We start from the raw sequence: 51,123 nt of genomic DNA, 5'->3' as shown, positions 1-51,123 counted from the left end.
GAGACTAATAATTTCTGAGCTTATTTGAAGAGTGCCATAGAACTTGAGTCAAGAATCAAATAGAGAAAGCCAGCATGGTGAAGTAACTGTGGAACATCTACAAATTCAGTAAGCCCTTCAAGCACAGATGCAGGCAAAGGCCTCAAGCTCCTGCTACAGAAGTATTTCATATTAACATAATTTGAAGAAATTGCAGCAAGTGAAAAGTCAGATTATAAATTGAAATAGTTTTGTAAATAATATATTTAACTGGTCATACTAAACCAATCTAAATACCCCAAAATACTGCAATATTAGCATTGCAAACTTTGATTTAAATACTGTCATTTTCTTGCACTGCTAGCAGAAATACTTCCCTAAATGTAATCAAACAGCCCAAACCTAATCACTCTGAGTTCCTTTTAACTGTGTGAGACAAAAAATGTGTTTTTTCTCTGGCAGGCTAAATGTTACACATAAAAAAGTCTCACTGTGTAAGACTTGTCTCGAGTTATCTGGTTTAATATAAACATTTTTCATGTATCATAAAACTGTCATAGTATTTTGGAAACTTTGCAATTTTTGGATTGGGTTTGGTTTTTATTAATAAATTACTTTTTTATGTAGAGGAAATATAAAAATAACTATGGTTTAAAATTGGGTTTATTCAACATTTGCCGGCATGTGACTGAAAAATGGTCTGGTTTTTTATATATATGTGTTTACACATTTTTCCTTTTGCAGACAATTTTGTCAGCTGAGGAGAAGATTTATTTGAGTTGAACTATGAATCTGTTCTGTTTGTGCTTATCTTGTCCTTGTATCTCGCTGTAACAAAGGTGGATGGATTTCCCTTCTGGATGTTTCTGCATCAGGTGCTGCACAAGAGCCCTGCATTTTCCAGGTTGCTGTTTGTAGTCTGTGTAGCACAAACTGCTGTTCTATGGCAACTAAAGGATTTTGAGAGTGTTTTTCATGCTCCAATGGGAGCTGCAGAGCTGATCATTATTTCACAGCCTGCTGAATATTCTTTTCACAGGGTGTTTACTTGAGTGTGCTCTTGTGCTTATCTAAAACCACTTTCTACCACTGATGAAGGAATATAATTTATTTTGAGTGAGATGTGACAGTAAGGACTGAGGATCTGGAAAATTTGCAGCACCAGATTTGGTCTGACAATGTACTGCATTCCCATCCATCAGGGAATGATTGGAATTCCACCACAACTCCACAGTGAGTGGAATTCTACTTCTCTTTTTTTAAGGTACTCTGCAAATGAAATTAAACCCTGTGAACTACATGGAGGTTCAGGACTAGCAAGGTTACAGTCCAGGACAGCAGTGACTGGCAATTCCAGTTCAGTTTGGAATCCATACAGTGCTCAAACTGCAATTGCACAGCCTGTTGGTCTCCTCCCACACCTCCAAGCATTTTCCTCACTCACTACTGTTTATATTCTGTAGTGATGAGCTCTTACTACACTTGGATTTGGCAATCTTTTGAGAGCAGTTTTTAAGGCAAAATTGGGCCTGCAGCCCCATGGTAGCTAACTGTCCTGAATTCTAGCAGTGCTGAGTGCATGCAGCTCCTGCTCTGGTAAACAGGGTTGCATGTACTTATGTCAGCAATGCATTTTTGCAGTATCTCAGCAAATGTCAGTCATAGCTGAGCTTTCAAGCTTCTGCTGCACATAATGCCCTGATGCCGATATGTGGATGAAGGGATGGAAAAACCCAGTTATCCTGTGTATGTATTTAATAAGCTGTCTAGTCTGGTAGTTAATTCTGAAGCTAACGAGATGTGATTGTATGTTCTGAAGCAAGGCTGTTTGTCCATACATTTACATCCTTGGTTTAATCACATTGTACGTGGTTTCAGAGGCAAGTCTGAGGAATGTGGAAGAAATGTTGACTGTTGTATGCAATGTATACCATGACTGCAGCTATTGCTTTACAGTCCATCACACTTGGCCAGAGGTGCAGAAATAACACGCCTCTTCAGTAGATCAAAGAGGAGACACTGACACAAGGTGGAATTTCATCCTGTGAATGCTTGAGCTGCTGTTTTAACAACACAATACCACAATAAGCACTCGGTGATGCAGCACAAGGATTCAGGGAACTGAGGGGGAATTGTGGGCAGTGATCTCCCAAAAACATTGTCCAAGCTAAATCTATCTTAAAGTCTTTTTACCACCAATACCACAATAAGCACTCGGTGATGCAGCACAAGGATTCAGGGAACTGAGGGGGAGTTGATCTCCCAATGACATTGTCCAAGCTAAGTCTATCTTAAAGTCTTTTTACCATTCAGATAACAATGGAGGAAACAGAATAAGTTGTGAGCTGTAGTAACACTGGACTGGTCCACATTATCCCCCTTATTTTCTTACAGGAGAGGAACAGCACTGCATGTCCAGCCAGAGAAGGCACTTGCTAAGATTGCTCTTGCCAGTACACTTGGGACAGTTTGTCAGGGACCCATCCTTACAAGGCAATTCAAGAGCACATCATCACTGTGATCACAGAGACTTGACCACAGGCCTTACTCTTCAGCCAGAGAATGGAATCAGCCTGGGCCAACAAAGGCAAAAACAAGGTTAAGATCTGGCCAGTTTATATTTTTAAAAATCGTGAGAGAAAACAAAGGAGTGGGGAGTCACTGAACTCCATTTTAGTAGACTATCATTTCACTTTGCCACTGCTATGATTTGAGTAGACCAGTAACAGCCTGGCAATGCTCACCTCTTAATCACACTGTATAGACAGAAAATAGGGAGTAAATTAATCTGCTGGAAGCAAAAACTTAGCATAGAAATTACTTCATTGTTTCCATGATACCTGCTTCCATTTTGATCTTTTTCTCCTGTGTTTGTAAATACTACCAGCCATCCAGAAAGATGAAGTAGCCATATCTCTAAAAAAGCTTTTAATTTCCTGGTGCAAATGTATTTGTCTGTTTTTTGAAATTTCTTTTCTGCAGCTGAAATTAGGTGCACAGCCCTGTTTTCTTAATGTATATTGTGAATATACACATATATAATATGTGTCAGTACAAAATACCGTGGAGTTTGGCATCATAAACATGATTTCACTTGTGCTTGGCCTCATTTGAATTTACTTTATGCACCTCTTCTAAATAACAAATTAGAGAAGATCAAATTATCCTGCCTAACCTCACTCAGCTGACATGGATAACTCTGTGTCAGTGAGATGATGGTCAAGCCAAATGTCAACATCTGTCTAAAGAACAGTGTTTAAATAGCAGGGGTGATAGAAAAAGTGTCATTCCCTTCCTCAGCACAGCCAGTATTTTAACAGCTGCTCTCCAATCAGTGAGCACGGTACAGAGCTCAAGCTAATAAATGCTGCTGTGCTGCTAAATGGTTCTGTGCCTTTGACTACACCAGCAGGTAGGAGATTCCAGTAGAGCAGGTCTGTGGAGCACATGACAAAGTGCTGAGGACTCCCCATCTGCACTATAAGGGAGTTTGAATTCTGCTGCAGACTGGCTCTTGTCTGTCCTGTTGAACTGAATGCTCATTAACAGCTGGGATGCATTTGCTGCTTTCTCAGACTGAATCTTTATTTGAAAGGAATCCACTTCATGAGCTGTGGGGCTGCTCAGCAGAGAAAGCCAGAGCACAGTGAGCAAGGAACAATCAGGAAACTTGATCCAAAACGGTGGCTCAGTGGTGGCTGCCTTAGTCTTACTTTCTGACCATATGGCTGCAGACAGAACCAAGTGTGCTGTTGCCTTGAAGGCAACAGGCTGACAGGTTGTGGAAAGGATGCAAGAATGGACAGAGGAGAAGAGGAAAAGCTGTGCAATGTGCTCCAGGTAGTTGGTCACCCTCACTCTACAACATTAATTTCATTTTAGGCCTATTTGTGGCAATGGCACAACCAGATCCTGAGCAAGATATTTGCTGGTGTGTAGCATATGTAAGGCTCAGCTAAGGATCTTGTACAGGGAACTTAGGTTTGAATTTTCTGTAACCTCACCAACAGTTAAGGTAGAGTTTATAGTTTAAAATCTGGAAAAGAAGAGGGAAAAAAAATCAGCATTTCTCATAGATGCTACTTGTAACTGACAATACTCCTTTGCACATCAGAGCTGCAGGACAAAAGAAGTCCTTATCTTGTACCAAAGTGGATTTTAACAGGAATATTGTGGGGAAACTGCTGTTTAGAATGGCTGTTGATTGTCTCCACTGTGTCTGGCAGTCCTGTTTCTGTTTCCTCAGCTAGGATCTCTGCGGTATGATTTCCTGCATAAATAGCTACTTTCTAGCTGTCAAAGCTATGTGTTACTTAATTTCCAAGCTGCTGTTTAAACATAGTGGGTTACAAGGTCTACAAGGCATCTTTCTTTCTGTACCGTGAGAGGAAACCTGCACAATGAAAGTGCATTAACACCCTCATTGTTTGCCCTCTGCTCTGCCACTTGAAAGCTCTTGGCATTACAGCCCATATCTTCAGAGTTCCTAAATTTAAACCAAGGCTTGTGTGATTGTCATCAAGCTCTACCCTATCCCGATTTTATTGTCCATGTAATTTCAAAGTATTACTGAAATTAAAAGACTTTGGTAACTGCTTTTGCAGAAAGAAAAAAAAAAAAACAACCCGAAAGCAAGCAAATAAAAAACCAAACAAACAAAAAAAACCCCACCACAGGTAGTAGGCCTACCCTTCCCAATTATTTGGAGGTCGGATATGGACTGGAGCAGAGCAAATGGCAGTTGCAGCAGTTAACCTTTGTATAGTGCTCTCCAGAGCAACCTCTGCACTTTGCTACTGTCAAGTCTGGTTTTTGGCTCCCTTTTATCCTTCCTGGACTATTTCCAGTCTAGTTTTTCTTCTGAAGATTTTTATTAAAAGGATTTTCAAGAAGACAACTGATGACACAGTTTAAAAAAACACTTAAGGGAGTGGTGTCTGGTTTTATTTCTTCTAATAAATAGGTTCGTTTATGGGAAAAAAAATGTTTTATCATACTTTGCTAAGAGTTTCACATGCTACTTCCTACTGGCAGTTTACCAAGTGAGCGTGGCTGAGTGCTCTGTACATGGAGGTGGTTTCCTTTGTTTCTGAAACCCAAAGTCTGCAGAGCCTGGAAGGTGAAGGTGTAGGGGTTTTAATGGGAGTTGTTCAGTGTCTTCTGGAAGTAGATGATGATAGCATTAGTCCACTACATGTAACTAGGATATTTTTAAATCAATACAATACAGTTTCTAGGACAAACTACCCGTGGACAGAACACTGAAATACAGGAGTGCAGTGCAGGAATACCAGGCTGAATGAACAAGATCTGAGGTATCTTACAATGATAGAATCATCAAGGTTCGAAGATACCTTTAAGATTGTCAATTCCAACCTTCAACCTAGCACTACTACTAATTTGTCATTGTTGTCTGATTAGCCTTTTTTGTTGTTGTTTCTAGATTGTGACCTCTAGTGCTGCTTGAGCATTCTAGAACAAATGTGAAGTATTTTACCTGCCTATTTAAGTCTAGCATTAATGTCATAGTGTTCAGAATTGCTAGAGAAAATGTATTGGCTGATTGATGGCTGGTAAAGTCAATATTTTATGCAAAAGTCTCTGTGTTCATGAAAATTTTAACATATGTTATGGAAATAAGAATTATATCCTGACAGGAAGCCACACGGGGCAAGTCTGCTACCGTTTCTCCTTTGTGGAACAACCAGGTTACTGTTAAGCTGTGGGATACTGTAACATTCTTTTAGACAGAGGAACAGACTGGGGTGGAGACCAACAGTTTCATGGAGCAGGAGTTGGATCAAACATGTCGAGGGAGGTGATCCTGCCCCTGTACTGGGCCCTGGCGAGTACACCTGGAGCTCTCTATCCAGTTCTGGCTCCTCAGTACAAGACAGACAAGGCACGGCTGGAGAGAACAGTGGAGGCCGCAAAGATGAGGGATCTGCAGCATGTCTTATGAGGGGAGACTGTGGGAGCTGGGCCTGTTTATTCTGGGGAAGACTGAGGGGGCCTCATGAATGCATATAAACATCTCAAAGACAGATGCCAACAGGATGGTGCCAGACTCCTTCCAGTGGTGCCCACCAACAGGACAGGAGCTATGGCCAAAACTAAACCACAAAAAATTCCACTTCAACATGAGAGAACTTCTTTACCCTGAGGGAGGTAGAGCACTGGAACAGCTGCCCAGGGAAGGCGTGGAGTCCTCCTCTTTGCAGACACTCCAAACCCACCCGGGCCCGTTCGTGTGTCACCTGCTCTGGGTGACCCTGCCTTGGCGGGGGGGTTGCACTGGGCGGTCTCCACAGCTCCCTTCCAGCCTGACCACGGCTGTGGTTTCCCGAGCGATGGCGAGCAGGGAACGCGGCCGCCTCGCCCTCAGCGCCGCCTCACAGCGCGCCGCGGAAATGGCGCCCGCGGGAGGAGCGAGGAGCGGGCCCGGCCCGGCCCGGCCCGCGGGCAGCAGGGAAGGAGGGAGGGAGGGAGGATGGAGGGAGCCGGCCGCTCCTCTCTCCGCCCCCTCGCTCCTCTCCCCTCCCCCGCGCTCCTCTCTCCGCCCCAGCGCTCGGCCCTGGTGAGCCGCGCCGCCGCTTCGCAAAGCCCGTGCTCAGACCAGCTCCAGCCGCCACCGCCCGAGAGCCGCCGCAGCCCTCCCGCGTCGCCCACATGGAGGATTACCACAAACCCGACCAGCAGACGCTGCAGGCGCTGAAGGACACGGCCAACCGGCTCCGCATCAGCTCCATCAAGGCCACGACCGCGGCCGGCTCCGGGTGAGTGAGGGAGGCGGGCGTGCAGCGACCCAGCCCCGGCCGCGCACCGGAGCCGCGCTCCCGCATCCCGGGGCTGCATCCGGCCTGGGGATGGGGCTGGGAGGGGCCGTGCGGGCTCCCGCTGCCCGGAGACGCTCCGGTGCCCCGGGGGCAGAGCCCCCGGTCCCGCGGTGCGGGGGTGCCGCGGGCCCGGCCGTGCCGCCCGCGGGAGCGCTGCGGCGGCGTGCGCGGGGATGGGAGCGGGCAGGGCCGGCCCCGCCGAGCCCCGGCACCCCCGGCGCTGATGGATGCGGAGCGGCACGTGTGGAAATGGCGGCCGGGGGCTCCGCGGGCAGAGCCCGCCCGGCCGGGCCACGTCGGTCGCCGGGGCCGGCGGCTGTTGTGACTGGGAGAGAGGCCGGGAATGCTATGTTGGGGCAGGACTGAAAACCAAAGAATTTGTGCCCGAGGCGCAAGCGGCTTCTTTTTCATTGCGTGCCCGTCAGTTGGAACTAATTCTGCACAGAATTTCAAGTGAGCCCAAGTGGGATTATCTGTGCAATGCCCGCGGTCTCCAATGGGCAGTTTATTCAGGCCTCTGGACAGGATTTAGTGTGGGCTCTGATGTGTGCAGATTCCAGGGTTATCCTTTCTTTGATCGTGCTTTACCTATGGAAAAAAAAATCTCTGCAAACAATCCGCTTTTAGTCATGCAAAATTAAAGCCATTTTTTCTGCTTGAAAAATATATCAATGCTTCTATATAAAGTGCGGGGCTTTTTTTTTTTTTTTTACACATATCCTGTCTTGTTGCAATTTCCTCCTTTGGCCCTCTTTGAAGCTAGTGCAGTGTCTTAAAAAATCTGAAGGAATCCTTCGGATGCTGAGGTTTGCGTGAAGAAGGGTGATGTGCAAAATATTATAAAGCTTCTTTGAATTGCCTTACAGTCCCCACCCTGTGCCTGGCATGAGCTGCCTCACATGGCTCTCGAAGCTGAACTTTACTCGCTCCGTTTGCAGGCAGCAAATGAAAGCGCTGCTGTTGTTCTTCCCGTGAAATGGGTGTTGGACGCGGGAAACCTCTCAGCAAGTCAGAGCAGTGCTGGTTTACAAATCTCTGTTGGGTGCAGTCTGGACAGACAAGTATGGGGTACCCAGCAACTGCCCTTTTAGTTCTTGATTTGTTTCTGTAGTGTACAGTACTACACAAGTGTGTGTGAATGTGTAAATTGAAAACTGTGCTTTGTAAAGCTTGGGCTTCTGCATTCAGCTTCCAGTAAGTATTTTAAGCAGGCCACAGGGATGCATGGTATCAGTTGTCTCATCAACAGATAAAATTATTTCTCTGTTTTGTCTGATGTGCTGTTAAAGAACAAGGATCATACTACAGCCTCTGTTTCTCTTCCTCAGTCCGTGAAATTCACCAGTAAAACCATTCTCACCATACTGATGAAGAAATAGTAAAAGCAGTTTTACTCAAGCTTTTCATTCCCTGGTTCATCTGTGCTACAATACTGAGTCCTTCTAGCACAAAGGCATTTCAGTAATCCCTCTGGTTTATTCTGCCTCTGGAGTTGTGTAGTCTGAAATTATTACACAACCTGATAACAAGCAGATTATGAAAGATGGGCTCTTAAGAGAAGATTCTGTTATAAGTAATATATTTTCTTAATAAGACTTGGTTGCCAAGATGATGGTGTAGTAATGTGCCCAAAAGACATTCAGTCTGTTGTGGAGTTAGGCAAAGCATGTACATTTCCAAAGCAGCTGTGCATTATGAATGTTTTCCAAAAACTGAGACAGTGTGCTTTGCTTAAATTGCTGGTGTTCACTGAGGATGGGAAAAGATGTTTGAATGCAAGTTAAGTTTAAATAGAAGCTTACAGTTAGTTAAAAATGTGAATTGTCATAATGGCTTTGACTTTGTGAAGGAAATGCATGTTTGTTAAAGGTGTAGCTTGTAAAAACCGAAGGAAATACTTGCAATAAAAGCACTTCAGAAAAAATAGGACCTGCCTACTACTTTCAAGGAAGTAATTTCTGTGAACTGTGGCAGGTATTGCAACACAAATGGTGGTGTGGTAGATATGTCACACCAGTTCTTGCAGTCTTCTTTTACCTTCTGTTAAAGAAAGTACTGTCTTTGCCTGGACAAGACCTAACTCAGTCTGATCCTGAAGTTGCTCAAACACATCACTTTGAGTATTTCATCAGCTGGAGTGGAAAAATTCAGTGAACTGGAAAAAAAAAATTTGTGTTCAAAATTACTTACGTGGGCAAAAAATTTGATTAGGTTAGTTATAAAGATTGAACATACTTGCTTTGGGGTGTGGAAGAGCTTTTTCTTTTGGATAAGTAGTGCACACATTCCCGTTGAAATGGGTAGAGTCTCTGCTATAGAAGATAATAAATTTCTCTAGTTTTGAAACAGTGTCTTTGCTTCCTAGGGCAGGATGGATACATTCTTAAAAGTGGAAGTTGCAAGAGTTTCTTAAGAGGCAGTTATGTTTCATAAGATGTGATGTGACCACTTGTTGCAGATAAATTTTTTTCAGTTTTTTTGGTTTTGACTCAGTGTTCCATTTTAGTTTTCCACTGCTATCCTTTGAAATGTGTGGACACATGAAGATGGAGCAAATATCAATTGATGCACAATAATAAAAAACCCCTACAAAACTAACTTGGAGCAATCATTTTACCCTTGTTTTGTGTGGATCCAGGATTTTGGTGTTCTAGTGTAGTTTGGGTTGGTCTCCTACTGAAGGACTGTATTTCAAAGTTAGGGTTTTTTTGTTATTTCTGATAGTAGAAATTCATTTAATTAACCTGTAGCTTTAACAAGATGTTTTTCCAATTTTCAGGTAATTCATTAAATGTTTCTACTTTTTTTTATTTCCACATGCTACCATTTTAGGTGGTTTAAAACTTTTTTAATCAAGACCAGGAGTTCATAGAAGTATGGTTAAGTATAAAGTTAATAAAATTAAAGGAATGAAAGCTTTAAACAAGCATGTAAGGCTTATTGATTAACTCAAATACATAAATATTTACTAATATGTTTGAACCATGGTTTAAAGCTAATTCTCTTGGTTCCCTGTGTGTGAGTACTTACTAAGGGATGGACACTAACCACAATTTGTATTCTGCTAGTGTTTTGCATGTTTTTATTCTCTTATTACAGTTGTGTTGGGGATGTTGGGTGGGAAGGTTTATTACTATCAAAAGAAAATATTCTGATTAAGGTTCTAGTGAAAGTGTTGTCTAATCCTAACATGCATGGTAAATATACATGTAGGAAACAAAAGTGACACTTTCATAGTCAGTTTGTCCTGTTTTACAAGTAGGATCAAATATTTGAAGAATAGCCTGCTAAAGATGAAAAGTAAATGTTGGCAGAAGAGAAAGTGAGAAGAAACTGCTTTTTCAACCTCCTCACTACTCATCATCCACTTTCCTGTACTTCAGTAGCAATGGCTGATGTCAAGAATTATGTTTACATCAGTAAAATCTGAAAAATGCTATTTTCCATACTCAATAAAGATTTTTAAAGAGTCTCCTTACCCTTTTAAGCTTTATGGAAAGTGAAAAGCCAAGGCTGGTACTCCCAAGTGGTCAAGTTGTGCCACCCATTCCAGGTGCATAAGAATTACAGTGATTATTATGTAAATTACAGTAATCTAGATCAATAAAAGTAATTCTGTGCCCTTCTATTGCACTTTGAATGAAATATATACCTTGTCATGGAATAACTCCAATTTGCTACTTGCATAACCTCTTCACCTAACTTTATATTCACTTGGTATTTTATGGCACAGTTGCCTGTGAAATGGGCAAGTTACAGTTGAGTATGAATTCATGCTGCTGTTATCCCAGACAATTCAATGGGAGAGACTGTACCAGACACTTGAAAATGTTTGATAAGCCAACTCACACAAGATTTCAAACTTATAAAGATGTAAATGTAGAAAATTATAGTTCCCCTCTTAGCCAAAGATTAAGCAATTCAGTATTTTACAACATGTATCTGGGTGTTTACTGGAGACAGTAAATTTCCATATCCAGTTTCAGTAGAAGATGAAAACAAGAATTGCTTTGTTTAATGTCCTCTTTAGAAATCAGAATTCTTACTCTGTCAGCTCTAATGTGGTACAATGAAATGGTTCCTAAGTTATACTATTATAAATGTTCCAGAACTCTCTGCAGAAGTTAATCTTGCATTACCAATCCCTGCATGTGCATCAGAGCCTGAACAACTCCTGATGCCATGCTTTTAATTTCACCACTCAGCGAGTGGCTCTAATTCTGTGGAAAGCTGTCCTTGTTTCCTCTGCATTGGTGTGAATTTCTGCCACCAGAAAATCAGTGGACTCTGATTTCAGGCTCAGGCTGACACAACCTGTGTCTGACTGTCCTGTGCTTCAGCCACCCCTTCAGGTGGTGGTCCTTGGCATGGAGAAGAAGGGAGACTTCTAAGAAACAAGTCCTTGAGCTGTCAGCAGGGTCTTGATTGAACATCCATATCAACCAGATCAGAGGCTCCCTTTGTGTCAAAGTATTTGATTGGCACTGGGGGAACAGCACAGGGGTGGGATATCAAACACTTCAGATTTGTGTATTTTAATGCTGAGGAGTTGGGGTCTGATGAAGTGGTATTTTAAAGATGCAATCCTGAGCAAACAATAACACAAATGGTAATTTTGGCTCTTCTTGACTTGTAGCCACCCTACATCATGTTGCAGTGCAGCAGAGATTATGTCTGTGCTGTTTTTCCATACCATGAGGTACAAAGTGCAAGACCCCAGAAACGCCAGCAACGACCGGTTTGTTCTTTCAAAGGTAAATAAATAATTACTGGTTTGCTGTCCCCTTACAGTCTGCTAGCAAAGAGCTGTCAGTCTGTAGATTTAATTGACTTGTGTTTACATACACTTACATCTGCAGAGAAGTCTGTTAGAAATATTTGAGAGCCTGGAATTTGTCTGCTTCAGAAAGAAAGAAGCTGGCTAAATTAAGTTGCAGCATAACTTAAAAAACAGTTTTAAAAGGGTCTTTGTAATGAGTCCTGATAAGTCTTAACTCCACTATGTTAAGTTGTTGTAATGTTAAATAATAAATATTTTCTATACAATCTATCAAGATGCAGTTGGCTTTTGTGCTCTTGTTAAATGCAGCCCTGCTGTTCTGCCTGCAGCCATGTCACAGTGGGCACTAATTCCTGCCAGCTTCTCAGGGAGCATTACATGAAACAGGGCAGGTTAGTGAGTATTTTGTAGTTTGCATTGCTACTGTGCCAGTATGGTACTAAAGTCACTGTTAAATCTGAAGCCACTGTGGGTCAGAAAACACTTAAACCCCAGTCTGTGCTGGCTGTTAGTGTTTCTGTCCCCTTTCACATCATGTCCTTGCAAATCATGGGGATATATTGTTCATATGACATAAAGGCAGGTATGGGGCCTTCAGAAAATGTAAAACATGGCAAATGAGGTAAAACATGGCAGGTGAAGTGCTCCAGTGATGCACATTCCATCTTTGAGTCAGAATTCCTCAAGTGGTGGCTTGCAGTAGTGCTGTGGAGCCCATGGTGAATGTCCTTGTGCTGGATGTAACTGTTGCCATTTCTGGTGGCCACTCTGAAAGAAGGAATTGAGTGAGAAGCAAGCAGTCAATGCTGAGGTGGTGAAGCACTGAGAGTCACTTCCTCGTGTTTACTTTAGCTCTCTAATTAATCAGTGTTTCTGTCCAGAGTAGCTAAATGGCTTCAAACCTCTGCATGCTCTTTTGACTCCTGATGACTCCAGGAGTGGAAGATGACTGCTCCACAAAGGTCTGAGTGTACAAAGCTTAAAACCTTGTCTGTTGTCACTCACTGCATTCAACCCTGAGTACATTCATATTGAAGGAAGCTCTAGTGAGATAACACTGCTCATCCTGCTGGGGTGCTGTAAGCAGGGGCGTGGGGAACTTGGAAACAAGCATCAGTGTGGATGTGTGCATTGTAAAACTGTTTAATAACTCCATGTCTTCTTGATGGGCACAAGAACCTGATTTCAGTGTCTCTCAGCTTTGTAGAGTTTGTCCTGATAGTTGGGAATGTGAAACTTGTGTTTTGTTTACAATTTCTGTTTCTCTCTAGGGTCACGCAGCACCAATTTTATATTCTGTTTGGGCAGAGGCTGGCTTTCTACAAGAAGGAGAATTACTGAACTTGAGGAAAATTGATTCTGTCCTAGAAGGACACCCAGTGCCAGTGAGTGCTCATAATCTTTGATACGAAAGGATGTTTCTGTGAAACAAGTGTATGTATTTCACAGCAATTTTGGTTGCCAGCTGTTCAGTACAAGAAAGATAAAGACTTTTAAGGATGATGGCATTTATGGCTTCACAATTGAATTTGAACTGTATTTGAATGAGCATGTAGAAATTACCTTTATTGTTGTAGTAAAGTTCCCCTACAGCCCTGCATGACAGTATTTTCCATTTCATAAATGTTTAGTTAAAGTTCCATCCAAGCTTCAGTTGCCCTTTAAGCAGCTTTGAGGTATTTCAAGAGTTTACACCCAGTTTGGCCACCTTATTGGTCTTTCCATTCCCAGCCAGTTGTTTCAATTGATTCTTTTTTACACAAAATCATCAATTCTTAACTGTTGCCATCCGAAGCATAGCTGAGAAATTCCCTTCCCTCTGAGAGGGCCCAGTTAGCTTGTGACAGTCATCATGAAAGAAATCTGCATTGCAGGGAAATAAGGGGTTCAAGATTTAGAGGGACTTGCACATTGTTATGGCTGAGAAGCTGCATTTTATATGTTGAACCATCTTCTAGCACTGGAAATTTGATAACTATAAAATAATTGTTGCCTTTTTATTCTCAGAGACAAGCCTTCACTGATGTGGCTACTGGATCCCTTGGGCAGGGTCTTGGTGCTGCTTGTGGAATGGCATACACTGGCAAATTCTTTGACAGAGCCAGGTAATTCCATTTTCATACTTCATGGTTACAGGCATTCAATGGGAAAATTTTGTTAAATTGGATGGATAGATAAATTCATTCTCCTTTATTCAATCCCAAGTCTGATTTCAAATTCAGGTTTTAAAGGATAGATAGTTACAAAGCTGTTGCCAGTGAAACTACCAAAGGTTTAAAGATTAGCAACAATTAGTGCATATGTGTGTTTCTTTTGTAACCTGACAGCATTGCAAGCTGATGTTCCTGAACAGAGAAGACAGGGAGTTGTTGGAGGAGCCTCTAACTTCCAGAGAGTAACTGATATCCATTTTGAGACTGGATTGTCCCTTTAGAAGGAAAGTGCAAGCTGGAGAGGTCTGTTCAAAGTCAGATGACAAATAATGGAGAACGTTGGATAAGGAACCATTATGGTCAATAATAGCACAATTGAATCATAAAGTAGGGCTCCAAAATGTTATCAGAAAGGCACTCAGCTCCACAGAGACAAAAATGACTGCTCCTGCCATTGGTTCTGTGCACAAGAAAAGATGTCTAAAGGCAAATCTGTATGTGGAGCAAAATAGCCTGATGTGGTTGATATATTTTATTTGACAGTTCTAGTACATCCAAACATAGGCTGCCCAGTTAATGTGTCCTACACTTCACTAGCTTGAAATCATTTCTGTGAAAGATGACTTGCTGATTTTAATTGAGTTTAGCAGATGCTACGTGTGGAAAAAATCTAACTAGTGCTTACATGACAAAAGGAAAAGGTGGTCTTGCGTGCAGCACTGGGGAGCAGCTTAAGTGCAAGGAGTTCACATTTAGCTGAAGGCAGGTAGGAATCAGATTCAAAAGTCTCTTATAGCTTCATGTTGACTAAAAAAAATCACTGACAGCCATCTCAATTATTTTGTTTTAAAATTATATATTTGAAGAATAATTTACTTTTTTTTTTTTTTCATTTTAGTAGGTAATAAACATTTACAAAGTTTTGTTGTCCAGAAGAAGAGTGGTAGTAAAAGACAAATGCTGTGGCTGAATTTGGCAGAGATGAGGCAGTACTCCTGCTAACTGAGTTTTACCTAAATAAAGGGCTTCAGTAGCTGGAGAAATAGTCTACAAAGTCATATAATGTTGGTTATCTTTTTACTGAACTCTGAATTTGTTATGCGGTGTGCTTTAATCCATAGCTGAGTTCATCCACAATTTAGAGTTTCCTGACATTAATTCCTGTTGTTGTCCTTGCAGAGGGTATATGGGAGGAAGGAGGAAGCAGAGGTAACTGTCCCTGCATTGTTCAGGATCTTGCTGAGTCACAGTGACAGTGTTCAATGGGCTTGTTCAGTCAAGCCTTGCAGTGGGAGGCTTAAGACTTGATTTTTTTGAGACAAAGGTTTGGAAAGGAGTGCAGTATTTCTCATCTTATTTTTCTAACGTGCAACGGCTCATAACTATTTTAATTTGATTTGTCTAAGGTTACGTAACTTTAGCTGAGGTGAATGCATTGAACAATGGGAAGTGAGTTTGGGATAGAAAAATGAAGTGAATTCTTATTATGAATTATTGGAGGAGTTTTGATTTAATAGTGCTTACACATCAAACCTAATTTATTTTCATTTTTAATTTCTTCTAGCTATCGAGTGTACTGTCTGCTTGGAGATGGAGAGTTATCTGAAGGCTCTGTTTGGGAGGCAATGGCCTTTGCTGGCTTTTACAAGCTTGATAATCTTGTTGCTATATTTGATATTAATCGTCTTGGACAAAGTGACCCTGCTCCTCTGCAGCATCACGTTGAAATCTACCAGAAACGCTGCGAGGCCTTTGGGTATGTGAGTGGGAGAAGCTCAGGATAATCTCTCATTTGAAAATGTATGTTCTATTTGCTTCTCAGACTTGTTCAAAGGAGCTTTCAGCTCTAAATGATTCCATCAGCAAGGAAGATGGTCTTTCATAATGCCTGATATTGGTCAACTTTATGGCTGCAGCAGGAATATTGAAAGTTTTTCAATAATTTGTTGGCAAAATTTGTTGGTTTTGAGGAAAAATAAGGGCTGCTTGCACAGATAAATCTGTTAGGGGTCTTAAAACTGTTTTTAACACATCAAATTCAGACTTTGTAACTGTGACCACATGTCCTATTATAGCAAGTGGATCAGAAAAAAACAGCATGGAAAGTTAGAGGATTCTTTGTGTGTTGGCTTTCATTTAGTTTCATATTTCTGTGCAGATGCAAAGTCCATGCTAAAAAAATGTCAGATACAATAGAAACCAAATTATGCCTGAGTGTTTTGGGGTTTTTTAATCAACGTCTATTGTCAGTTTTCATCTCATTTCTAGATGTTTGATTTGCTCTTGTGGTTAAAAATGGCCATTATGTTTGAAGAAATGTAGGATAACTTAGTTATCTGTGAATTTTGCTCATAGTTGTTGATTCCCCTGTGACTCATTTTGCATTATAAAAAAGCAGCTGTGCTATTTTTTATGGTCTCAAATAAATGCTAGTTCGTGTTTCTGGTATACTTTGGATCTCTTAAAAAGACACTGCACTGGAATGAAGTTAGTATTTGTTATTGTTATTGCTGACTACCAGAGAGTGTCACATGCTAAAACCCTTTAGAAACAGTTGATCTGTTTGTGTTCTTAGCTGGCATGCCATCATCGTGGATGGACACAGTGTGGAGGAGCTTTGCAAAGCCTTTGGCCAGGCCAAACATCAGCCAACAGCCATCATTGCAAAGACTTTTAAAGGCAGAGGCATATCAGGTAATAAAACAATTCTTGCTTTGCATACACACATAAATAGGATGTACACCTAGTGCTGCAGTGCAGGTACTTGCACATCTGAGCAACAGCATGCAGAAGGTCTTTGACCCTCTGCACCTCTCAGCAACATTATTGCTGAGAATTTGGTTTGGTCCTGTCAAGTGAGATGTGTGCCAGCTATGCAGTGTTCTGTCCATGGGATGGAGCAAATGCACACTCAGTGTGTCAAGGGTTGCCATGATTCCCTTTAGCCACAGCTTTTAGCAGCACTCTGAGCTTGCCTTTCTGACCAGATAAATATTAATAACAGCAGTGAATATCTTCATTCCTTTTCATTGAGTAAGCAAGCAAAGGTCATTATTTGCAGTGACTGAAGGAAAAGCAGTATATCAGGCAGAGAGGTGACTTGGCTGTTAGTGCTAGGTGCACAGATAAGAGTCATCAGAAGCTATTAAAATAAAGCTGTAAAATATCAGATCTTGTTTGAATTGGACACCTTGGTTAACTGTTGTTTCAAACTTATCTGAGTTTGTTTAAATAGAACTGTTGAAATTTCATGGGAAATATTCACATTGATTTACTGGTTGCTTCCTGCCACACTTGGAACCACACACTGTCTGTTATGGGCAAATTTACAAATAATTTCAGTAGAAGGTGCTGGGATTTTGTCACAAGTTTGGAATATATGTAATTTGATTATGTAAAATTCCTCCTATTTGTTTAAATATGTTTGTCTTAACGCAGTTGAATACTACTGTAATTGTTCAAGGAATTTCTTCCTTGGAAGAAAATACTGGACTGTCATACTCCACTGCACTTTCATCTGGGTAAAATCTGAAGATAAAAACCTAAATTGTTTTTATACTTTTCTTACTTGTAATGTGACTTTAAATACACAGGTGTTGAAGATAAGGAAAGCTGGCATGGAAAGCCCCTTCCAAAAAATATGGCTGAACAGGTCATTCAGGAAATAGATGACAGAATCCAGAACAAGAAAAAGCTTTCTCCAGCCCTTCCAGAAGAAGATGCACCTATAGTAAATATTAGAAACATTAAGATGCCATCTCCACCAACTTACAAAGTGGGAGAAAAGGTATCCCCTTCTTTTTCACTGATGGTCAGACATTTCAAAGTGTGAGACTGTTTAACAGGATGGCAGGAGTTTTTGTGTTATGCCTTGCTCCATTTGCAACTACCCACCTCTTCTCAGTAGGCAGACACCTATTTCTGTGGTGTGACACAGTCAACTTGCTGGGTATCGAAAGGGTATATAAATATATTAAAATATGGAGATTCAAATCACCCTTCTTCATTTCATGATCATTATCAATTTTCTAAACTACTTTATGTGCCTTTGAAATTGAAGAAACTCCTTGAGGTTCAGTGAATTTCCAGGATTGGAAAAGCAAGGCTTTAAACATTTCCTAGCCAGATTGGTGGGGAGTTGCCAATTTCAGCAACGATGCATTTTCTAATGCTTCGTTATGGGTTTGTTTGCTCTTCTGTGTGTCACCATTCTCCTATGTACTTTTGATACTGCTATCTTTTGAAAGCAATAAAACAGGAACAAAAAAAAGCCTCTAGAAAGCAGCAAGTTACAGCAGCCCTGGTGTGTTTTCCTTTTGCAGTGGGCCACCCGCAAGGCTTACGGGGTTGCGCTTGCAAAGCTGGGCCACGCCAACGATCGAGTGGTTGCTCTGGATGGCGACACAAAGAACTCCACCTTCTCAGAGCTCTTCAAGAAGGAACATCCCAGTCGCTACATCGAGTGCTACATTGCTGAGCAGAACATGGTAACTGCTCCCTTGGGTTTATTGAAAGATTAGTATGATCCTTCAGTGTGAGTGCCCTTACTGAGTCCCCTTACAGTGGACGTCTAATACTTGTTTTTCATATAAATGTGTGGTAACTGTAGCAAAAACCAATTTGGCAACCTTGTTCTAATTTCCATTTTGCTAAAGAAGGGTCTTTTAACAAATAACCCGTCCAAATAACACAGGTAAATCCATTCCCTCTTACTAATGATGATTTTTGTCTTCTGGAGATAGCAAGACCATGTCCATTGGACTGAGAACATAAGCCTTTGAACCAGGAGAAGAAAGAGAGGGATAAGTCTTAAAAATCTTTGAATGGCTGCTTTAAGCAGATAAAGAAAAGAAGCTGCCAGTAAGAGTCAACAATGACAGCTAGCAGTTGAAGCATGGAGCAGAGGAGATGCAGGAGAATAGATACTGGGAGGGTGAGTTGCCTCCTTTCCTTTCTGGAAATGCCAGCAATTAGAAAACAGGACTAAACAAAGATTTTTAGTCTGCGCTGAGAGCTTCTTGCTAAATTTTTAGGGCAAGAAGTCCCACAGATGATGTCCTGGAAACCACTGATAAATGAGGAATTCACTGTTCTTATCCAATGTCCCTCTTTCAGGTGAGCATTGCAGTTGGTTGTGCCACTCGTGACAGGACCGTTGCTTTTGCCAGCACCTTTGCCACCTTCTTCTCGCGGGCGTTCGACCAGATCCGCATGGCTGCCATCTCCGACAGCAACATCAACCTCTGCGGCTCCCACTGCGGCGTCTCCATCGGTAAGGGCACCCGCGGCGTCCCAGCAGCACTCCCCATCCTCTCAGAGAGGGGTGTCTGGCAGCCACATGGATCCTGCTCTGTGGAGGCAAGCTGTGCTGTAGCTGGGCTGGTGTAACAGTGGCAGCAGTCATATTTGCAAGTCCACTTCTGTTGGGTTTAGAAAGAATGAGAAAAATTTCAAGCTGTCATCGGCTTGTTTTTCCTCTTTGGCCTGATGAAAATAGGACTTTTCCCTACAAGCTTTCCTACTGTACAAGTAAAGACTGATATAAAGGGATTGGACTGAAACTGAGAGGTTCGGGTTCCATTTCATCTTTGCAGTTGATGAAAAAAGAGAGAATATTCTCTCTGTGGAGAGAATAATCATGTGCTTACTGTGCTGTTTCCCATTCTCTTAAATGAGAAACTAATGATACTCTTCTTGCACAGATGCTTTTGTCCATCAATCTCAAAAACACTTTAGAGAACACACATTTGAAATAACTACTTCAACTTATCCCAGTATTTTTCACTACTGAAATTGTTAATATGGTCATTAAAAAAATCCAAAATCTCTTACATACAAATGAAACAGGAACTGTGAAGCTCTAACATAATTCAGAAAATGAATAATAGAAAGTTTTGGTTGGAAAGATCTTAAAGGTCATCTCTTTCCAACATCTGCCAGTAGACCAGGTTGCTCAAAGTGAGGCAGGACTTACCCTTGGCTGTCTTGAATCACCTCCTCTTCCCCATGTGCCTTAGTACAGCTTCTGGGAGGATCTGTTCCAGGATCTTCCCAGGCATAGAGTGATAGTTGGTAGTTCCCAGCATTCTCTCTTTTCCCCTTTTTAAAACTGGGTGCAGTGTTTCCCTTTTTCCAGCCAGTGGGGACTCCACCTGGTGCTGCTGTGACTTTTCATGGGGAGTGTCTTGGCAGCTTCCTCAGCCAATTCCCTCAGGACTCTGGGATGCATCTGGTCAGCTCCCATGGACTCTTGTGTGTTGGAGTTCCTCAGGAGGTCACGAGCCTGATCTATTGGGCTTTAATCTCAGCTGGACACCAAGTGCCACCCAGCCACTCACACACTCCCTGTCCCTGCAATGGGATTGGGAGGAGAATCAGAAAAAAACTTGTAAATTAACTACTACTAATAATAATACTTGTAATTATAAATATAAACTCAAAAAAACAAGCACAATACAATTTCTCAACACCCACTGACCAATGCCCAGCCTGTCCCTGAGCTGTGCTCAGCCCCTTCCAGCCAACCTCCCCCCAGGTTTGTATGCTGAGCATGGCATTCTGTGGTATGGAATGTCCTTGTGGCCAGCTTGGGCCAGCTGTCTGGGCCATGGTCCCTCCCAGCTTTTTGTCCATCTCCTCACTGGCAGAGGACGAGGACACTGAAACATCCTTGATTTAGGATAACACCACAAAGCAACAACCAAAACATTGGTGTGTTATCAACAGCATTCTCATCCTAAATCCAAAACACTCCACTGTACCAGCTAAGAAAAAAAATGAACTATCCCAGCCAAACCCAGGATGTCTTACAGCAGAAGGGACTTTGCTTGTCCAGGCCCTGTCCTGCAGTCCATCCACCTGAGAGGTGTGGGAAAAGGGTTTGCAGTGGAGACCAAGGCAGCAGAGCCAGCACATCCCGGTCCAGCTGGCTGAGGGCCCTCAGCAGCAGAGCATTCTCTGGTCTTGCCTCCCCACTGTAACTGTTTGGAACACATCAGTCATAGTGGGTTGGCTTTGGTTTGAAGGAGGAAGAGGATTTTATTTTTTACATGACCCATGAAAACAGGAACAGACTTGCATACCAAGAAGAAAAATGCAAGTAGACATTCATGCTTGAAAAACTAGTAGGTATTTTTAGGGAAAGTGAAAGAGAGAGAGAGAGCTGACAGGGGTAGTAAATTGAGGTTCACTGCATACATCAGTTTTTCAGTTGATTTAATGTTTTGGATTTTTTTTCATTTAAAACAAAATAGTTAATTTGTATCAGATTATGGCCTTTGTGTGTAATTAAGGAGAAATTCTATTACAAGCCTCTTATTAAAATCAGTCCTTCCACCTTCAGACTTTTAGCAAGCACGGTGTTGATGTAAAAGCTGATTTAGGAAGATAAATCTCTTTTGGGTTACCCGAATTGTCTCCTAGAACTACACTTCCAAGTTTCAATTTTCAGCACATGAAATGTTCTGCTGGGAGCTGTGACTGTGAAGTGCAGACTTGGATTTATAAAGTTGTTTGAGGTACAAATCTCATTCAAGCCTCAACTTGATTTTCCATAAAGAATTTCAACCCAAAGTTTTGCAACTTTATATAAAGAGTTATAAAGAAAGTTATTCATAGAAATCCTTAAGCAGTTAAAAAATTCAATTTTAAATGAAAGGGTATGAAGCATACTTATATAAAGAGTTATAAAGAAAGTTATTCATAGAAATCCTTAAGCAGTTAAAAAATTCAATTTTAAATGAAAGGGTATGAATGAAGCAAACTTCCTGTTAGAACTTTGGGCCTGCATGGGGATCCAAATCTGCATGGAATTCGATCCAATCTGGATCTGTGGTGAAAATTGAAGTTTCATGTATGCAGTTCTAGGCAGACCTGGACTTCTGCTGCACTGAAATTTGAACCACCAAATTTATGAGAAATAGCTATCACAATGACCTTCTGGACTTGTACAAGTTCACTCCTAGACCAATAGGTGCTGATGGACCAAAACATTAAATAAGTTTTAAGGTCATAAAGAATAACAGAAAAATCTGTATTTTTCAAACTGAACATATAGGAAAAAAATTGTAGTGTACACGTGTCAGGAATAGAAATATCAATTGTTTAGACTGTTTTATATCCAGGACATATTAAGTATTTACTTATTTTATTAAGCTATCAATGTAGGTTTTGCAGATGTAATTGAGAATTATACTCTTATTTGATCTGTGATATTCCAAAACCATATAAACTGAGATTTTCATAAAGAGTTGGGGCCAGACTCAACTTAGTGCTAGTTTGTAAGTTACTTTAAATTGAATTGAGGAGCTTTGAATGTTGGTGGTATTGGCACCACCATAGCAAAAGCAGGACAAACATGAGTAACTCTCTACCTTTGATAAGATTCAGGATATTAAAATTATCACCTGATAATTTTATTCTTCATAATTTCATTTTCCTTCTATGCCTTCATTGTGTGAGTGCATTTTAGGAAAAGAAAATGCCCACTGGATCCCTCTCATTCAGAGCACACACATTTAGAAACTGCAATGTTGAGAGGGTTTCTTCATGTCATGAGAGGCGAGAGACTTCCTTTTCCTGGTCTGTGCTTACTTTATTAGTAATGTGCAGTGGCAGAGTTCAATGATTGATCTCTTTAACATGTTTAAAGTTCTTCAGAATTTTGTGCTGCTCTTAGGAAAATATTCTCCTCCTTCCTCGTGAACTCGTCCTTCTTGAATAACAGGTAGCGGGTGCATGTGGGAAGGCTCCTAGCCCTGCTGCTGCAGGCTGTGACATGAGTGGCTCCAGAGCTGTGTGCATGGCTGCTTTGGAGCAGTGCCATTCCCAAAGCTCCGTTACATAACGTCACTGGGGTGGGGGTGTTGTGGTGGTTGTTGCTTTAACCATGGAAAATCCTGGCACCCAGCACGTGTCCTTTTCATAGATCTGCGGTTTGTGCCATGAGGCGCTTGAGTTGTTCAATTAACAACACAGATGCCCTATTGCTCCTTAAAAGACTGTTTTCCAGCATTAAAAAATACATACATACCCTTCATTTAATCTTGAAATCAGCCTAAGAATTTGAGAGTAGTTGTACCAATTGCACTCTCCATTTCTGATGGGACACATGCAATTCTCCTTTCACATTTCCAGCAGTTTAAATCTGGAGGAACATTTATTGACAAGTATAAATTTTTTCTCAGCACATGTAAATCCAAAAATGTTCAGATATCTTGTGAGCCTCTTTCTGTATCTGTGCCCTTCCTATTTGGTTGTATTCCTTTTGTGTTGTTTTATTGTTATACTTTATTTCCTATTTTTTCTTTTTAATCCCAGTTCTCTTTCTTTTTAGTCTCTTTCTATCCTTATTTACTGTTTAGATGGTTCCAAGTTTAAGGAGAAGATGATTCTTTTCTCAAGCAGGTAGACTTGCATGTCGTGTGTATGCCTGATTTTATCCTTTTCTCCTTTTTTGCCTGGTTTATGTTGAACCTCACTTCTGTATTGAGTGATTGTCAAAAATGTGCACTTGCTCTTTTGTAACCTTTCTTTAATTCTTTCAGGTGAGGATGGGCCATCTCAGATGGGGCTGGAGGATCTGTGCATGTTCCGGGCTATTCCCAACTCCACTGTGTTTTACCCCAGTGATGCTGTAGCCACTGAAAAAGCAGTGGAAATAGCTGCCAACACCAAGGTTTGCATCATAGTATTTCTGAGCCACAGAATAAGTCTGTCTTTTGTACTACTCTTGTTGCTTCTGGCATGTTTCTTGCATGTCTCTACCCACGTAAATTCTTCCCGAGGCTCCAGTGGGGCAGTGGGATGTTTTCTTTTCAAGGAAAGGTTGCAGACATTCTGTCCAGGCTAGTGCAGAATGAACAATCTTGAATGCTGTGGGCCAGATTTGGGGAGATGTAAATGCTTACACAAGTGCAGAATCTATATTGAATTAAAGTGTAGGTCTTCAGCAAACCTAAAAGTGCTCTCCTTATCTCTGGGGTCAAACTTGAAGCTGGATACAGAAAGATAAATCTCTGTATTGAGGATTTTGATCATCTCCTTGATCAGTATTTTCCTTGGCTGCCATACCAGTTTTGCTTGAGAAAGGAGCAAATGATCTGAAAAAATTCAATCTTACTACTACAGGTTTTCAGTGAAGGAATGTGGAAATTTGGTGTGCAACAAATATGATGAGTGGTTTGTGGAAAAAAAAAAGATGGGCGATGGGGAAAGGAGTGGGAAGAAGAGATTAAAGTACAAGTTTGCTACTTCTTCTGGAAAGGCATCTCAACTTTAACTGATGGAAAGCCTTATTCCTTGCTTCCAGCCCAGCATTCTTCTCTAACTTAAAACTGACAGACTAAAAGTTGCACATGTATGGTAAGGTTCTAAGAGTCTAATTAACTCAAGTAGGATTCTCCATTTGCACAAGAGAACAAAAGAGAGATAAGTATCTTGGAATGAGAGAGGAAATTGTAAGTTATCAGTGTGCTTTAAGAGGAGGTGAAGTGTTTTGTACTGTTTGAAGCAGCCAGCTGCCACAAAGGACTAATGGGAATTGGTGGGGCAGAGTTTACTTATAGGAACCAGAGGCAACATAGGAGAGTGAATATCAGACAAATAGAAGAAGTCATCTTGCTGTATTTTTTTATAGGATTTATCAACTAGAAAGTCAACACTTTTCTGTTTTCCTAACTTCTAACATGTTCACCTTGGAAACAGGGCATTTGTTTCATCAGAACCAGTCGTCCTGAAAACCCTGTCATTTACAACAACAATGAGGACTTCCATATTGGACAGGCAAAGGTAAATACTGCACAGATAAACAGAATCAGAAAAATATGCAGTGTTCCTTTTGTAAAAGCCCTTTTCCCTCTAAAGTGTTGCAAAGATTTGATCTTTTCATTAAAATCTCTAGAAATGTAAAAAAGCCAGTAAGATTAAGTGTTAAAAACACATGGACATGTTTTCTTGCAGGTGGTTTTGAAGAGTAAGGATGACCAAGTGACTGTGATTGGAGCAGGAGTCACTCTGCACGAAGCACTGGCTGCAGCAGAGCAGCTGAGAAAAGGTGGGGCTTTTTTCCTTTTTGTCATGTAACACAGAAAAAAATCAATACCAGTCAGTCTAGCTGCTCACCCTTTGTACTGGTAAACATGAATGACACTGTTCAGACAGCTAGTCAGGCACCTGTTAGCTGAAACAGTACAACACAGCATGCAGCTGCCAGTCTTGCCTAATGGAGGAGGTTTAGTTGGCTTAGCAGCATTAGTAGCCATGAAAATTGACAACAGATCACATCAGGGTCTCCTTAGAATTGCTGATCTGTGGTAGTGCCCTGTGGGCAGAGACTTGGGGACACTGTGTGAGAAGCAGGAGTGGCACCTGGCCTGGTACAGTACAATGGGATGGAAACAGGCTGGGACCAGGTCCCAAACCACAGCTTGTAACCTGTGTGTGCCCATGGCACCTGGCCATGGGTTGGGCTCACTGCTGACCTGGGTTCCTTTGGATGCAGCAACTCTGAACCAGTGTGGGAGGGGCACAAATCTATGGCAGTGCTCAAGTCACTGACATCTCACAGCAGTGGTAACCCTTCAATGAAACAAGAGAAAAATACCATCAAAAACCCAGCTGTGAGTCAGGAGCCTCTCCCCAGGAAGAGATTACAAATAGCAGGAGATAATACAGTGATGCTGCCTGTGGCTTTTGGGCAGCTTTGTGTGCAGCCTCTGGGTGCACTGGTACTTTGTCATGGCCTCGAGTCACCAGGCTTAGGACATTATGAAAGTTGTATTTTCAGAACCATTTTTATTTTTCTACACTTAACGTGCTTTACAATGCTCTGCTGATCTTGAAGTCTATGTAATCACCTCTGAAAAGATAATCCCACAGTGCAGAGGCAGGGTCTAATACCCAAAATGTATTGGCCACTAAAGAGCCTTCAGTCACAAAATGACAATAGGGCCTCTTCATGTGTAGGAGTCAGCCCAGTGTTCAGCCAGCCAGGATCAGAGACACCCTCACATAATTGCTATTCTTTATAAACAATTGCCATTTGTGTGCAGCTCTAATGAGCCATTGGGCCTGCCTTATGAGGGCAGGGCAGATCTGGGTTTGGTGCCAACCATCCTTAAGGGTGCCCTGGTAGGGCTGGGCAGCTCAGATAGGCACACCTGAGAGGTGGCAGCCTGAAGTGGAGAAAGAATTCAGAATGCCTACACACCAAAGAATTGGGTGGAAATTGCACTTGGCTTGACAATAAAGGTAAAATAAAGGTCTGGGAAAAAAAATACAATTGACAGCCTGAGTAAGGAGGATTTCTCTGGTGACTGGATTCTCTCTTACCTGTGGAAAGCCAGTTAGATTACTTTTTTACTGATGGGTGCTCCTGGTCACCTTGAATCCCTCATCCAAGCCTCCTCCACCATGTCTGTGAATAAATGGATATCACTATTCCACAAGGTGCATGGAGAAAGAATACATGTAGAAATTAGGGCTGGCTGGGTTCTGTGCTAGATGAGCCATAGGTACAGGTACCTGGGAGCTCATGTGGGCAGTTCTCATAATGGTCTAGGAGATCACAGCCATTGCCTGTACCGCTGGCATTGTCTTGCATGTTGCAATTCATTGTTACAAATAATTTTCATTTATTTATGCAGAGAAGATCTACATCCGTGTGATTGATCCCTTCACTATAAAGCCCCTGGATAAGAAGACAATACTTGAAAGCGCAAGAGCAACCAAGGGCAGAATCATCACTGTTGAGGACCATTACCATGAAGGTGAGGAGGGACTGGGAGGTCACAGCTCTCAGAGGCTGGCAGCTCCCAGCTTCTGACCTGACAGAGGAGTATGAGACCTGGTGCTGTCATTCCATGAAAGCAAAAGAAAGATTTCAGGTTTTTTTGGTGCTGTTAGGATTACAAAGTGACAGGAGAGTTGAAAGGTTCCAAAGACTTAAGGGGTAATCAGGGCTGCCTTTCTGATTAACTTGGCCCTGTGTGCCCTTTGTGTGTTTGGTCCAAATGAAGTCTGGATTCATTTGTGCCCAGTGAAGTTGTAAATTCCTGCTGTGTTGCAGGGGCTCTGCTCAGAGTGTGCTCTGAAAGGCTGTACAGCAGCTTCTCTGCAGGTGTGAAATTGCAAGAGATCATTGCTGTGCAGGTTTAGGTATTCCATGTGTCTAAAAGCTTGGCTCCAGATTGCTTGAAATCAGATGGTTTGGGAAGTTTCCACAGTTTTTCCACAGTTACTCTGGGATTTTTCCCAGAGTTTTTTTCTGTTTTTCCCAGTTACTCTGTGATAAATTCCTCCCTTTTTCTTCTCCACCACCATATATATCTACTAACAGAAATTAGTAGATGTAGTTATGAGAACATTATCTTAATTTAAGGTGAGCATCACTCTTGCCAGGTACCTGAAGTGAGCTGGTTCTACCCCAAGTGCTGGATACACCATGTTTTGTCCCAGACTACGGATGTGATAGATCCCTGAACCTCAGTGTTCAGTAGCTCAGTGTTCAGCTCTAGACAAGTATTTTACTGCAGGTTTGCAAGACTGCAGAGTGTTAACTGTGAGGTGCTGAACAGGAGCTTTGTGCTGGCACAGTGCTCTGTGCTGCAGGCAGGGCAGGTGTCTGTGCTTGCAGGCCCCATCACTGAGCTCACCAGCTGCATCCACAGAGGTACATCTGGCTGCAGGCTCAGTTTGGTTAAATCCCACCACGCCTGGAGCTGTGGGCAGCCCTGTGATCCTGGATACATTCTCTGAAGGGTTGCACTTTTACCAGGTCTCACAGCACAGGCTTTTGACACAAGTCCTGTTTTCTTCTTCCCTAGTACTTCTGCTTCCAGTGTCTCTCCTGCCTCCATGCAGTTCCCCTTGCATCCTTGGGCGCTGTGACTGATAGTGAGTCAGAGCTGAGCTCTGAGCAAAGGTTGTGAATACATTACATAACCAGAGAGGTGCCCAGCAGCACGTACAGGCACTGTGAAAAGATGGAGCTCTGAACTGCTGCTGAGATTGGTTAGAATTTCAGCACGTTAAGTACACTTGTAAATGCTCTTCAGTCAAAGTGTATTTTTAAACCTGGTTCCTGGTGGCTGATGCTGAGGTGGTGAGAGCTTGCTGACAGTCCTGTGCCCTTGAGAGGCAGGTGTGTCCTGCTGCTTACGGCTGAGTACTTCAGAAATGGCCGCCTGCTTGTCCTCAGAATGCCTTTGACACAGGACAGGGTTTTCAGTTCGCAGCTGGCCCACTCAGACGCGTGTGATTGGTGCTTTCCTGAAGCTGGAAATGGAGGCTGTAGGCTGCAGGCCCCACACACACAGTGTGGAGGTTCCTGCTGGGACGCTCCGTCAGTGCCTGTGCGTTTGACACAGGACAGGGTTTTCAGTTCGCAGCTGGCCCACTCAGACGTGTGTGATTGTGTTTTCCTGAGGCTGGGAATGGAGGCTGTAGGCCCCACATACAGTGTGGATGTTCCTGCTGCGTCAGTGCCTGTGCACTCTCTCCACAGGTGGCATTGGCGAAGCCGTGTGTGCTGCTGTGGTGGGCGAGCCCGGTGTCACCGTCACTCGCCTGGCTGTGTCCCACGTGCCCCGCAGCGGGAAGCCAGCTGAGCTGCTGAAGATGTTTGGCATTGACAAGGATGCCATCATGCAGGCAGTGAGGGCAGCCATGTCCAAGTCCAGGAACGCGGAGTAGATCGGAGCGTCTCATGCTGTGTAACGGAAGAGCTGCGTTTGGAGAGGTTAAGGCAGGCAAAGGTGCTTCATGTAGAGAGTTCTAATAAAAATACCAGCTTAAAAAATCTTCTGGGTTTAATCTCTTCTTTTCTCTGTGGGGTTTGGTGTTGGGGGGTAATACCTGCAGCCCCTCCTGTCTGCCTTGCCCCCAGCCATTTAAAACCAAGACAAGGAGGAAGTACCCAATGTGCAGGGTGATGCCAAAGTGGAATGAGATGTTCCAGGTCCTGGGAAACCAACAGGGAGGTGAGGCCCAGCAGAGCCCTGGGCTGCATTGTAGTGCAGACAGCAAAAGTGAAGGAAAAAAAGTTGGAACTCTTCATAGGAACTTGTAGTTTTGAGTGCTTGGCTGATGCTACAGCAAGGGTGATGCTGAGAAGGACTAAAGGATCTGGAAGAAGAGCAGGAAATTCCCAGGTACTCAAGAGGATGCAGCTCGATGTGTAAGTTGCTTTTTTGTTGAGAACTGACTTTTCTCATGGGACCTGCTCTAAGTGGCTCAGCTGTTCATGTCACATGGTGGGATGCACTTGGTGACTTTTTAAATGTTTTGCTGTTTTTAAATGTTTTGCTTATAAGCAGTTTCTGTTAAAATTAAAAATTTATGTTTACTGCAGAGTACCAAATTTAAAACATTAAGTATTGAAACATGTTTCTCATCTTGACTATTCCACAAATTGCCTTTCAGAAAGACATTAGACAGCAGAGGACACTAAAAAAGCCTTTCTCATCAGAGCAGGGTGACTCTAGTTTTCAGTTCACCCAAAAGCCATTTCCCACTAGCATGGCTACAGTGGTCTGAGCAAGACTTTATTGGCAGACTAACAAAATATACAGTAGTTTGGGATGGTGAAATATTTCTACAAAGACATGTAAAGGAGCATATAAATACTATGAAATAACTTGTATTATCCTTCTTGCACAATTTAGCCCTTGAGGCATTGGGTGGCAGCTGTGCTGTGTTGGTGCAGGCCTGAGTGCAACTGTTGGTGTTTCTGGCAGTGCAGCTGGAACTGCAGGCAAGAGTGACTGACACTGGTGCTTCAAACCATGTACAACAAAAAGTAACCTTTCTAATCTTCTGAGCAAGGCTTGAAATGGTTCTGTAAAACTCTGAACTGTTTGGCTTTATAGCTTTCAGATTTACATTTCCTTAAAAGTCCATGTTTATGGCTTTTTCTGTTCAACTGGTTGCCTTCATCATTCTGTGGGTATGAAGACCTTACATTTTTACTTAAAATGTAGTTTTGTTGCAGTCTTCCTATGATTGCAGTAGCCCTACATTCTTGCAATGTGTAACACATCCTATAAAATGAAATGAATGTCAAAGTTTTGTGTTTATTTTCCTCAAAGAAAGAAAAAAGTTGGGGGATGAGTCAAATCAAGCACTTTGTTTTTCCCCTGAGAAAAGATGAAATCTGCTGTTGTTAATAATCTCATTACTACAGCACTGTCAGTGCCTGTAACATCTCCCCAGCTCTCCTCGGGTGAAACCACTGCCCACCCACTTCTCCGAGTTCTGCCACAATGGATTCATCAGCCCCAGTGCCGGCTCCGCCGGGGCTCAGCTGGGAGGGCAGGGCCGGCCCCTGCCTGCTCTGCACCGGGGGGAGGAGGAGGAGGCCAGAATCCCTCCAGAACCAGCACAGAACGCTGGTCTGCTGCTCTGGTACACCACAGGCAGACTGGCATGTTTTGTTAAATGAGAGATGCACCACCACGTGGCTGCCTGGGGCAGGGAAGGTGATTGTGTTTGTATTTCAATGGAATTGAACACAAAGCTACATCTCCATTGTCTTCCAAGCTCTGCTGAGCCCCAAATCACTTCAGAATCCAGAGGAGGGGCCCACAACCCCAGTTTCAGGTTTATTTTGGAGGGAAAGGAGTGATGTTTTTCAGAGGTTTCACATTTCAGTATTTCACATTAGCCTTTGGTTGTTAGGTTCACCTCATAAAGCAGTTTCTTTAGTCCTGGAAATTTGGACAGCCAGGTTTGGGGAACTCTCCTGAAATACTCCTCCTAGGCAGCTTTCACCATACCTGTGGGATGAAGAAAAAGAGTGCTGTCAGGACTGCTGTGTTCAGATTGCACTGTATCCATGCAGCTTTTCAGTATTCTTTGTTTTGTGTCCATAAACATGGATAAACATGAACCAGGAGCCTGAAGACCCAACAAGTGAAGACTCCCTCCAGCCCCAGTTTTTATTTAAGCTATAGAATTCTTATGCAGACATTGCCAGGAAATACCCCATACAGGGTGGAGTATTAAAAATGTGAAAATGTTCTGCCACAGGGAGAGTCAAGACTAAATAATTTTCAAACCCAAACAGCTGTAATGAACTGTAGTGAAAGACTTTTTTTTTATGGCAACAAGATGGGAAATTGTCATTTAAATGAGTTGGTCTTAATTCTTGACAAAAACAAGGTCCAGGGAAGGCATGCTGTCAGGAAAAAGAGCACTGTTACCTCTTGGCCTGAATCTGTCAATCAGAGGAACAAAGCTGTCGAGGACACTCCGAATTCGGTACACTGGGTGTGAAAACAAATGTATAAGGTAAGCAACATAAAACATAAAAAAGTAGAAAAATGGCAAAACCCAAACACTGACACTTGTTTAAACAAGCACACCTGCAATATCATTAATAAGAAAGATCAGTCTGAGTCATGAGAGAACCATCCAGAACCTCCCACCATGTTAACAAGAGATTACAGAGGAGACAATTTCTTGGTTGGGGAGCCATAACTTACTGCTGGTGTCAGCACTCCTATACCATCCTTAAGGATTGTCAAAATGCACAGGTTTTAATATTTCCAACAGCTGCTGCCCCAAGCTCATCCTCAGTCCCAGGGGAATGCATGGCAGCCAGGATGCACAGCATCTTATCCAGTGGATCTGGGAAGACAGGCCTTGCTGCTAAAATTACACGTTGTCATGGCAACGCAGCATTCGGCCATTGCTGCAGAAAGAGGTGACTCAGGGTCTTGTGATCACTGAGAGGGAAAAATGAGTCAACCTCTCCCTTCAGTAGCATTAAGGCTGCTTGTCTGCATCCCCTCTGTAACTGGGAGATGTTGGGGGAGTTTGGTGGCGAGTTACAGAATCTCAGCCCCAGCAGTTTTATGGGCTGTGGCAATTGTGTGACCTTGTCTTTAGTGCAGGGACACAGCTGCTGCTGGAGGGACACTTACCTAGACCAAAGTATATCCCAGTGGTTTCCAGGGAAGCAAAGGTGATTAAGCCAATCCCAAGAGAAATAGTCCAATCTAAGGCAACAAAATAAATGTTAGCTTTGTTCATTTTTCTACAGTGCAACAATACATCCTTCAGTTGAATCTTGTCTTACCTTTGTAGTAGTAGTAGCAAACTAGTAAAGCTCCAATTGCAAAGCAAAGAATGACAAAATGAAAGAATTCATCTGAAATTGAGAGGGAAGATTAGGTCACAACTGCAGCCATGGCCCTTCCAAATTCACCTTTAGGTACAGAGTATCACTCATGGAATGAAATCAATTTCCCTGAGATTTCTCAGGCACTAGGCTCAACATTGTGAGAGGCCTCAATGATTTTCATCACAAAGCCTTGATGCACTTCAACTAAGCACTCATGTTGGAAAAATGAGTGGAAAAAAGGTGGTTTTGAACCAGAGATCTTATTCTTGGACTAAGGTTCAACAGGTTTGACATCAGTTTGATTTAATAAATCAATTACCATCCTTCCGTATGCCCATCCATGTGCACTGAGGTGGGTGAGTGCTCTCCTTCTCATATGCTACAAAAAAGAGAAGTCTTTTATTACTGTGGAACTGTGAAATTAAGGAGTTTAAAGTTTATTTCCCTTTTTGTATCTGAAATAGATTGTCAGAGCAGAATATATGTAAAACTTTTTGTTGGTCTGCAAACCTTTCAGAAAGATCAAATTGGAAATTTTTACATCATTCCAAAGAGCATGGTTTTAAAAATGAATTTTAAAAAGTATAACCAGCTGGCTGCATTAACAATACTGAATTGTTTTAAAGTACTCTGGATATTTTCTATCTCTTCTGGGATGAGCCATAGTCTCAGAATGACAGTGGGGGAGTAAAGCCATAGTACAAGGGAGCTTCAGTTTGATCCCTGGGTGCTTTGCACAACCACAGCTACAGTAAAAAGCTCCCCTTCATTACTGAGGGTGTGAGAATCATCCCTCTACGAACACCTGACTCCAAGTACTTCTGCACCTCCCAAAATGAGACCTGCTGCTGAAATGAGTCTTCTGCAGCTACATTGGCACAGAGAAAAAACAACATAAGAACAAATGAGGTATTTTAGAGGTTTAAACACAGACCAGTTTACTTTGTCATGAAAAAAATTGCCAAATTCTCTTTTTCCCCCACCTGTATTGCCAGAAAGACTTGAGTATTTTACCATCTCTCCAACAACAGGTTCAAAGTACCAGTTTTTTCTTTTTTTCTTAGTTGGTGGTTTGAGCAGCCCCTGAGGCACTCAAGCTGCACCCAAGCCTTTGGGAGTTGATTCAGAACAAGTTCCAGATGATGATTTCCCCTACACTGGGCAACCTCTGTCTGGCAGTGAATTTTCTCTAAAGATGTAACAGGTGAGTACTGGAAGGGTCCTTTACATGAGCTCTAAACTTTTGCTGTGGTGCTTTTGAACCACAGAGCAACTAAACCTTGAACAGAAACTCTGCTCTGGGTCACCTGATACAGGCATCAGATTTTTGCCTCTTTGAACAGTCTGGATTGATCACATTCTGGTTTGGGGGCAAACTCAATTATTTTCTTATTAATACCATAATATTGCATTATTCTGACTCACAGATACAACTCTGTGCAGTTGTATGAAAGATCTATAGATAAAGAATTTAGCAGAACATCAATTCACACTTGGCTAGTGTCTGTCCTGTGTTACTCTACTTCCTAAATGCAACAGTCCCACTGTAACTTAGCATCATGGAATGACTTGCACAGTATTTCTTCTGTGAAAGCATTCCATGTTATTACCCATTTTCAACTTTCTACTTTATGATTAGACAATCTCTAGGCATCAAGGAGCTGGTACTGCCCTCACCACACTAAGCAAAACTCCTGAAAGAACATCTATAAAATAAACTTCTTTATTTGCATGTTTGTACCCACCATCTACATCTGAATCTTCTCTTCTGGCAATCTCTGAAAAGAAATATAGTTTTGTTACTTCTGATGGAAAAAATACAAACATAGAGCTTCCCACCATACTCAGCACCAAGAAGCACAGTGAGTAATCACGGATCTGCAAGAAAACTGGGAGGAGTGGTAGAGAGGCCAAACACCAAGGGGAAAAGTCCCATGACCCTTTCTGCACCTGGCAATGTGGCCCTGCAATGGATCCCTCTGCCCTGCTGTTCCTGTGGCTCCTTGGGGATAGGGAACTCAAAAACCTCCCCAAGGGATTATGCTGCAATTTGTAACTTCTCCACTGCACAGAACAGAAGTGGAGCAGATGTCCTCTCCAAAGGCTGCTCCACTGAGCTGTTTGTCTCTCCTAACTCATCCTGTGGCCTTGGCCTGGGCACAGGAGGGATGAGCTCAGTAATGCAATTAAGCTGTTGGCAATTTCCTGCTGTGGGTTTTTTACAAACATTCTGGGGCTGGGCAGCAGTGTCTGGTGGGAGGAAGTCTGCTTTCACACTGCCTGTCTGTGCAAGCCTCTTGCCTGGCACTGTTGCTCTGTTGCCTGACATCTGGCTTTCTCCTGGCACCTCCTGCTGGAAATGCTGTGCATTCAGAGCCAAGCATCACTGCTTACAGAAACCAAGTTCCAGGTCCCTCCCAGCCTTGCACCCCTGCTCAGCAGGAGCCAGAGGGCTTCAGGAAATGCTAAAAACTGCCTCTAACTTTTTGGGCTAAGACTGAACAGTTGCCCAACAGAACTGCTGGGTTTTCCCCTAAAGAATACCTGCTATGAGCTGATCTTGGGAGAACATGGCAGGCCTACAAAAATGGGTTCATCTGCCAGAACACCTTGTACAAATCACCTGCTGTCAGCCTGTCACTACCACAGCCTTGCAACAGAATGTCTGCACCGTGCCCAGGCCCAACACCAGGCTAACTGGAAACAAGAGATTTACAGCCTGAGAGTTATTTTCTAATGTCTCAGCAGGTCAGAAAGAACACACTGCAGTTATAGTCATTCCAGCAGGATGAGGTGAGCTGAGAGCACTTACCTGAATCTCTGTAGGGAACCATCTCTGCTGGTATTCCTAAAACATGACACAGAGACGAGGTAGGTTAATACCTGCAGTGAGGGTATCTGGGCCAGTGCCAGCCCATCAGCTCCCTGAAATCAGTGTGGGTGTGTTACAGAGACAAGGAAGAGACTGACTCTAACTCCTTACAGAGGGTGCCTCTGCTGGGGGTTACGCAGTCAAAAAGTGGGAAATGACTGAATTCTTCCCCCAGCTATTCCACCTCTCCAAGTATCTGGAGAGGTAGAATGATTCAGGTAGAATCAGACTCCTGTGAGACAGATTAGATTTCCTAATGCCAATTTTAAATGAGCTTCTCTTACATTTGGGCTGAGCTCAGTTTAAGACATTAAATTAAAAGATTAATGCTTTACATTTTTACATCCATAGTTCTATAGGTATTTCTGTGTATTGACACAGCACATTTTCTTCATCTGCACTGTACTTATTTTCCATTTTTCCTTTGGTAGGAAAGGAAAAGCCTCAGGAACAAAGTGATGATGAACTCCAGTCAGTGCTGTGGGCTGACTGCAGCCCCTCTAAGTAGTGGCTGTGACAGATGTTTTCAGAACCCTCTTGCTGCATTTCAGCAGCAGCTGTGCAGACCCAGGCAGCAGGACTCCTCCCACAACAGCAGATTTTGCAGCTTTCCTGGTTCAACTCTGAGCACAGGGCAAGGCTGAGTGTCAGCATTAGTTGAGCTTCATCTTGTAGGAAATATCTTTCCTACAGCCAAATTCTGACTTGTCTTTCTTTTATATCTACATATGTTAATATACCTTTGTTCAACAGCCAACCCAAAGAATGCAAAAAATAATTCTTTTTTTGGGTTATATTGGCTGCCTCTAGTAAAAGCCATACTGTTGTCACTTTGTCCTACCTCCAAGTAACTGGCCTTCAGTCTTCTGTCTTCCTAAATATTCCTCATCACTGTCTGGATAGGAGAAAGTATTTGTTCATCAGAGTAAAGAAAAATGTGCTAGCAGCATCAGAAACAACAGCACTGTAGTTATTTGCTCATAATATAACGATAGGAAGGTAAAAATCAAGGCTTTGAAATGCAAGGATCACTATGGGCTGCTTTTGCCTCACAGCTCCCTTCAGAGCTGGCTGAACAGGTGAAACTCGGCAAAACCTGAAGCTGGATTAACTTGTATAAAGGGCTGTAGAGAGAAGCTAGGATCTTCCATTTGAGGAAGGAATCTTGCAGCAGATTTCTACATTTCTGAAACCAACTTCCACAAGAGTGGGTGGTAGCCACTATTTTGCTGATTATGAATCAGGTACTGATAATTTTCTATGTTCTCTCTTTTACACAATTTATTACTTTATTCAGAGCTCTACAGACTTGCCACATCTCCTACGTCAATCCTTACAAACATGCAGTCAGACTAAATTATGTATCAGGGAAAATAAAATAAATCCTCTTTACCTTGTGTATCTTCATCTATGGATTCCTGGGATGAGTTTTCAGACTTTTTGTCCTCTTCTGAATATTCAAAATTCCTTTCCAAACTCTTCAAGAGTTTCAATTTTTCATCTTTTTTTTATAAAGAAAGAAAAGAAAAACATTATCAGTGACTACATTTTCTATTTTACAATTACAGATTTCCTAATGCTTTATTAAAAGTTGCCTGACAGAAACTCAGACCCTCTGTCTAATTTCAGCTGTTTTTTTTGCACACAAAGGGTAGTACAAAGCATCAAACGAAAACATCATACACACTACAGTTTAGACCTTCTTAAATGGTTGTGGTAGACACCTAAAGTTTCATATTCTGGCGTTTAATTATTCATAATGTTACCCCTGTGCAAATTCCCACTCCCTGAAGCGGCAGCAGCTGAACGATGCTTCAGCAGGAGAGGATGGGGCTCCCCCTGCCCTGGGCTCCCCGCGCCGACGCCGCGGCTCCAGCTCCCTCTCGTGGCACCGGAGCACAGCCCTCACAGCCAGGCCACACCAGGATCCCCGCTGCTCTGGCTCCTGTGGCCAGGGCTGACTGAACAGTTCACACCCAGCTCTGTGCCCAGGGCTGGGGCTCTGAGCATCTCTTCATCAGGAGGGGCAGGATTTGGGCACAGGCAGGTAGATGGGATTCCTTCTCCTCCAGCTCCTCGAGGCTGCTCACAGCCCAAGGGTCTTGTTACCAGTTTAGGGTGATCTTAAGTGAGTGCTCCTCTGTCATCTATTAAAGACAATCAATGACTATGGACCCTGTGAAACTGCCCTTAGTTCCTTACCGCACAACCACGCAAACAAGTCTCTTTTATCTTGTTGCCAGGTTCAGCACCTTATGTGCCATCATCTGTCCATTGCTTTTATTTTTGCATGTGCTGCCAAGGAATTATATTTGTACTAATATCTTCCCTGGCTCAGCTCTGATTTCCTACCACTGAGAGTGGTCAGAGGGGTCCTGGCTGGCTGGATAACAGTCTGTGCAAAAACATCAGAGAAAACCTTCTCAAGTCAGAGAAACTTCTTTGGCAGCATCATCCCAGGACATGCTCTCTCCCTAAACACAGGCAGTTTTTTCACCAGAAGCAGCCAAGCCTAACTGCAGTAAAATACTAACTTTGGCTCCCATTACCAGCACACCTAACTGCCTTTCCTGAGCAGCACTTCCAGGCGGTTCAGTTGCTCACTAATAATCACTTCCAAGCATATAACAGAATGTTCAAGCTGCTGTCAAGTCCCACTGACAGCTGACAGGAGGACAGGCAGGACTCACCCTTTCCCTTGGAGCTGGGCAGCTGCCTGTATCCAGATGGGTTGGAAGTCTTCAGCAAAAGGTAAAGAAGAGCCATTGCCCTGACTCCTTTCTTCTCTATGGCTTTCAGGCAGGCAGCACAACCTCCAGGGAGGACATCACAGCTGTTAAGGAGCTGAAAAGGAGGTAAGTAACTAGCAAATGGTCTTTCCAATAAAACACAGCCTGTAGAAGCACACCCTGATGGGCAAATGAGTGTACCCCACCCTGTGGGAAATGTAACCCCCTGCTCCTACTATACAAAGGGAAAACTGGGGGCAAAGAGTAATAACTCGGAGCAGAGCTATCAACTGGCAAAAACAGCATGGTGGGCAAGAGTTAACCATTCAGAGAGCTGGAGAAATACAGCTATAGGGTCTGAAAAAGGCCATGAAATTGCTGCAGTATCTTACAGCAAAATGTGACTAACAATGGTCCTGCCTAGAACATAGTGAGCTGAGCTGATCCTGAGGAATTTACACAGAGCCAGTTATTTTTGCACATGGAGAGCAGTGAACTAAAAAGCAGTGGCCTGAACCTCCTTTATCTAATGCCCTGTTACACCTTTTAATATAATTCAGTATATCAGCTAGTGGGACTGTGTTCTCTCTCCCCAGAGTATAGTAGAAAAGTAGAAGAACAAGGATAAGTGTTTCTTTGGTAACTTACATTGTTCTTTTCTTCAGTACTCAGGATAGGTGGGTCAGTAGTGGCCAAGCATTTCACAAGTGATTTCCAGAAGGACTGGTTCATTTTCTCATGATCCTCCAAGTACTTGGCATCAGCAGCAAAAGCTCTCTGAAGAATGTCTGCAAGGAAAACAAACCTGTCACTGTGCAGGAATAGAGGGGGGTTTGATGGCAGTGTGCCTGTGGTGCTGAGTGCAGGTGTGGAGACAGACACCAGGCTGTAACACACTGCCCAATAACAGCACACAGGAAAGAGAGTGGTGCTGTACTGCATAAAGCATCCCAGTCTGCCACAAAACAGTAGACAAATGTCAATAGTCCATACAAATGACTGATGTCTCTGTGATGCTGTTTCTCAGTTAGAGAAGCATGGCAATTGTTCCCTAAGTATTCCTAGCTATTTAACAGGTATTTATTCTGACCACGCTGTTTTACAGACAGGCACAAAAGCCCCAGGACTCAATACCAAGGTTCTGAGATTGCTCATCAGGCATTTAATGCACAGTAAAGTCTCCTTCATATATCTGAATTCCCACTTGCATGTGCACAAAGCCTAGCAGGAGGCTGTGGAAGAGTTGGGAATTGACTGCTGGTCTCTTTTACAAGCAAGGAGACAGATAGGGTGTGTTTTCAGAGGAAACAGATTTCATTGACTCATGCCCACCCTGGCAAACACTGCTGTGCACTGTGCATGAGCCAAAGCTCTGATCTTTGTGTACTTCCCTCACCTTGCTGTTCTTCAGTAAGATCTGGGATCGGGACATCCAAATTCTCCATTGCTGTGCCTGTTTGAAAGGGGAGAAAAAGCACATTTAGAATCAGGTCACTGACCTTCCTGGTTTTCTGTCTTTGATTTTCTGCAAACACAGTATCTCTCTCTGGGCCTTTCAGTTTTGAAATCACTTCTCTGTTTCACATCATGATTCATTTACCCTTCTGGGACCCAGTTTTTGTCTCCTCCAAGTGAGCCTTACTGGCCTTTGGTTATTAGGAAAGAACAAAAGTCTGATCATCATGAGTAAAACAAAAAGAAGTCAGACTTGATCATTCACATTGTTGTTTTGTAAAGCTACCAAGGTGTCTAATTAAACATTTACCACAGATGTGAGTAACCTAACAGGCTGGGTTCCATTCACTAAACAGAACAATTATCTTGTACCTTTTACATCCTAATACCTAAAATGTATCAGCCAGGAAAAATAGCAGAAATAGTTCCTAGGTAAGTCCCAGAAGACTTTGAATTCTTGCCTCACAGAAGACTTTGATATTTACTTCAACATCTCTTCTTCTCAAGTTGTCATGAAAAGGAAATTTCCATAAACTTTAGCTTTATGAATTACAAACTTTTAAGTGTTGATCCCAGATTAATTAGTGGTATTTGTTACAGAAACAAATGTTCTGACATCCCCGAAATTCAGCATTTCCTTTTGCTTTTATAAACTTGCCTCAGAAGTTTTGGGCTGAGGCTGGAATATTCTGATGGTGCACATTTTGTGGTGGCTGTGGTTCTGAACTGCTGCCTCTGCCTGGCATGGTCCAGGCATTCTGCACTGCTGCATCTCCCCTCGTGCAACATTGCAAATAATCAACTTATTGAGAGATGCAAAAGAAGGGTTTGGGGGAGCCTAAAGCACAGTTTCCACTATGCAGGATGCAATAGGAAAACAGTTCATATGTCCACACATTTTCTTACAATATGAGTTTTGGATGCATTCAACAAAACACTTCCAATCAAGTAGTTTCAAAACTAAATATATCCTTCAGAGTTTCCAGAGGAAAACCTGCTTCTTTTCCCACTGTCACTTTCAGTTCTCTAAAGACCATCATATCAGTCCAAAAAATATTCTAATACAAAACCCAAAACAGGTCAGTTAATATCTTGAAAAAGATACTGTAACACATAAACAGAATGAACCATTTTTTTAGGGTGTCAGTTCTCAGACAGAGGAAATTAGACACAGACAGACTTCAAAAGACTTCTGGGAAAATTACATAACCACTTTCAAAGGCTCAGCTCAGAAAACTTTGCTTACCTGCCTCCAAAGTGTATTGTGAGAAAACAATATTTTAACAACATTTTGAAATTATTCCAAGTGATGAATCTATGCAAAAAATCTACAGATGTTCCCCTTTCCTTGACTTACATCCAGCCTTTGCTGCTGTAGCTGTGGCAGCAGCCCTGGGGGAGCTGTGAGCCTGTGAGCACCCGATAGGGAATGCAGGAAATGCATCGGTCCCCTCTGTGGGTAAGCATCAGCTGATGTGGAAATGTAGGAACCCAGCACACCACACCCTGGACAGACTCGTTCTTGGCCACTCAATCAAGGATGTCAGTTCATAGACACATTTATATCTGCAGCTATGGTTTTCTGCCTTTTTTCAGTCTCTTTCTTGCCCTCCTATTTGCTCAACTTAGACCTTGCAACAGTTGCTTGTTTAACCTGAATCCTTTAGGCCTCTCTCTGGACTGTATGGTTAAAATACCAGAGATGAAGGAACAAAAGTACCTTAAATATAAACTTTTTTTTCCAGCTGATTAATTCAATTTCAGAAAATAATTTAAAAAGTATCATGATATTTTACTGTCAAGTGAAATTCAGGATGTTTGTCTTTGGGGTTCCTACTACCTAGTGAAGGCCACTTTCAGTGGCATTTTAAGGCAGGTTGCTGTTCCCCTGACAGGAACCTGTCACAGCAGCTGCCTTATCCCAGCTTTGCATCATCCCTAAGACCAAGTGAGCAGGTTGGCACTACATGACCTGTCCTGCCACGCACACAGGAAGAGCAGATTCAACACTGAAGGCAGGGCAGACGCTGCCAACGTCATCTTCATCTGCTATCAGACTGATTGACTTCAAAACTGCTCATTTGCTGGCCCAAATGAGCCAGCGGGCTGTTCAGCTGTTCCAGCAACAGAAACAGAGCTGTCTAATGCCTTTTGCATCCTGCTGTGGTAAGATCTGGATGCCACAAGAGGATCTAGGAGCACCCAAGCATCTGCTCCCATCTCCCTTTCTGTGCCTCCAGCACAGCTCAGCCCAGTCAGTCACCAAGATTTACATTAACCAAGGAAGTTGGGTACCTAATTTCGCTTAGACTATGCACATTAATTACCCTGTGGCTCTTCTGGAAAGAAAATCAGATCTAAACAAAGGATAAGTATAGGTACCTAATTATTGTATGTTTTAAAAGTGACTTAGTTGATTATACCTCATAATGAGAGCAGGATGATGATATACAGGCATTTCAGCCTGGCCATGAGCTCACTGGGGAGTGACATGAACAACAGACTTCACCTTGCTTTCCTCACAGTAAATCAGAATTTAATTGCACTGAGGTCTTTTTAACATGTTAGAATAAAATTTGTGTGCAGAGTCACATTTAGAAAGTGAGGTTAACAACTTCCATATATGAGGTTTTGCTTAGCTGATTAAATATATCTGAGGGAAATTGCTCAGTGGGATAACAAGAAAAATGCAAATAAGGTTGTTTTAACTTCAAGTCAAAAACCAGACAATCCCAAACATTTTCCCTTTGAAACTACTTTTACCTTTCATTTGAAGTTATATGCTGACACCTAAACCTGCTAAATTTTATTTTAAATATAAAGTCCCTCAGTGCCCTTCTCTCAAATCAAAGCAAACCAACTTCTTAAAGCACACCTGCAAGTCTTAGGTTGGTCCTAGCAGTTGGTTCCACAGGAAGACGTCCTGGAGGGCCGTGGCTGTGGTGAAAGCTGAGTTTCTTCCTGTGAGACAACAAAAACTGATCCACACAAGTTCCGTCTGAAACCCTTCCTGCTCCAGTCTCCTCGGGCTCTGGTAATAATTCCGCTACCCTTCTGCTTGCCTTCCTGTTGTCAAATGCAGCTGAAATGCGACACAGAAGTAGCAAAACTCAGACTTTTCACTCTCCTTGTACACAGGCATGTAGGGAGACCCAGCAAATGCGGGTCACAGCAGCGAGGGCAGCTCCCCAGGCTGGCTCTGACAGCCCCATGGGGATGAGCAAGGAGCAGGCACAGCCCATGCACTCCCTGCCACAGCTCCAGCACTTCCTTCCTCTCCTGGCTTTCACAGCAGGCCCAGACACGGTGGCTGCACTGCTGCCAGCCCCACACCTGTAAGCCCTGAGGAGGTTACTGCCCATTTTCCAGCTCTGCCTTAAGCATTGGCATGCACGTTTGAAATTACTTGGTTTGTGTTTCTCCTTTCATGCCCTGTGCCTCTCTGCGGTTGCTGTAAAGCTCTGAAGGAAGAATATTAACTCACCAGAAGCCAGAAATGTTTATGCTTGTAGTCTGAGTAAAATTAAGGCAAACAAATCTTTCTCTTTGCATAAAGTGTTGGGCATGCTGTGACGATTTTACAGAAAAAAAAAAATTTAAAAGATGGGGAAGTTGAGTCAAAAAGACTCCAGTTGAGTCAAGAAGAGAGATTATAGGGAAGTCCTGTAATCCCCACAGCACCAGAACCCTTTTCCTCTACAGTGGCTTGATGCCTCAAATAGCAACCCAGCAGTACCAAGAGCCAGCACACAGCCCCCAACCACCCTCAGGCTTGACCCCAAGGAGCTCCTGAACCCCTCCCCAGCACTCACCTTCACGGCTGTATGCAGTTCAGGATCCTGGGTCAGGGATCCAGAGCCAGCCTGGGCGGGAAGGCGTCGGGGCTGGGGCCTCACGTGGCCTCCCCTGACTCACGGGGTGAGCGGCGGCGGCTCCGTTGTCCTGTGGCTCCTGAGGTCACGCTGCAGGCATGTGTTCCCATGTCCCTGAGCCCTGGGGAAGGTGGCCAAGGGCCAATCCCACTGACACAGAGAGAGGAGATGCAGCTCCCAGCCTGCCTCAGGCACGAATGGCCCCCAGTAGCCCTGAGCAGCCAGGAGCCCTCACTCCTGCCCACGGCGGCTCCAGCACAGCCCCTGCTCAGGTTGGAGACCCAGCCCTGCTTTTTTGGCCTCCCTGGGACATCAGGGGGGCAGTGGGGATGTAGAATCCACTCTGTGGGGAGAGGCCCTGCGCTCTGGTAAAGCTAAGCAGGGACACCATGATGAGGGCTTGGAAGCCCAGGCATGCTCCCCTCCTGCTCAGGGCATCCCAGGGAGGCACAGGTGGAATGCCTGTGCAGCTGGGCCAGTGACAGCAAAGAGAAACGTGCTCTCCACCTCACCTGTCCCCAGCAGCCACACAGGGTGCTGACAACACAAAGCCTCTGGCTCTGCTCATCCTATACCTGCCACAAAGGTCATTGGTGCTCCCCTCCAGCCCTTCTCAGCCACGACAGTTATCTGGGGCCACCCCAGGGCTGTTTGCTGCTCAGGGCAGCTGCTCCCTCGCTGGCAGGTGACGCTTTCTGAGCCAGCCAGCCTTCACCACAAGGAAATGAGAGCAGGAAAGGAGGGGGCAAATTCCTGCAGTGCACTACAGCAGAAGGTGGCAGATGTTTGGTCACCTGAAAATGTATGTGAGGAGTGACAGCCAGTGTCAAAGGAGACTCCTTGGGCCACTCCAATAGCACAGTGGCTGTTGATAGCACAAGGTGTGGTCATGTAAGTAATTTGTCAAATTCAGCTAATGGTTTGACATGGTGCAGTTGGTGTCCCAGGAAGGATTGTACTCCCTCCCTCTGTTCTCACTTCTTCATCTCCTGATGCTTCTGGAGTGACTGGGACACAGGTAAAGTAAGTTATACTTCCTAGAGTAGTTTGTGTAGCTTGTGTTTATTTTTCTTTTCCAGTCTGTTTGGCTGCTTGCTATGGTTTTTTGGTATCTTTTTAGAAGGTGAAAGGATTGGGGTTTGTGGTTTTTAAACCAGGTATTCCACTACATTTATACAAGTGCCTATTCAAATGCCTTGTCTCACCTCCCCTGACGTTTTTAATTACATGTAACATTGAACATTTAAAGCAGCTAAGACTCTGCATCTGCTGCTGGGAAGATTATCTAATGAATTAGAATGCTTTATCATGTATTACATGTGTTTACTTGGTCCTTATTTAGGAACCATCCTCTGAGAGATTAGAGAATGGTGATTTATTCTTTGTATGCTGGGAAAATTGCTTCCAGGAGGGGTTTAGAGAGGTGAGACACAGGCAGAGCAGCTCTTATGCTTGACACTAATTGGGTGCAACATGTGTGTGGATTTGTCACATAGACAGGTTGCATGAGAAATGTGGAAATACTCCTAAGTGAGTGTAGGAGGGGCCCAGTGATGGAACATACAGTAGTTATTGCTCATTATGTCATCACATTTCTGACAGATTTAAACATTCCCATGACTCCTCTTGCCCTACCCTGACTTTCATCCAATGGGCTGGTTAAATTACTCCCATTTACTTGCTACTTATTTTCCTTTAAATAAAGTCTGCTTCAACAATTGTTGTGAGCCTGTGAAGCACAGGTAAATGCAGAGGGATTATGCCTCACTGCCAGCTGTACTTTGCAGGCTACAGGTAGTTTAATTACCTTTCTGCTTGTGTTTATTTTTCTTTTCCAGTCTGTTTGGCTGCTTGCTATGGTTTTTTGGTATCTTTTTAGAAGGTGAAAGGATTGGGGTTTGTGGTTTTTAAGCCAGGTATTCCAGTACATTTATACAAGTGACTATTCAAGTGCCTTGTCTCACCTCCCCTGACGTTTTTAATTACATGTAACATTGAACATTTAAAGCAGCTAAGACTCTGCATCTGCTGCTGGGAAGATTATCTAATGAATTAGAATGCTTTATCATGTATTACATGTGTTTACTTGGTCCTTATTTGGGAACTGTCCTGTGAGAGATTAAGGAGAATGGTGATTTATTCTTTGTATGCTGGGAAAATTGCTTTCAGGAGGGGTTTAGAGAGGTGAGACACAGGCAGAGCAGCTCTTATGCTTGACACTAATTGGGTGCAACATGTGTGTGGATTTGTCACATAGACAGGTTGCATGAGAAATGTGGAAATACTCCTAAGTGAGTGTAGGAGGGGCCCAGTGATGGAACATACAGTAGTTATTGCTCATTATGTCATCACATTTCTGACAGATTTAAACATTCCCATGACTCCTCTTGCCCTACCCTGACTTTCATCCAATGGGCTGGTTAAATTACTCCCATTTACTTGCTACTTATTTTCCTTTAAATAAAGTCTGCTTCAACAATTGTTGTGAGCCTGTGAAGCACAGGTAAATGCAGAGGGATTATGCCTCACTGCCAGCTGTACTTTGCAGGCTACAGGTAGTTTAATTACCTTTCTGCTTTTAAACTGTGAAACTTGAGAGAGAAGAAAAAGCAAGAAGCAGTGAGTACAACCCACTTCCTAACCTTCCAGACAATCACTGAACCAGTAACTTATGCTGAAATTGGGTGAAAGATGTTTGCTTTTGGCTGGGACAAAGCCTGACGTTTTGCTATGAAAGCTTGTGGAATCATTTGTAGAGTATGAGTACATCATGTTGTACCTTACTAAGATTTTTGGAAATTTTTTTCTCATTCTGTACCCTCCTGTAGAATTACTTGCCATAATAAATAATTCCTTGTTATTATTATTATTTTAAATTAACACAGTAAAATTTTTGCTAAAGCCCGTTAAATTTAAAAACTAGGCCTGTTGGAGCAGGCTAAATCAAAGGCCAGGATGTATCACTCACTTCCTGGAGGATTACTGAGCTCCTCAGGTGCTGCTATCAACAGCTCCCAAGGGAGAAGAGTGAGTGATCCCAGGACTGACAAGCACAGGATCCTCCCCTTAATGGCTACAGGTAATGATGGAAATTCCCTCGTTATGGGAGCTCCCCTTTGCTATGCTCAGCACACTACAGGCTCACAAATGGGCTCTGAGGGATGAGAGGGAGGGGGGTGTCTGGACTCTGGGGCACTGGCTGCTGGTCATTCCAGTTTAGCTACAGGGCAGTCTTCCAGTTACAGTCTGGCTGCTGAAGCCCAGGCCCATCAGTAGGATGGACAGCACAGCCCCAACACAAAGCACAAATCCAAAAAGGACAGGCTGCTGCCTGACAGAAGTAGGGAACAGTGAACTTCTCCCAGCCTGGCTGAGCAGTGCTGCAGCAAGCACAGGGATCAATGTGGGGTCCCAGGATACTCTCCCCACCCACTGCCCTTACTGGAGAATTGCTTCCATAAGCAACCTCCAAATATCTGCTCCTCTCCTCCTCCTTGTTCTCCCAGTTCACTGGGCTCCCTTTTCCACCCCAGTCTTCTGGTCTAGCAATAGGGCTGGAAGTGCCTCATGGAAGCAGAGCCAAAGGCAGGGGAGCACAGATGCACCCTGGGAAGCACCAGGAGCCAGAGGGACAATTCCCACCTTCAGCTGATCCTCCCTCTTGATAAAGCCCTCTTCCTCAGCACTTTCAAGCACACAGGCAACGCCAAGGATTTCAATATTTAATCCTGATGTTTTGTAGAATGGGTTTGGTCCTGGAATCCATTTTGATTTTGTAAACCTGTCAGCAAGGCAGGCTGTGACCTGTGCCCCACTGCTTTGTCAGCAATGTACCTGCCAGGAGATGGCAAGGCCACAAAGCAGAACAGCCTCCAAAGGCAAGGAGTTGGTTACCTGGTGGGATTACCTGTTGGCATAGGGGTAACACAGGGACAGTCACAGAGCTGGGCTGAGGCTGGGCCTGCAGCTCTGTGCAAACTGTCAGTGGACTGAGGTGAACCTCAGAGCTCCCACAGGCCTGACTCTGAAGTCAGCAGGACACAGTTTCATCTACCCATTATTTCCCCAGGATATTATTTCTCAAGCTTTTGCTCCAGGACATACCCAACAATAATCCTCTCCTCCAAAAAGAGGATTCTGTCAACAACTGGCTTCACACTCCTGTGATATGAAGTGAAAACACACAGGCTGTGTCAGATTGCACAGGGAGAGAGGGACAGGGAAGCTAAGTGGAAAGGTGAGTTCATGGTACAGCCACCGTAAAGCTTTTATGTACTCCAAGGCCAAGTTCCCAGCTCCCAGGACCTGCAGAGCTCAGAGCTCACTGCTGGCAGCTTTTGGAAACTGGACACGAAGCCTCAGTGAATCTGGAGACCTCTCATACTCCTGTGACCTTCCCATCTCACTGACCTGGGGAGCAGCAGCAATCCCAGGCTGGCAGGGCCAATCTTCTCTTTGTGAGACAACTACTCCAGTGACATCCACTGCTCTCAGTGCCTTGGCACCAGGTTACAAGCAGACACCATCTTCCGGGGTCTTTAAAATTCAGCCTTGCAAAGCTCTTAGGATCAAAGTGCAGCTTTGTTTGTCCCTCAACAACTCAGCTTTGTCCTAAAACATTCCTCTCTTGAGATCCTCAGCTCACTGAATTATCAGGTTCAATCACCTGCAACATAAAGGGGATGAAGGTACATTTCACTTTAAAATTGTTTCCTAAAATCAAGGGTCTGCTCACAGTAGGCACTGAGAGCCCAAAGAGTATTCACTAAAAGCTAGAACTATTTTAAAAATCTGATCCAATCCATTCATCTTAAAAGATGTACTCTGGATCAGACTAAAACTTTCTTGGGCTATGCAAAGCTTGAATCAAGCTCTAGATCCCTGTTCTGCTGACACCACACAAAGGGTGACACCAATACACCATGTCTTCCACCCAGATCAAAACACTACAGCTCATTCCCAAACCTTGGAGCCTCTAACAATGACTGCTGGACTGCTCCAATCACTCCTGGCTGCCTGTCCAGCAGGCAGTGAGCACTACTGTCTGTTCACTGTCTGTCATCCAAGAGTGCAAACCTTTCTCAAGCTACATATTGGCTCTCTAGGTCAATTCTGGCACCTTCACAAGGGGCTTCAAACCAGCTTCTCTGCAGCTCAGATTCTGGGAAAAGTTCTCAGACCACCAACAGCTCTCTGCTGACCAAAAGTAGAGCACCCAGCCCTCTCAGGAGATGAGGACAGAAGGGCATCAGGACACAGAGCACAGGGCAATCTCCTGCTACATTAAATGTGTGGTGGGAAGAACAGCACCACCAACATGCCACATAAATCAGTCATCTAAATCAGAATACACAAATCCACTCCAGAAAAAGTTTAATGTGGGTTCCTGGGGCATCATATTCTAAAAAAAAACAAAAAAAACCCAAACAAACCAAAAACCAAATACAGTACAAAGAAAAAAGGCAAACAGAATTCCCTGGTATTTGAAATAATTAAATGTATCAAAGCTCTGTCTATTACAAGGCTGCACATCAGAGCAGCTGCTGGAGGAAGCAGTACCAGCTTGAGGACCAGGAGGCTTCACCTCCTGGAGACAGCCTGGAATAAACAGCACCAACCAGAAAACCTGGCTCCTCAGGGCTACTAAGACTCCTTGAAAGGCAAAGGGCAGAACTCTGCACTGCAGTGAGCTGCCCAGCATCCCTGCTGCTGGGAGATGAACCACACAGGCTGACCCCACAGTGCTGAAGCTCTGTGAGAGGACATATCCTGGGAGGAGTGGCACCTTCCAGCAGATTCCACCAACTGCATGGCAAAACCTACTCATCTGAGAAATCCTGGTATGAGAGGAAAAAGAGCCATTACAACAGCCAGTCAGGAGACCAGGAAGGACTGAGACACACCATGCTACTGGCTGGGAGCAGAAACAAGCAATGGATCTCGAGTTAAAGAGGTCAGCCCAGTACAGACACAGTGCCAGGGATTGCCTGTGGTACCCTGTCTCCCATTCAGCCTTTGAGGAATCTTAACATATTTTAGGCAAGAACCTCTGCTGGTCTCTGCCTCAACCCTGTCCCATTCAAACCAGGGCCAACTTCAACATCCAATTAGTTCAGGGCCTTCTCCAGATAAATACTGATTTATCTCCAATCATAGAGATCTCAGGACTCCAGCACATCCACAGTAGGCAAAGCATGGGCCATGGCAGTACTTCTGATGTACTTGGGCTACAGAGCAGCCACCTTGGAGCCAAGGGAGAGCTGCTTTCCTTCCAGCTGTCAATTTTCTTGTGACAACAGTATAATTTGATATGGCCTACACCTAAGGGCAGTGACTGTTCCACTGCAGAGCAGGGCTGCTACAAAGCACTCATTTCCACAGGTACTGTGTTCCAAAAGCAGCCAAGCCTCCCTGATGTGCAGCTCAAACAGACAGAAACCATGAGAGCTGAGGGAAAAGTGGTCAGCCCAGTGTAGGCACAGTGCCAGGGATTGTCTGTGGTACCCTGTCTCCCATTCAGTCTTTGAGGAATCTTAACATATTTTAGGCAAGAACCTCTGCTGGTCTCTGCCTCAACCCTGTCCCATTCAAAGCAGGGCCAACTTCAACATCCAATTAGTTCAGGGCCTTCTCCAGATAAATACTGATTTATCTCCAATCATAGAGATCTCAGGACTCCAGCACATCCACAGCAGGCAAAGCATGGGCCATGGCAGTACTTCTGATGTACTTGGGCTACAGAGCAGCCACCTTGGAGCCAAGGGAGAGCTGCTTTCCTTCCAGCTGTCAATTTTCTTGTGACAACAGTATAATTTGATATGGCCTGCACCTAAGGGCAGTGACCCATGGCTGTTCCACTGCAGTGCAGGGCTGCTACAAAGCACTCATTTCCACAGGTACTGTGTTCCAAAAGCAGCCAAGCCTCCCTGATGTGCAGCCCAAACTGACAGTAACCATGAGAGCTGAGTTTGGAAAAGCTGGAGGAGCACTTATTCAAACAATGGAAAATAGAGATTCCTATGGAGAACAAAACTGTGAGCTCAGAGGAGGACCTATGTCAACAAAGGAACCAGGTGATGTGAGACAGCCTCAAAAATATAACAAACATTAAGTAACTCAGGTGCTCAGTAAACACTGCAGGCATGACAGGGCCATCATGAAAAAGCTAAGATTACAGTTGGAGAATATACCAAGACTTTTAAAGCCTGCTGGGAAGCAATAAAACCTTTGGTGACACCAATCCCATGGACTCCCCAACAAACACTAAATATGAGCAGAGAATCTGCAGATCTAGATGCCCACTGAAAAACTGAGATAAACAGAGGAGTGGTGGGGAAGGGCTGAGAGACTTCCTTCTCCTTGCCACTTGCCTCACAGAGAGGAGAAGCACCTCTTCCCTGGTGCTGGCAAAGGGCCCTCTCCTGTGGCATGTGCACCACACCAGGTGAGCCTGTTGTCCCCACACTGCCCTGACATGTGCACACGTGAAGGCTGAGATACCCTCCAGACCACAGGGATCACCAGATTTTCTGCTATGACCCCAGCAGGAGCACAAAGCACCCCAAAGGCCAGTCAGGTGCCTCCAGGAGCTGACAACAGCGTGGCCCGCAGCCCCTGTGGCACAGCCCCCACGCGTGGGGAGGAACGTGTGCCCAAACCCCGCGGGTCAGGCAGATGGAAGGGCAGGCTCTGGACATCCAGGACGGTGGCAGGGAGCCGGGCATCCCGCGGCCCGGCCCCAGGCAGGCACGCAGAGAGCAGGCAGGGCAGGAGCACAGCGGTTTATTGGCAACACGAGCAGAGGCGGCGGCGGTGGTGGCGGGCCCCGAGCGGGGTGAGGGGCGGCGGTGCTCCGGCGGCGGGGCCGGGGCCGCCCCGGGCCTATGTCAGCGTCTCGCCCTTGGTGACCTACGGGAAAAGGAAAAGTCTCAACCAAGGCCGGCCCCGGGCCCGGCTCGCACCCGGCCCACCGCCCCGCTTCTTACCCGGGCTTCGATGTACTCGATTCTCCGCTCCAGCGCCGTCAGCTTCTCGTTGAGGGTGGCCAGCCGGGACCGGCACGACATGTCTGTGGGGAGGCGGCAGTGAGACACCGCGGGCCGCCGCACGGCCCGGCCCGCCCGCAGCCCCCGCCCCGCGCCCTCACCGAAGGAGTTGAGGAAGTCCGCGATTTTCTTGATGGAGCTGGTGATCACCTCGATGTACTCGCGGTTGGCCCAGTCCTGGTGGATCTCCCGCTGCACCGGGTCCTCCTGCACCGACATGGCCGCCGCCGCCGCCGCGCCTGCGCGGGAGCCGCGCCCCGCCCGCCCGCCGCCTCAGGGCC

At 43.9% G+C, this 51,123-nt stretch overlaps 4 protein-coding genes across 13 annotated transcripts in view; 1 reads left to right on the top strand and 3 right to left on the bottom strand.

The window, feature by feature from the left end:
* The first annotated feature begins 6,467 nt into the window (after window positions 1–6,467).
* TKT (transketolase) lies at window positions 6,468–28,547 on the top strand. Its single transcript, XM_039733914.1, has 14 exons — window positions 6,468–6,755; window positions 11,452–11,569; window positions 12,867–12,980; window positions 13,603–13,700; window positions 15,313–15,504; window positions 16,324–16,442; window positions 17,342–17,535; window positions 18,071–18,235; window positions 18,864–19,020; window positions 23,294–23,424; window positions 24,453–24,536; window positions 24,708–24,801; window positions 26,393–26,515; window positions 28,252–28,547. The coding sequence occupies exons 1-14, from the start codon at window positions 6,649–6,651 to the stop codon at window positions 28,437–28,439; spliced, it is 1,884 nt and encodes a 627-aa protein (XP_039589848.1). The 5' UTR covers window positions 6,468–6,648; the 3' UTR covers window positions 28,440–28,547.
* Window positions 19,030–49,253, bottom strand: TMEM40 (transmembrane protein 40). 10 transcript variants are annotated; one of them, XR_005630392.1, is made up of 17 exons: window positions 45,366–49,253; window positions 42,738–44,604; window positions 41,801–42,007; window positions 38,867–38,923; window positions 38,119–38,258; window positions 37,432–37,585; window positions 36,135–36,242; window positions 35,583–35,636; window positions 34,682–34,717; window positions 33,615–33,647; window positions 32,189–32,248; window positions 31,825–31,896; window positions 31,670–31,744; window positions 30,947–31,009; window positions 30,429–30,520; window positions 19,723–20,099; window positions 19,030–19,168 (listed from the first exon to the last, which is right to left on the bottom strand). XR_005630392.1 is itself a non-coding variant. In XM_039733917.1 (15 exons), the coding sequence occupies exons 4-15, from the start codon at window positions 38,913–38,915 to the stop codon at window positions 30,501–30,503; spliced, it is 864 nt and encodes a 287-aa protein (XP_039589851.1). In that variant the 5' UTR covers window positions 38,916–38,923; window positions 41,805–42,007; window positions 42,738–44,604; window positions 45,366–49,253; the 3' UTR covers window positions 29,211–30,500. The 10 variants fall into 10 exon arrangements, 8 of the variants coding, with proteins under 8 accessions (XP_039589856.1, XP_039589857.1, XP_039589851.1 ...); XR_005630391.1 differs by having other exon boundaries at window positions 19,030–20,099; XM_039733917.1 differs by lacking the exons at window positions 19,030–19,168; window positions 19,723–20,099 and having other exon boundaries at window positions 29,211–30,520; window positions 41,805–42,007.
* Window positions 49,254–50,561: 1,308 nt separating this feature from the next.
* BRK1 (BRICK1 subunit of SCAR/WAVE actin nucleating complex) lies at window positions 50,562–51,107 on the bottom strand. The gene is made up of 3 exons (XM_039733924.1): window positions 50,944–51,107; window positions 50,783–50,865; window positions 50,562–50,705 (listed from the first exon to the last, which is right to left on the bottom strand). The coding sequence occupies exons 1-3, from the start codon at window positions 51,059–51,061 to the stop codon at window positions 50,679–50,681; spliced, it is 228 nt and encodes a 75-aa protein (XP_039589858.1). The 5' UTR covers window positions 51,062–51,107; the 3' UTR covers window positions 50,562–50,678.
* Window positions 50,990–51,123, bottom strand: part of FANCD2 (FA complementation group D2) — a 35,044-nt gene continuing 34,910 nt past the window's right edge. The window contains exon 45 of the mRNA XM_039733913.1: window positions 50,990–51,123. Coding sequence (XP_039589847.1) covers window positions 51,116–51,123 — 8 coding nt within the window. The 3' untranslated portion in view covers window positions 50,990–51,115.

This window comes from Passer montanus, unplaced genomic scaffold (assembly GCF_014805655.1).
Source record: "Passer montanus isolate IOZ18808 unplaced genomic scaffold, ASM1480565v1 scaffold9, whole genome shotgun sequence".
NCBI classification, from domain to species: domain Eukaryota; kingdom Metazoa; phylum Chordata; class Aves; order Passeriformes; family Passeridae; genus Passer; species Passer montanus.
The sequence above is the reverse complement of the archived record's forward strand: the minus strand, read 5'-3'. Positions and strand labels throughout refer to the sequence as shown.

Excerpts from the sequence above, each read along its gene's own strand:
- TKT (XM_039733914.1), top strand. The coding sequence starts at position 6,649 with ATGGAGGATTACCACAAACCCGACCAGCAGACGCTGCAGGCGCTGAAG. Across the intron at positions 15,505-16,323 it reads AAACGCTGCGAGGCCTTTGG|CTGGCATGCCATCATCGTGG; the intron begins GTATGTGAGTGG and ends TTGTGTTCTTAG. Across the intron at positions 19,021-23,293 it reads CCACTGCGGCGTCTCCATCG|GTGAGGATGGGCCATCTCAG; the intron begins GTAAGGGCACCC and ends TAATTCTTTCAG.
- TMEM40 (XM_039733917.1), bottom strand. The coding sequence starts at position 38,915 with ATGGAGAATTTGGATGTCCCGATCCCAGATCTTACTGAAGAACAGCAA. Across the intron at positions 37,586-38,118 it reads GTACTGAAGAAAAGAACAAT|CTCCTTAACAGCTGTGATGT; the intron begins GTAAGTTACCAA and ends CCTCCTTTTCAG. Across the intron at positions 30,521-30,946 it reads TGACAGATTCAGGCCAAGAG|GTATGGTGAAAGCTGCCTAG; the intron begins GTAACAGTGCTC and ends TTCATCCCACAG.
- BRK1 (XM_039733924.1), bottom strand. The coding sequence starts at position 51,061 with ATGTCGGTGCAGGAGGACCCGGTGCAGCGGGAGATCCACCAGGACTGG. Across the intron at positions 50,866-50,943 it reads GGACTTCCTCAACTCCTTCG|ACATGTCGTGCCGGTCCCGG; the intron begins GTGAGGGCGCGG and ends GCCTCCCCACAG. Across the intron at positions 50,706-50,782 it reads TCGAGTACATCGAAGCCCGG|GTCACCAAGGGCGAGACGCT; the intron begins GTAAGAAGCGGG and ends CTTTTCCCGTAG.